We start from the raw sequence: 72,089 nt of genomic DNA, 5'->3' as shown, positions 1-72,089 counted from the left end.
CGCGCTGTCCGCGGACACCTGAACTGCTTTTTAAAAAAAGAAAAGGAATGAATTAGGAGACAATATAATAATTTTACTTTATTTTACATGGATGTTAAATTTATGACAGAGAAGGTGAGGCAGAAACTGAAACAAAAACAGGAGAATTGGGGGTTTCAATAGGATTTATATGAGGTGAAGAAGGGATGGAAGTCCCATCAAAACGTTTTGGTTCTTGGAGAGGGTTTGGGGATAATTGAGTGGGATATGGTGAGGGGGACAGGTACATGTGGGACAATGGTATGTAGTTGTTTGTTTCAAGTGATCCTCCACAAAGTTTTTTAAATTGTTAAAATTTGCCATGAGTAGGTCCATTTTTTCTTCTATGTGCTGAAGAGTCTTATCCAATACTGCTTTTTCTTTAGTATTTTCAATTTTTCTATGGTCTGTACAAAAGAAATGTATATGTTAAATGTATATAAAATAATATTTATTAATTGGTTTATATAGTAAAGTGTCTACCATTAGGTTCACTATCTGCAGACATTTCCTCACGTGGGAAATGCTCCTCTAGCCACCCCAGAGTACTAGACATTTCTGTGAGAAAAAAAAACATAATATCACTTTTTTTGTATCTAATACAGAAAGTTTACAAATATATGAGTAAAATGCAGTACACTTACGAGATTCTGGTAAGGTGTGTTCTGATTGGTCTGTAGATCTGCTGTTACTCTTAGTTGTGGAGTTTCTGTGAAGTAATCATGTTCGAAGACTATCTTTCTTCTTTTGGTACATTCCATTTTAGAACATATTGTATTTAAATGAATGGTTAGTGTGTTATATATATATGGGTTACAATTCTTATTGATTACTACATATAATGTGTATATGTGCTGGTTTGTGAATTTGTAAAATGTTCATATATTATGATATAACAATTAAACATACCCCCCAGACTTTTTGGGTAGTGGTGCTGTTGTCTGCATATGTCCGCGGACATTAAAAGAGTTTGCGGACATCAAATTCAGTAGAGGGGGTTCAGTATGTTCTATGTTACTTGTACATAAAGTCAGAGTTACTATTGTTAACTAAAAACCTATGAAATTCAGTAAAAAAACGTTGTTAAAGGGACGTTATGGTTACAAGTAAAACCAAAAAAACCCTGAAATTTGCCAGTTATGGTAAGCTAAGCAACCATAACTCGCGCAACCACCGTGCACTGCTAAGACTAACACCCACAGCATCAAAGATGACATCACAAATGTCATTGATGACATCACTGATGACATCACATGTCTGTCTTCCTCTTTTTTCCTTTACTGACACATCTAGGCCACATGGTTTTCTTCAGTAACAGTCAGGAATTAAAAAATGTTAACATACTATATTTGTAGACTTATCCTTCAAGTATGTTCTTACAGTAATTCTCTTAGGGTCCAGTCATATCATGTGAAATATATATATAGGGGAAGACACAAGCTTGAAAGACTGCAATCCTCTCTGTGCATGAAAATAATCAGTAGAGTTATCAGCACTTTCTGATAGTTCTGTTGTTTTTTTATTACTATACTATACTTTCCCTGTATATGTTCATATTTGTAGACATTGTACTCACACTACTTTCCTTAGGGTCCAGTCACATCATGTGATACATATGCATTGGGTAAATATCAGCTTTATAACAGAGCAATCATTTATTAGCATAAAGATAATCAGTTAGGTTATGAATTGTTTCTGCTACTACTTCTGCTTTTTTGCTTATTTCACTTTCCCTGTATATACACATATTTGTATGCGTTATTGTGTCTTTGTGTTTTGTCTGTAATAATGCAATTATGTAATATGTGGGTTTTATTAGCTACTTATTACATATTTCACAGTACTTCAAAACTCTAATAAGAAAACAGTTATCATTTCATTATTCAACATATCAACATTATGGATATTACACATTCATCATGTATGCTGCACACAATGCCTAGGTTTCTGCATGAGTAGCTTAGTATACTCGATAGAACTTCATAATAGAATGCTATTTATATCAATGCATTGCTTAATGCACTAATTAGCTCATGATATTTATTGATCCTTGACACTTTTTTCTCAACATTATATAAGAATCCCTTATACAGACATTTCATGAAAAGTAAATTCATATGTGATGTCATCAGTAATGTCATCAATGACATTTGTGATGTCATCTTTGATGTCGTGGGTGTTAGTCTTAGCAGTGCACGGTTTGTGAATTTGTAAAATGTTCATATGTTATGATATAACAATTAAACATACCCCCCAGACTTTTTGGGTAGTGGTGCTGTTGTCTGCATATGTCCGCGGACATTAAAAGAGTTTGCGGACATCAAATTCAGTAGAGGGGGTTCAGTATGTTCTATGTTACTTGTACATAAAGTCAGAGTTACTATTGTTAACTAAAAACCTATGAAATTCAGTAAAAAAACGTTGTTAAAGGGACGTTATGGTTACAAGTAAAACCAAAAAAACCCTGAAATTTGCCAGTTATGGTAAGCTAAGCAACCATAACTCGCGCAACCACCGTGCACTGCTAAGACTAACACCCACAGCATCAAAGATGACATCACAAATGTCATTGATGACATCACTGATGACATCACATGTCTGTCTTCCTCTTTTTTCCTTTACTGACACATCTAGGCCACATGGTTTTCTTCAGTAACAGTCAGGAATTAAAAAATGTTAACATACTATATTTGTAGACTTATCCTTCAAGTATGTTCTTACAGTAATTCTCTTAGGGTCCAGTCATATCATGTGAAATATATATATAGGGGAAGACACAAGCTTGAAAGACTGCAATCCTCTCTGTGCATGAAAATAATCAGTAGAGTTATCAGCACTTTCTGATAGTTCTGTTGTTTTTTTATTACTATACTATACTTTCCCTGTATATGTTCATATTTGTAGACATTGTACTCACACTACTTTCCTTAGGGTCCAGTCACATCATGTGATACATATGCATTGGGTAAATATCAGCTTTATAACAGAGCAATCATTTATTAGCATAAAGATAATCAGTTAGGTTATGAATTGTTTCTGCTACTACTTCTGCTTTTTTGCTTATTTCACTTTCCCTGTATATACACATATTTGTATGCGTTATTGTGTCTTTGTGTTTTGTCTGTAATAATGCAATTATGTAATATGTGGGTTTTATTAGCTACTTATTACATATTTCACAGTACTTCAAAACTCTAATAAGAAAACAGTTATCATTTCATTATTCAACATATCAACATTATGGATATTACACATTCATCATGTATGCTGCACACAATGCCTAGGTTTCTGCATGAGTAGCTTAGTATACTCGATAGAACTTCATAATAGAATGCTATTTATATCAATGCATTGCTTAATGCACTAATTAGCTCATGATATTTATTGATCCTTGACACTTTTTTCTCAACATTATATAAGAATCCCTTATACAGACATTTCATGAAAAGTAAATTCATATGTGATGTCATCAGTAATGTCATCAATGACATTTGTGATGTCATCTTTGATGTCGTGGGTGTTAGTCTTAGCAGTCCACGGTGGTGGCGCGAGTTATGGTTGCTTAGCTTACCATAACTGGCGAATTTCAGGGGTTTTTCGGTTTTCCTTGGAACCATAACGTCCCTTTAACAAAGTATTTTCACTGAATTTCATAGGTTTTTATTAGCGCAACTTAACTATAACGTCCCTTTAACAAAGTTTTTTTACTGAATTTCATAGTTTTTTAATAGCGCAAATTAACCATAACCACCCTTTATCAAAGTTTTTTTTATTGAATATACTTATTCATAATGTGAATTTGATACATGTTTACTAGGATTCCCTTACTTTATATACATGTAACATACCGACCCCAGCTAGTGATTTTGATGTCCACGAACTGTGCGTATGTACCCGGACGGACGCGGACAACATCAACACTACCCAAAAACTCAAGGGGAATCTGAAATTGTTCTATCATGCCATATAAGCACTGAACAAGTTCAAAAAGCAGCACATAAGCACGTTGCCCCTGATTCATGGATTATTTGCGCCAAAAAAATGGGATTTGTGCGCCATTCTGCCTGCAAATCCCTGTTTAACTAATGGGGATTTGCGGGCAGACAATCCTGCAACTAATCAATGAATAAGGCCTATTATATGTAATAATAAATAAGAAGTGGAACCTATATATGTAACACATCAACCATCCATTTACATAGCATATGTACTAAAATGGAATATACCAAAACAAAAAAGATATGCCTCCAACATAATTACCTCACAGAAACTGCATAGCAAGAAGCAACAGCAGACCTCCACAACAGTAACAACAAAACTTATCAGAAACTAGTAAGTAAACTTCATTTTTCTTATATATTTCTAAACTTTCTGTATTAGGTATACTAAAAGTAATATATTTTTGTTTACATAGAAATGTCCAGTACTTTGGAATGGCTTGAAGAAAATTTCCCACATGAGGAAATGTGTGAAGACAGTGATACTAATGGTAGACACTTCTTTATATAAGCAAATTAAGAATCATTAATTTATGTGTACTTAACATATATATTTTTTTAACAGACCATACAAACATTGAAAATAATATACCAAAAGAGACAATAGAAAATACTCTGCAGCGCATGGAACAAAAAATGGATATGCTTATGGAAAATTTCAATCTTTTGAAACATTTTGTGGAGGACCACATAAAAAAATATATATATATATATATCATTGTCCCACATGCACCTGTTCCCCCTCTCCATGTCCCAGTCAACTATCCTCAAACCCTCACCAAGAAAAACGTTATGATGAGACTTCCATCCCTTCATTCCCTCCCATCCATCCTTTCCAAACACCTAATTCCCCTGTATTTGTGTCAGTTTCTGCTTCCATGTCTCTTTCATAAATTTTATATTTGTATATAATAAAAACAAATATTATGTGTTTTAATTCAGTCCTTTGTGTCTTTTTTTTAAAAAAGGCAGTTAAGGTGTCTGCGGACAGCGCAGGTGTCTGGGATGTCTGCAACTAACCAAAATGGAAGTGTCCTAAGGACATTATACCTGTCCGTACTGTCCGTAAGCAAGATGGAACTGTTCTTAGAACATACTCAGTGTCTGGAATGTCCACAGTTAACCAAAATGGTGGTGTCCTAAGGACACAATACCTGTCCATACTGTCCGCAAGCAAGATGGAACTGTTCTTAGAACACATTTGGTGTCCGGAATGTCCGCAATTAACCAAAATGGCGGTGTCCTACGGACACTATACCTGTCCGTACTGTCTGAAAGCAAAATGGAACTGTTCTTAGAACACACTTGATGTCCGTAATGTCCGCAATTAACCAAAATGGCGGTGTCCTAAGGACACTATATCTGTCCGTACTGTCCGCAAGCAAGATGGAACTGTTCTTAGAACACACTCGGTGTCTGGAATGTCTGCAATTAAACAAAATGGAGGTGTCCTAAGGACACCATACCTGTCCGTACTGTCCGCAAGCAAGATGGAAGTATTCTTAGAACACACTCGGTGTCCGGAATATCCACAATTAACCAAAATGGCGGTGTCCTAAAGGACACTACACCTGTCCGTACTATTCGCAAGCAAGATGGAACTGTTCTTAGAACACACTCATGTCCGGAATGTCTGCAGTTAAACAAAATTGAGGTGTCCTAAGGACACCATACCTGTCTGTACTGTCCGCAAGCAAGATGGAACTGTTCTTAGAACACACTTGGTGTCCGGAATGTCCGCAATTAACCATAATGGAGGTGTCCTAAGGACACTATACCTGTCCGTACTGTCCGTAGAACATCTTTGCACATGTGCACCACACCTATAAGCCCTACGAACATCGCGCCTGTCCGTAACTGTCCATCTCATGTGTGTCACACTTTCAATTAGTTTGAGGAGCCGAACACTGTCCGTAGAACAACCGCGTGCATGCATACAACTGTTCACATGCATTTGGTGTCCTGCGGACACCTGTTCCATTTGCGGACGTGTTTGCGACATCATCATGTGACCGCACCCACGCTGAGCGTGTGTCCTGATTTGCGGACACTGTTCGGGTCCATAAACAATTTAAAAGTACTTTTGTGGACAATCCAAAGTATTTTACAGTAAACATTCACCATTGCAGACAATGACCCTGGCTTTCTACATAATTTTTGGAACTTTTTGAGCCTTTTTGGGGTGTTCAATCTGTCTGCGGACAATGCGGCTGTCCGCGGAGCTCGCACCTGCACCCTTTATGCACACTCCAGAGCTCATCCTCATTGTGCTTCTGGCTACCTGACAGAGCACTGTCTATTTTGGATTTTGCTGATCTTGCTGCTCTTGCTGCTTCCCATCATCAAACCTGATGGCATCTATGGTTGCTGCTGCTCCAGGTGGTGCTACAGCACCAACCCACCCCCTCCACCACCACCACCTCCCCAGGGGCCTTCACAGGGGAACAGGCATGAGGATGTAGAGGAGGAGGATGAAGAGGATGAGGTAGTGGAAGTCCCTACTACCAGCACTCGCAGTGAGTCTTGGGTGTGGCGGTTGTTTACCATTCATGGTGATGTGCCAAAAGCGAATGCGAACAAGGTCACCTGCAACCAGTGCAAAATGGTGCTGAGTCGTGGGAGGCCTGGTTCGTAGAGCTTTGGTACGACATCCATGAAGCGGCACATAATGTGATTCCATCCGCAAGGTTGTACCTTGTGATAAATGTAGTAGGTTGAGTTCCTCTACAACATCCTCAGTTGCCGCTCCTGTCACCACAAGAGACACTCCTGTGGGACAGCAAATCCCTCCAGCTGCCTCACAGGCCAGCCATGATGCTGTTGACCCTTACTTTTCGAGGGTCACAATATTGTGTATGTACTGTGACGCAGTACTCTGCAGGGGGAAGAGTGTTAGGAGTGCTTTCAAGATTGCGGTTACGGACCATGAGAAGGTCTGCTACCTACCTAAATAAGGCCCACCCTACATCCTCCTCTCTCCAACTGCCCTTTCTTGTCCCTGTGGTTTGTATCCCTTCCTTACCCTCCTTTCCACTCCTTTCCTTGTCTGTCGTGTGAAAAAAAACTAAAAAATATAAAACAACAAACCCCCCAAAAAAAGGCTCTTTTCAGAGCTGCCTTTCACAGTTTAAAAATAGAAGTGACAAATAAATAGTGCAGAGCCCTGTGCATTTTTTAGAAGTCTGCGGACAGTCTGCTGACATTTGTTTTTTGGGGCGCTGCCCTATCATAACCATTGCACTTTTCTCTGGGAGGAAGTGGTGGCTCTGAAAAGAGCCTTTTGGTGTTGTTTTTTTGTGTTTGAAAAACTTCAAATGGTGAACATCTAGTGCAAAATGGATTGCTGTAATTCCAAAAAAGGTCACAATGCATTTTGTACATTTCTCAGAAAAATCTGATTGCCAGCATAGGTAAGATGTACTCCATCTCTGCGAAAAATGTATGTGCTATGAAACATAATATTTTCATTGTGAAAATAGGACATGCCAACATCTCTTAAAAAGGCACAAACAGCCTTATTGACATTGCGCTTCGCTTTCTCCATTTGTGGATCAAATGCAAATGAAGAAGAACGCAGCCACATTTGTCTCTGCGCAATACGAGAAAAAATTACTTGAGAATTTGGAAACATGTCCATGACCTTCCCAAGTCCTTCTTTCATTGCAACTTGCAAAGAAATTCCAGATACATGTCCTAAACTGTTCCCTCAACAATGAATTATAATTATGTCTGGATGATGCTGTGTCTCCAAAGTAGCAGAAAGAGGTACCAAGTCCAGCCACTTCATTCCACGCACTCCATGCCAATGCACTTTCACATGAGGGAATCCAAGATCTGCAGCTACTCCAAAGCGTCTGCATGCACTCCAACCAATGTATCCATGACTCTCCCAAAATCCAGATGATCTGTTTTCTGAAACACACAACCATAGCTATCTGTTCTTCTCTCAGAAAAAAGACTTTCTGACAAACTAACCTCTCCTTACACAACACACCCAGTAAACTTTATTGACCAATCCCTTGCTCTACTCATTCTCATTTGCATGCCTCTCCACCCCAAAATCCCAGTATGTAATACGCGGTGTCTGCTAACTACCACCATGTCCATGGACATATCCAAAATCTGAGCGTGATGAATTTAAATTTAAATAGTGTGCCCCATTTCAACCTTCTCCAAAGCAACCTTTACATTCCAGAACAGCATGGCATTTCCCATAAACGATAAAGAAATGCCATCTTCTTTAAAATAAACAACATTACTGGAATCAATATTCTCATTATCATAGAAGAACATACCAGCTTTAAGCATGAAAGCACACATGCCTCGGTTGATTGAACACCTAGCAATGTTTTGCTGAGGACAAAAAACAGAACTATTGTCCCATTTTGCCCTAGGTACCAATCCAGAAAAAATAAGTTTGGCATAAGGAAGGATGATCATTACTGCTTGAACTAAGTGTTTCAAATCTGCCAACAAAGTAGGGGCACTGACACAGCCCAAATGGAAAGCACCACAGTGCAAAACTACCACATTGGGACTGTTTATCCTGCCCATATCTTCACAAACTTGTACAATTCCCTGTACATTGCAATCAGGCACAGTGCTCCATACCACCTCCACTCCTTTAACATCAGAATTGCTTTCCACATGCCTGCATTGAGCATACTGCTGTAAACCATGCACAAACATATCTCCAAGCACCAACACCCTGATTTTCTTCATCTCTGCCATCTTCACTACACACAGCCTAATTCAACACAAACCCACAACCTCAACACCTGATTGGGTAATCCCTACAGTACCTTTTCCATGCTGGATTTGCTGGTAAACCCCAGATGTGGCAGGCCCTGTCCGCGGACAGCCCAGTGTCCACGGACCGTGTAACTCGTAGACAACCATTCTATCTTTTCCACTTCTCTCTCTGTGCCATTCCCTCATTGGATACAGCTAAGCAGTCACACAAACATCCACCAATCACATCCAAGACGTCTACATCTAACTCCATCATCAGAGTTCAGCACTTCAAATGTACTGTTGATCACTCTGAGTACAAGTCTCATATCATTGGAAAGCACCTACTACAGAAACAACTGTACAAGTCTCCAAGATTTCTACTTGCAGCTGCATGCATATCCACATGCATGAATACAAACCACAGGTATGCATATTTTATGCAGAGTACATGTACAACTCTTATAAATGCATATAAACAGAGTAACTGCCACGTAACTTGTATAACCTATAAAATGAATGTACTATTATGTTCCCATGTGCTATAATCAACTGTCACTTCCAAACCTGTCTGCTATTTAAATTCTTTTTTTACACAGACAATAATCTAAAAAATTACAATATTAAAAGATGGGAGAAATAACAGTATAATTGTAGAAATACACTTAGTAGTGTATTATAAAATGACACACAGCCAGAATAAGTTCATGCATCTTTATACACTCACACAGATAGTCACTATCATTGAAAAGCTCCCAGCTGAAATAACACCACTGCCTGTACATCACATCCTTCTGCTTTATTACCCACACCTTCACAAATGCATTAATGTTATGCTTTTCTATACAGTTTCTGCCATTTACCTTACAAAAAATGCAAAACAAGTACATCTTTATTTCTTCTGTCTCCTAACATGCAATAACACAGCCTTAAGAAACCAAGTGAGTTTCATATACTTAGTATTGTACTCATTTGCAAAGCATGTTGAACTAACATATTGTAAATAAAATACAAAGGCTGCACATAGGCAAATTAAATTGCATGCACACACTAAATTCAGTTATCAAACAGGCCTACTACAAAAACATAAAAATGAACGTCTAGATTAACATCAGTGCTATAAACACACAACATTACTAACTTCTTTCTTTCACAATTGCAGTGAAGACCACTCTCCTGAAAAGCAACAGCATCTGAAGTACAAACAACAACTCAGAAGAAACCTGCTCATTCCAAACAAACAAAGAACTGTTTTAATTCTATACCATTAGATTTAGTATTAGTGTTTCTCCTCACCACTAGCTTACTTTGTACTGTCATCAGAACCCCAGTATAGTAACACACAAATACAAGAATAGCCTTTCCAGCTAGTTGTAGCTACCCAATGCACAATCACACATCACCACATACATCCTTACCATCATACTCAGACACTCATGCACACAGCACACATACATTGCAGAACAGCCCAACCCTTACCTTCTTTTTTTTCAACAGATCCCAAAGAATACCTACCAAAAAGCAAGTCTGTAGAAAGCAACACAGAAGTAGAGCATATGAAAATAAAAGTGTCCAAAATAAGCATGCATCTCTAGCAGAATGTGCACAAAAAGTTCAAACAAAAGATCTAATTGAGTCATTAAGCGAAACAAAACAAGCTTCTTGTACAAAAACTTTGCCTCCTTTTTCAAACTGTAAAATGAAATAGAAAGTGATTAACAAGAATTCAGCTATCACTATTGCTAACACTGCTCCTATAAATCTTGATGTAGTGGCAAGTAACCATACCAAAAACATTTTTTACAAAAAGTGTTCTGCCAGAGTCCTTCAGAATCTTATAAAAACAGGAGAGAAATCATGCACAACCCTTAAAACCTACAGTAGAAAATTAATCTTAGAAGCTCTCATAGACAGTGCAATCCTTCTCAAAAGGACGTTATTTATTTTAGTGTTAAACAGAATGAAACCACTAACTAAACTAACTACTGAATTACAAAAAAGACTTCTCAATAAACGGAATGTCATCAAAAATAACTCTTAAATCTGTGGAGGTGAATGGAGTCACACCACGAGCACAGAACCATATTTCAATGAAGAAGAATACAAACAAAAGCAAACAAACACAATACATAGCAGCGGAAGAGGGTATGAAAAACATAATAATACCATTATGGAACAAGAAATGCTGCTCACAAAAATATTTCCAGAAAATTCACTATCACCTCTCCATCAGACTGAACCAAAACGTCCAGTGCACAAATGGCCATGCATGTCAATGTGTAACATTGACAAAAATCTTTCAAATCTTTACGCCAGTTCCTCAATCAATATGTCAAAGGCAAAGACAAATTCAAAATGAAACTTTTAGAAAATATGGATATCTGTCCAGTGCATAAAGACACTGGATGAAAAGGACATTCATTAGCCTTGATTTCAGGACCTAATTGCAAAAGCACCTTCCATAATATGAAAATGATATCATCACATCATTCAACTATAAGAAATCTAGTCCATAAACTGTACTATGCTAAAAGTCCAGCTTTAGCATTAGACAATTTAAATAACAAACTTCTACATGGTACAGCCAAAGACCTACTCGAAGAAATAGAGCATAACCAGAGAAAATATTTTGTAAGTGAAAGTAACTTACAAAATGCAATAGCTTTGTAGCAGAATAGGAACAATTCTACAAATGGCAACCTTCTATTACACACATACAAAAAAGAAATACTAAAATTTAAAAGTACATCCACTGAAGTACCAAACCATGTATGTGTGTATTTCTGCAGAACTTTTTATAAAAGTAGCACAAAAACTGTAGACATAACATACAAAATAGAAGACAATGAAGAGTCCAAATGGTTTGAATTAGCTCTCTACCTTATAGCAGAAAACAAATACGAAATAAATGACCCCTTAATACTCTGCAGTTACTGCACTGCAAAACTTGACAACAACCAAACTCCTTCAAGTGCTATCACAAATAACTTGGAATTATTCCCACTACCAAAACCCTTGCAACAACTCAATTTATATGAGAGCATCATAATTCAAACAGTGCATCCATTTCAAGCAATAATATGCCTTCAACCAAAAACAGAAAATTACTTCGCTCAGAATTAGTGAAAGGCCTTCGTGGCAAAAAAGATTATTTACCATTAGATCTGAAAGAAAATGTACACACTCTAGGAGTGCAACGTCCAATAGAGAAATCTTTAATTGTCTTAGTAAATGGTGTACCTACAAAAGACAAAACAATTTGGCAACAACTCGTAGACTTACATAAAGTCAGAGAAGCCTTACAATATCTAAAAGACAATAATGAATACTATAAAGAAATTAATATTGAAGAAAACCTGAGGGAAACCACTGAAATAATTTAGTCACCAGAAACTGGTTAATTTGAACTTCTAAATCCTGCTGCAGTATCCAATATTTTAGACCATTACACAATTCATCCATTACACTCTAAAGACACCATAGATAATGCACTAGAAACATACCAAATGCGACAAACCAAAGGATCACCAATCAGCATATGGGAAAAAAGTATAGAAGCACATGCTTTTCCTCTACTCTTTCCTACTGGGAAAGGAGGAAGGTACAATGATAGACCCACTCAGATATCAGCATCAGAATACCGCTTGTTACGAATTTATTCTGAAGATCTCTGATTTAGACAAAATGTGGAATACATATTCCACCTACTCTTTGAAAGTGAACTAGCAACTCTATGCTACGGAGTCACACACGCATTGAAATCAGGTACCCATTTTCAAAATATGTCAGCTAGGCAATTACTACAAAAAGTGCAAGAAAAAGATGAGGTTTTACAATCAAGCATTACAAATCTGTTAACAAACATGTGTGGTACTAAAGAGAACTGGTCGCAACGTCACGGAAAAGTACATTGTATGATAAGAAACCTTGGCCCACCCACTTGGTTTGTTACATTAAGTTGTGCAGAATATGCATGGGAAGATTTACATGATTTCCTATGCATATCAAACAAAAACAAAGCAAACAGAGATATACGAGCACCTGGAGAACTTTGCTTTCTAGATCCTGTTAATGTTTCAAGATATTTCCATCATCACTTCATTGCTATGCTACACTTTATTTGTAATGAAATTGTTCCTCCCCTCGGAGAAGTGCAACACTTCTTTTGGAGAAAAGAATACCAAGCCAGAGGAGCACCACATATCCACATGCTTTTATGGATTAAAGATGTTCCTAAATTTGGTCAAGACAGTGATGACACTGTTTTACAGTTTATCGAAAAATATGTCACTTTTGAAATTCCTTCAGAAGCAAAAAATATGATCTTCATGCACAAATTTTACAAATTCAAATGTGGGAAATATTGTTGTCGCAAATACAAAAACAAAGGGAAATACTACACCAAATGCCGCTTTGGTTTACCCAGACCAGTTACAGCAACAGGTCAAGTAAACAACTTGATGTCTTCAGTTAGACATAGTGTTAAAGGTAAATCACCTAAGAACAAATATTACATAAACAGAACAGAAGACGCAAAATATATCAATGATTACAATGCAATCATTGCCTTCTTATCGAATGCAAACATAGATGTGCAGTACATTGCAGACAATTCCAATGCAGTTGCACGATATGTTACAGCCTACTGAACCAAAGCAGAAAAGACAGAGCTTCAAGACCTCTGGGATTACCTATCATCAGACAAAACAGTATCTAAGAAATTGTACAGCTTAGGCATAAAAATGCTCTCTCATAGAGAATGTGGCTCATATGAAGCTGCAGACCGTTTAACCGGTACTGTTTTGTATGGAAAATCTGAAAATATAGTATGGCTAAGTCTTGGTCCTGCTAAATCTAGAAAAAGAGTTCTAAAATCATACAAAGGCATAGAAACAATAGCCAAAAATGATCCCAACAGCCAAGACATTTTGAGAAACAATTTACTAGACACATAATACTCAAAAAGGAGTACCTCTTTGGAAACCATTTGTCTAAACCACATAGCCAAAAAGTTCACATACAAAAATAATATAAAACCAGATGAAAACAAAGGTAGATACAGATTGACAAATTGTGAAGGCAGCTTAGTGAAACTTACCAAACGAAGCTTAATTAATCATGTCAAATTGTCATTAAAAACTCCTCAACATAAAGAACTATATTACATGTCCCTGCTACAACTTTTTAAACCATGGAGAAAAGTCAAAGAGTTACTAGATATCTATGACTCCTATGAAGACGCTTTCATAGCAAATGAGAGCACTATAAAAGATGTAAACTTTACACAGTACAAAACAATGTTGCACAATGAACAGCAACACAAAGAAGAACTCCAGGCTCAACTAGATAAGGACACTCCCGACAGTAGTCAACCTTCTGTGGCAGTAAGCCAAGAACCACTGGAACAGCCACTAATAGCAAATGAGGCGGAATTAGCTATGACAGAAGTAGAAAACACCATGGACCTGATTCATGGAACGTTTTCCGATGGGAGTGCGCCATTATAAAACACTTTCATGAATCAGCCCCCATGTGTCACTATGAAAAAGATACAGACGGCTTAACTGTACTGCAATCACAACTGAACAATGAGCAGCGTAGCATTTTCCAAGAAGTAACAAAAGAAATTGCACATTGTGTACAACATGAAAATAAAGAATGTGCCTGTCAAAATTACAAACATATACTACTATACGTCAGTTGTCAAGCTGGTTCAGGCAAAACATTCTTAATAAAAATCATCTGCAAGTTCCTTCAATAATTGGCAAACAACAAACTGTCAGCTGTTGTAACTGCCCCCACAGGTTTAGCTGAATACAACATAGGCAGTGTCACTTTACACCGATTTCTATTCCTTCCAGTAGAACACCAAAACAAATTAGAATATTACACATTTTCTACAGAAGCTGCAATGGAACTATACAGAGTGTTAAAACAAATGAAAATGCTACTAATAGATGAAGTGAGCATGATCTCCAATCTAATGTTGGCTTTGATTCACCTCAGATTATAAGAAATACTCAAAACAAACTATGAAGAGCTCTTTGGAGGAAAACACATAATTGTTTTCGGAGATCTTCTTCAATTGAAACCAGTGAAAGGTGAACCTATTTTAAAACCTTAGGACAGAAACTCTGCCGTAAAATTGTTGGCAGCATAGGAAATGTCAACCTTTGGCAACATTTCCAATACAGAGAATTAACAGAAAACATGTGCCAGTCTGTAGACCTCACATACGCCAACATTTTAAAAAGTATTAGAGTTGGTGTGATATCTCAAGAAGCACAAGCAATAATAAAAACCAGGCACATCCATGCAGTCTATGGCCATAACTCATGTGCTACTGATGTCATGGAACAATTAGCACACATAAATGTCAATTGTATGTCCTTGATGCCAACTCTTGCAAGCTGTTCCAAATTCAATGAAACAATGTTGAAAAAAGAAATGCAATCAATAATTGAAATTTGCTCCACAGACAAACTGGACATACATGGTATGACACTACTCATGTGTCAACAAGGAACAACAAGACTAAATAATTTAGAAAACTCTATCTCCAACAGAGCTGGTTTGGAGAAAATATTAAAATTATCTTTAAACTATACATTAATGCTTAAACGTAACCTTGACGTGGAGCAAGGACTAGTTAATGGAGCACTTGGTACAGTGGTTGGCTTTCAAACATACCCACGTGACAACAACATTCAGTTTGTCAATATTCTCTTTGACAACGTATCAGAAGTAAAAAGGATAGGACGCTCAACAGCTCGATTCCTTCTTTTCAAAGACATGTATGTATGCAGAGAACAATTTTCTCTAACTCTAGCGTACGCAGTCAACATTCACAAATCACAAGGTCTTATCCAAGATAAAGCATTGATAGATATTGGGAACACAGTCTTTAAAGAAGGCATGAGCTACATAGCACTATCACACTTGCGTACCCTTGACGGTCTATTTCTAATCAACTTTGATGCAAGTAAAGTAAACGCTGATATTCCTTGCATTTTAGAATACAACAGACTACGTTCACTATACACCCCATCTGAAAACCTATCCTGTTCCACAAAAAGCAAAACGTTGTAAAAGAAAACTACTTCAAACAGAAATGCAACAAGATCTCACTGCCAACCCTCCAAAGAGAGTAAAAGAAGCTAATATTTCATCTATTACTACAACCAAAGAAGAAACTACTACTCAATGTAACTCAGGTACTTCTTCAAAGAAGCAACACACACTCCGAAGAAATGACTTGGACACAGAACTATCTGGTCCATTCAAATTTTCAAATATAACTGGTGTAAATTGCTACGCAAATGTAGCAATAAATATTCTATTCCCGTTGCCACCAGTTGTTGACAATATTTACTTACACAATACAGACCAATTGTCTTTGCAAATGTTAGTCCTTCATAGAAATGCAAGCAACAATCCTGACAACACATACAGTGTTCATGGAATAAGACAAGAATTGGACTACTTTGTTGGAATGGTGAAATTCACTACAAACTCACAAGAAGATCCACAAGAATGTATAATGTACTTACTACAAGTACTGGAAAACAAAAACATACCTATACATGAAATCTTCCAGATTTCATACATGGGGAAACATACATGCACTCTCTGCAACAATATGGCACAGGAACAAATGCCTAATGAACGCTTTGTGTATGTAGCCATACCTAACTGTGAATCCGTTCCATTTCAGCAACTTGTACAAAATGCAACCCATGGCAGATTATGTACTACCTGCAATTCAGATAATCGCTCCACCTTACAAATACAAACACATAGTAAATACGTAATACTAATGCTTCTACATTATCAAGCAGATGGTACCAAAAACAACTGCAAGCTGACTGGATTCACACCTGGTCAAGTATCACTTGGTAAGAAAACCTTTACAACAATAGGTATAATCTAACACATAGGTCCACAACCAATTCAGGTCACTACACTGCATATATAAAAAAAGAATTATGGATGGTTCGTATGTAATGATAGTACCATTACTCTAAAGCAGAGATTACCAGCAAATCTTATAAACGCATATTTAATATTCTTACAAGAAAAATGTAATAACTAATCTGTACATAAACAATAATGAAACTTCAATTAGAAAACTATAAACAGTTAGAATACGCCAACAGGTATCTAACTGTCCCAAGATTTTGCAACAACCAAACAGATAAATCAACACCACTAAAATATAAGAAGAAATATACAGTTAGAATATGCCAACAGAAATCTAACTGCCCCAAAAATCTACAACAACCCAACAGATAGATGAGTAACTTGAAAATATAAATAAAAAACTATAACCAGTTACAATATGCCAACAGATATCTAACTGCCCTAAGATTCTGCAACAACCAAACAGATAAATCAAGAAGAAATAAACAGTTAGAATACGCCAACAGGTATCTAACTGCCCCAATAATCTTCAACAACCCAACAGATAAATGAACAACTTGAAAATATAGATAAAAAACTATAACCAGTTAGAATACGCCAACAGGTATCTAACAATCTGCAACAAGCCAACAGATAGAACATTAGACAGAAACAACAAATAAACACTGAAAAGAAAGAAATAAATGTATTGTACCATAACAAAATAGTTTTTTTTTTTTATCAAGCATGGATTTTCCCACGGATCCAATGATTTAAGAAACATACACAGAAACCAAGCAAATTGCACAGTACACTGGTTTGTAAACTACTAAATATGAGGGTCAAAATAATGCAGAAATGCCTATTATGCAATGCAATAACTCATTATGAACTACCTACACTAACATGATCTTTTCTTTTATCACAGAAATTATAAAAGAATATCTGCTGCAGTTACCCACGTCATGAAAAAATACATCCAATCACAAAAAATCAAACAGTAATTATATTATAATTAAACTCACAAATACAGCTCCATAACACAACCATTGAACCATTGAAGCAAACATCTAACCATACACCACAATTCAAAATGTTTACTTCCATGGATATGTTATATTGCAGTGCTTGTTACCAAACTCTACAATCTTAACTATATGACTTAGCCAAAACATAACATACAAACTATACAAATCAAACAGTACACAAACTGTAGATTTGTGGATATTTGATGGATGTTTGATTCTATGGGTGTGTTATGCTCCGGTGGTTGTGACCAGGGCCTAGAGGCCGTAAGCCATGTACCCAAGACTCTAGGCCCTGGCCACAACCACCGCAGCATAACACACCCATAGAATCAAACATTTTAACTATGCTATATGACCATTTCTTATGTCCACCAAATTTACAAAAGCACGCTTTCGGGACCGAGCCGCAGCTCCTGCCACAAATTTGGTGAAAATCCGTCCAGTGGTTTGGGCTGTAGGCATGAGCAAAGTTTTTTCCCCATTCACTCTATAGGGAAAAAATTAATTTTGGAGACCCCCCCCATAACTTTGCCCCCCCCGGACGAAACCTCATCAAACTTTGCAAGTTCAGAGTGGGCCATATACATTTTTGCAAAGTTTGGTGTGGATTTGTCCATGGGGAGCAAAGTTATAAGCCACCCAAAAAGTGCTCTTATTATGGGATTAGCAACTTAACCATAACTACACGCCCACTACCATGGGCCGTGTAATTACAAAGCCACGGTAGTGGGGTAGTTATGGTTGCTGTTTCCATAGGAAGAACACTTTTTTGGCGGCTTATAACTCTGCTCCCCCTGGGCCATTCGTCACCAAACTTTGCGAAAAAAGTATACGGATCACTCTCGTGATGTTTGGTCCAGGGGGGCAAAAGTTATAAGGGGGGGTCCCAAAACATCTTTTTTCCCATAGACTGAATGGGGGAAAAACTTTGCGCACTCCTACAGGTCAAACCGCTCGACCGATTTTCACCAAATTTGTGGCAGGGGTAGGGGCTTGGTCCTGAAAGCGTTCTTTTGTAAATTTGGTGACAATCCGTCCAGTAGTTTCCTTTAAAACAACCAAAAAATATGTCTAAAAAAATTAGTGCTATCTCTGCAGACAAGATACCGATTGGCTAGGGGGTGGCGTCATGACCTCGGACACGCAACGTCTCCACCGATTGGCTGCAGTGAGCCATGATGTGCATCAGAATGTGTGGATGCACCCGACATCTTAGATCCGCCGACAGCGCGGTCGCGTCCAGAGGCGAAATGCTGTTTCAGAAACTGTTTTGGTGTGTTACAGTGCTTGGGGAGGTTTAGACAGTAAGAGATGGGTGAAATACTGTATTTGTTTAGGCGGCAGGTGTTAATGATGTATTCGCCATGCCCGCCTTGTCCGGGATGTTTCTAAGTACTGAAAATGAGGGGTCTGATAAGGCTAGTGCTTCAGTCCATGCTGTGCGCAGGCAACTTGAAAGTGTTCTAAGGACATGTGTGGTGTTAGCGAACATTACAATTGAGTACATGGTGTAGTTAAAATTTTTGTTTCTATGGGTGTCCTCCTGATTTATACGCCGCCATGGGTGTGATATTCTGCGGTGGTTGTGGTCAGGGCCTAGAGTCTTAGGTGCATGGCCGTAGTCCGTAGGCCTTAGGCCATACTCCCAAGACGTTAGGCCCTGGCCACAACCACTGCAGCATATCACAGCTATAGCTACACCCGTAGTATCACATATCGATCAGGTGGTTGTGGGGAGGGCCTAGAGTCTTGGATGCATGGCCAAAGGCCATGCACAGAAGATCAAATTTATACATACAGAATTTATAAGCCACTATAGGGGCGATATGCTGTGGTAGTTGTGGCCAGTATGTAGAGTCTTGGGTGCATGGTCGAAGCCCATGCACCCGAAAACAAAGTTATAAGCACTGGAGTTATAAGCCACTATGGTTTCATATACTGCACACCCATACATTCAAATATCTATGGCCTTACACCCAAGGTTCTAGGCTCTGGCCACAATCACTGCAGCATATCACAGCTATAGCTACACCCGTAGTATCACATATCGATCAGGTGGTTGTGGGGAGGGCCTAGAGTCTTGGGTGCATGGCCTTCGGTCATGCACCCAAGACCAAATGTATATGTAGTGCAGTTACAAGCCACAATGGGTGCGATATGCTGTGGTGGTTCTGGCCAGGACGTAGAGTTTTGGGTGCATGGCTGCAGGCCGTAGGCCGAACGCCATACTCCCAAAACTCTAGGCCTTTGCCACAACCACCGCAGCATATCACAGCAATGGATACACCCGTAGTATCGCTTATTGCTCAGATGGTTGTGGGGAGGGTGTACAGTCTTGGGTGCATGGCCAAAGGCCATGCACCCAAGAACAAACTTATAAGCACTGGAGTTATAAGCCACTGTACACCCATACATCCAAATATCTATGGACATACACCCAAAACTCTAGGCCCTGCCCACAACCACTGCAGCATATTACACAGCCACAGTAGTGGCTGTGTAGTTATGGTGAAGTTGCTGTTTCCATAGGAAGAGCACATTTTGTGTGGTTTATAACTACGCTCCCCCAGACGAATCCCCACCACACTTTGCAAAAAAAGTATATCGGCCACTCTGAATTTCTTTGGAAAGTTTGGTGATGTTTGGTCCAGGGGGGGAAAAGTTATGGGGGGTCCCAAAACATCTCTTTTTCCCATAGACTGAATGGGGGAAAAACTTTGTGTCCGCGGACATGTGGTGCTTTCACTGATTGGTTGTGGAACAGCGTGAAGTGCCTCAGATTTCTTCGCTGCCCCGCCATCTTTTATTCATGTTTTGGTATACGCGGACATCGCCGGTAACACATACAAAACAAGACACCATTGCACTTGTCACACTTATGAAATACTATTTCCGAAGGTGAGCTTCAAGGAAGCTGGGATGGGATATGACAGCAGAAACTCAAAAAGTGGTGTTTTCTTGTCACCAAAGACATACGGTAAAGTGGAAGTTGGTGCTCACTGTACGGCGACCAATTACAGCATCTCTGTTACAATGTATTTAGAATAATATTGCCGTCAGTCTGGCGGCCTACGTTTTCAAATCTGAGGCCGCCACCTGCACTGTTTGATGGAAACAGCGGTTCTGGAGGTGTATGGGAGTAGGGGTTCTCATGAATGGGTTCTCATATGTTGTTGCAAAGTGAGAATGTATTTGCCTTCTGAGTGAAGGTCACTTGAGTTGCTTTTTTGGTTGCGAGCTCTGTAGGCCCATGCATCCGAGTGAATCCATAAGGGGCAATTGTTTTTTGACCTTGAGCGAAAGGGAAACTTCAGAAGCAATTCAAGGAATGAAAGCTTCGAAAAAAATAGTATTTGAAAAGGTTATGTTTTAAAAACGTTTGTAAGGCATATGAAATATCAGTCCACGAAGATTCTTCATGTGAATAAATTGCTGTCTGACTTGGCCAAAAAGAATGGAGGCAGTAAATATTATGTAAGTTTAATTTTGATGACTACATCGAACCGTGTTTTAATTTTATATTACCGAAACACTAATTGTAACAAAATAACTGAAGTATTATCTTTCTCCGCAGTTGTATTTTTCCTCCAATAACAGAGAGTGCAGACTTTCCGCGTTTGCAATGACTAGACACACCCTTTTTGAGCAGTAATATTTCTTCTTTGAAACGTTATGTTTGCCCACATAGCTTTGTGTATCACTTTGCATGTTCTTTTGGTTTTGTTTGAAATCACGAGATGTAATTTTTTTTTACTTGACCATTCATTTTGGCTTCATAACTGAATTATCACCTTACTGTGTAGTTTCCATTTTTTTAAACCTTACGCTGAGTGCAGATTCTCAGCTTTTGTAGGCTGTCACTATATTTACACATGGTCAACGATAATATTTCCCTAAAATGTCATGTTTGACCACTTACACATTCTTTGTGTCTTTTTTGCATTTTTTTTCTAAAACTTGGGTATTGACACGTATTTTCTCTTACGTTTTCTGCCCAGTTACATCTTGCCGTACTGTGCGTGCCATGGTTTCCAGATGCCGAGTGACGGCTTTTTTGGACGCCAAATGCAACTGCTTCTGACCGGCTGCCTGTCCATCACAATTTTGTGGGATGACCACCCTGGTCCCCTTTGTCCATGCGCTGAACTCGCTATTAGGAGCAACATCACATCATTTATGGTGGTGTAGGCCGAAGGTCATGGTGCCTTCTTGGAAGTCACTGTGCAAACAAAGCGGGTGCTTTAAAGAAAAACGCATACTTTGTGTATGGGAAAAGAGCAACGTGTGCCTCACCTTTAACAATTGCAATGACATCCTTAGAACCATTGTTACAATTTAATTGAAAATTGGATTACTCCGATGGTCTCTGACAGTTTCCTGTTAAATAAAACTACTTTACAAACTCTAAAATGTTAATGTTTTCTTTTAAAATCCAGTCTATCATTTCAAAATGTAAGGTACTACATTGTATGTCGCTGTATGTTCATTTACAGGTTCTGCATCACGTCACGTACTTTTGCTTTTTGCAGGCTACCATGGAAAGCGAAGAGGGGCCATGTATGGAATAACCACCTTCCCTTTCTATGGTGGCCATCTTGAAAAAGGATTTTGTTTTGTAATCAGGCCCGCCTCAAGCACGCCGGATTATGACCAGAAATCTTATTTTTTAGTAGCACACGTTACTGCTTTGCAAATCTAACTATTACTGGCAAATCGTATTGTGTCTATGTCCTTTACTGAGAAATATAAAGTACATGAAGTGTATGCGTTTTTTTTTTTTAATAGGTTTACACTGTGAAAGGTGGTTCTTAACGGAACATTTACTTTGTTTACGGATGGCTTTCTTTTTTGGTAGGGCAGCTAATAAGGCAATTTGCGAATGGAAATGAGCAAAGAGTCAACAAACAGTAATATGGGCCGGTAGATGGACGGCGAAAAATGTTGTGCATTTGTTATTTATAAGGTAGGGGCAGTGTTTCTCATGCTCCTTCATTACAGCAGTGCTGCTGTTTCTTGGGGAGGAGGGATGTCTTTAGCTGATGTCATTTTCAGATAAGTAGAACTTTTGCTAAAACGATGTAATGTGTACTACATTGCTAATGGCTGACTACCAATACGTGTTGGCGCTGTGCAAGGGAAATGTTGAAGGTGGACGTTCCTACATCAATATAAAATCTATTTCCACACTGTCCACGAGGCATACATCTTACTGTTAAGTGTGTACGGATTCTCGGACACGTCACTGTGCTGTACTCCAGCATATTGTCATGTGGCATTCTCCGCAAGGTGTATGCTCTTTAGCAAAAACACTTTGTTAAAGGGACGGCATGGTTAAGTTGCCCTACTAAAAACCCATAAAATTCACTAAAAAAAAATTGTTAGGGGGACGTTATGGTTAAGTTGCGCTACTAAAAACCTGTGAAATTCACACAAAAAAACATTATAACCGTGACATTACGGTTCGAAGTAAAACAGAAAAACCCCTGAAATTCGCCAGTTATGGTAGGCTAAGCAACCATAACTGGCTGCACCACTGTGCACTGCTAACACTAACACCCAGGACATCAAAGATGAAATCACAAATGTCATTGATGACATCACTGATGACATCACATGTACATTTAGTTTTCATGCAGAGGCTCCAAAAGGGATTATAATTATATGATTCGCAGAAAAGTATCAGAGATGATTGAAGAAGTAAGATATGTCACGTAGTTCATTAAGCAATGCATTGCTGAAAAAAACAATTCCATTACTGAGTTCTTTCAGTACATGAACAAACTCATGAAGAAATGTAGCCATTGTCTGCAGCATGCACTACAGAGGTGCAATATTTGCAATCTTCCCATGTTGCATACCACATTGATAAATGCTACCATTACAAATGTTTACATACTGTGAAACATAAGTATCTACGTATGCTTCTTTTACTGCATAATTGCACTATTACTCACAAAAACATATAGAGAGTACTATGCACACAAATATAACCATATACAGGGAACGTAAAGCATGCACCAAAAAGTGCAGTTTTGATAGAAAATGTTCATACCCAAACTAATTAACTTCATGCACAGAAAACATTCTTGTGTTTCTGGATTCCTTCTTCTATGCATTTGTATGATATGATGTAACCGTAACTTAAGGAAAGTATTGTTAGAACAAATGAGAAGGGTAAGGACTACAAATATAGAAATTTTACCTTCTTAAACTCCTGACTGACAGTGAAGAAAGCCACCTGGTTTACATATGTCAGTGAACAAAAAAAGAAGGAGCTATACATGTAATGTCATCTGTTCTGTCACCATAGTACTTTGTACTATACTATAGTGACTTTTTAGTTCCTGCTTGTTACTGCCCCAAATATATCAGTGACGGGAAAAAGAGTGAGCCAGACATGAGATGTCATCAGTGATGTCATCTTTGATGTCCTGGGTGTTAGTGTTAGCAGTGCACAGTGGTGCAGCCAGTTATGGTTGCTTAGCCTACCATAACTGGCGAATTTCAGGGGGTTTTCGGTTTTACTTCGAACCATAATGTCACGGTTATAAAGTTTTTTTTGTGAATTTCACAGGTTTTTAGTAGCGCAACTTAACCATAACGTCCCCCTAACAATGTTTTTTTTGGTGAATATAGATAAATATACAATGTTTAAAACATATCTCGATCTAATTTTGTAGATTTGATAATTTACCTTTTCTACATTGTATACTCTTCATTAGTCACGCTTGAAGAATCAAGAAATCAAGTAAAATAGTGCAGATTTATCTCTGTGCCCACTGCCTCTTTCCTAAAACTGACAACACTAATCTACCTCCTTTGTACCCCTCACATTTTTGCTTCAAACAAATCAAGCATTATACAATCCTAAAATCAACTTTTACAACTTCTGTAAAAAAAAATGACTCCAAGAATCATGCCTAAGCGAACAATAACTTCAGAAGGGTTCCTTCAGATCAGGAGAAAACCTCATCCAAACAAAACAAAACACAATGTAACCACAGCCCGGCTATGACTGTGTCTCACTGACACACTTTATATTCACAAAACAGTTCAAGAAAACAGTTCTCAATCTCAATACACAAACTCAGACCATTACATCTCCTTAATATAACCCCTCTACACATTTAAGTTCATTTAGAACACATTTTTCTAAAGATTTTTTTTTAAAGCTTGCAAAATGAACTCGAAATACTCATCTTCCCATAACTAACTAACAACCACAGTGTCTGACACATCTCAATCTATCACGGTTTTTGAGTATTTTTTGTTGTTGCTCGCTCTGCCTCTCAATCGCAGCAAAACTCTCAGAAAAAGATAATATATGCTATCTCCAAGCCCCAATGGTACACCAATCATCCTCCCTTACCCTACCCACTTGCCCCCTGCCTTCAAACTACCCTAAATGGCACCCTTTATATGATTTTAGGGCACTTTCCAATGTTGATTCGGCCCTTTATTTTTGAATCGCATAACGGCGGACTTTCAGCACAGAAAAAGCATGGCAGCAGCAATGTATCATGGGGGATATGAATATTTTTTGGGTACAGCGGCACCACGCTCTGCGCAAAACTAAAAAAGAAAAAGGAAACACTAGATGAATTTGCCCCAAAACAAGAAAAAATTTCCTTTGAGTGCTTTGTGGCAGACTTGTTTTTTATTTGGCAAAAATCTATCCCGCGGTTTGGGCTCCGTAGGGAAAATGAATAGAGAAGTGAAAAACACAAGGTTATTTGACCCTTTATATCTTTTGCACCATAACACAGATGTGCACAACAGTTTCCAGACCTTGGGGTAACGGGTCCTAATATAAGACTGTCAAATGCTGTGCTGATCCATCCTACGGCTCAAAAGTTATATCCCATAGAATCTTTGCTTTTCCTATGGATGACAGGTTTCAACATATGTATAGTGTGGATATTACTACCCGGAAATATATTAAATATATTTGAGTGATTATGCAAAGTAAATTAGATAATACATAGTGTGTGACAACAGCAGGCAGGTTGTGTCTTATTTTCTGCAGACAAGGCTGCATTTAATTTCTTGATTTATTATTTTCAATAAAACTGAATATTCATATTAAAAACAGCCTGTTTATTGTCCCTGATTTTGAGGAGGGATTGTGGTGGTGGTGAGGGGTATTAGGTCAGGGATATTTCTCCTTAAAAAGAATCATTACAAATGTAAATATATTCCATAGACAGAAGTCATTACACAACAGACAATTCCACTACCATACATACCAAAGCCCCGTAAGCCACACACTAAATTCCCCCTGACTAATGCATACATGCCTTATCCATATGGTCTCATAATTCATTATCTGCAACTATTTATGAATGAATACATTCAAATAAAGAAGAATAACAAAACAAATTGTTATTTTCGCTGCATATCAATAAACTAGGGTTGGGGTAGAGGTAGGCCTGCAGGGAAATGAAAAATGTTTACATCAATTCATGTTATAAAATGTTACTAAACAAATGCAAAAAATAATGGTACTGCAAGTTGTACCATACTTTTGACTACAGCTCCAATCAGCTCTCCTTATTAAATTTGCTGGGTAGAGATGATGGGAGTGCTAATTCAATATATTTGGCAAGCTGTAGCTGAAGGAATAAGGGCATTGTTTATCCAAATTCATGTGGCTCAGGGGCAGATGTGAAATTACATTATCCAACATTATTAAATTGAAACTCATTACTGTACAACTGTACAGCATGCTGACGTATGCATAAAAAAACTGAGGATGTGTGTATGTGCTTGTGTGTTGTTCAAGTGCGCCATCAAACACCTAAACTGATATACTGTAAATACGAATACCACACAGCTAGACTACATGTATGTCCACAGTGCATATTGTGTTGTCAGAGATTCTGATTAAGGGCATCAGTTACAGAATTAGTCCAGCCTGCCGGAAAATGAAGCTTGTGCCTCTAAAGTCAACCGGACAAACACAACTCCCTTTGGTAGATGAACTAGTACAAGGTTTTGGTACATGCCATCGGCCAACTGCAGAACTGGCAGAATGGCAAGGCATACCTGCATTAGTGTTGTGCCTTAGACTGTACAGTAAATATGTTTATGTTTATGTGTGTTCATGTTTATTGCAGCTAACAATACTAACAGACATATAGGGGGAAGAGCAGCAAGGTAGTGGATCTACTGGCCAAAGTTCTTAAGCTTAAGTCAAACAGAGCTTCTAGTTAAATCGTAGCATCTTGAGCCATTTGTGTTACATACGGAAGCTCTGCTCTATATGCATCTTAACTGGGAGATCATTCCAGCCGAGGGTGACTATAACCAGAAAAGACTGACCCCCTACCATGAGTTCTTTAGATCTTAGGGCAGATGAGACGGTAAGTGTTATTAGATCTTGATCTCCCCTGTGTTTGGAGAGTGAGACTATTTTTCAAGTAGCTTGGTGCATGACCATGTAGGCATTAATGCATCAGGTTTAAGGATTTTGAAGGTAATCCTAGATGTTACAGGCAGCCAATGAAGTTTCTTCCTAGCCGGGGTTATATGCTCCCTTTTGGAGAAATGTTTGATGATTCGGATGGTGTTGTTTTGAAGTGTTTGGAGCGTGCGTATACAGGTCTTGCTAGCTCCAACGAGTGGGGCATTGCAATAATCTATGCATGGCATCATAATGGCTCTAACTAAGGTTTCACAATTCTTGCTGGTGACATGGGGTTTCAACAATCTAAGTAGCCTCAAATGGTATTGAGATTTTTTATGATATTTTCCACATAGGTGTCTGCTCCCATGGACTGATCTACTATCACTCCCAACGGTTTAACCTCATTCAGAGTTTTGATATGATGCCCATCAATAGGAAACTCTGAGTATCCAGGTCCCAGTTTCGTCCACACTTGAGACGATCCAAAGACCATTAATTTGGTCTTTCCGCTGTTAAGGCAAAACCAATGTTTAGTCATCCAGTCTTTCACTGTTTACTAAATGTTCTGCACGATTTTTGTATCCTCAATATAGTCTCCACTCAGTTCCACTAGCAACTGAGGGCCTGATTCATGGACTATTTTTCACAGTGCAAAGTATTTTTCACTGGTGCAAAGTGACTTTGCACTGCCAAGAAACACCCTCATTCATGGAACAGTGCAAAGTGTCTTTTTGCCGTGCAAAATCACTTTGCACAGCAAAAATACACTTTGCACTGTTCCATAAATCAGGGTGGAACAGTGCAAAGTGTATTTTTGCAGTGCAAAGTAGCTTTCCATGGCAAAAAAACACTTTGCAGTTTTCCATGAATCGGTGTGTTTATTGGCAGTGCAAAGTCACTTTGTACCAGTGAAAAGTACTTTGCACCGTGCAAAATAATCCATGAATCAGGCCCTGAGTATGATTGGCATAGTTTGTAAATCTGGCCCCTACTTTGCCCAAGATGTTATACAGAGGGCAGAGGTAGATATTGAAAAGTGAAGGGGACAGACATGCTGCCTGAGGTACTCTGCAAGTGGACAGTATTTGTGCGGGGGATGCCTAACCCCAACACACTCTTGACATCCTACCCGACAAGAAGGATTTCATCCACTTTGCGGCTAGTGGTGAGCAATGACCTACCAAAGATAGTGTGGCCAGTCATTTCCTAAGGTCCAAAAGGTCAAAAGCCGCTGATAAATCAAGCAGCATCAGTAAACCTGCCTTACCCCTCTCCATGCAGTCCAGCATCTGGCTCTGAAGAACAACTATCGCACTCTCTGTGACACAATGTTCTCTCTAGACTGTCTGGGGTGGAGGATATGGATCTCTTCCAGGTGTTTTTGCGACTACATAGTGGTTACCCGATCTACAACCTTCAAAAGAAACGGTACATTTGTAATCGGTCGATAGTTGTTAAAGAAATGTGGGTCTGAACCTGCCTTTTTCAACAAAGGTGTAACTGCAACCTTCTTGACCTCTTCTGGAATGGAATATATTGTAACAAACAACGGCTTACCCTATGTGGTTTTGCTGGATGATTGAGGGGCATGTCGTTGGTCTTTCAGAGGACTGTGAAATAGAAAAGGGCACCTTGACATCATATACTGTACACCGCACTAAAATTAATTGATAGCACATTCCTGATAAGAGTCGCAGGGTCAGAAAATTGAATTTGAGTGTTAGTGAGCTCTGAAAAAATGCGGAGTTGTGTATGATCATATGTGACAAAGCCATTTGTTTATGTCCACCTGCCCTTGCATGCAGCATAGTAACACTGCCATAAGGTTGCCTTCGAGGGACCACCATGTCATGGACGTATTATTCAAGGTGGATGTGAGAGTGCCGAAACAAACTTCTAGATGATGCAATGCATAAATGGTCATGACGCATGACTGGGGGCATTGCAGTAGCACGGTGGGGATCAGACCAGATGACTGGTAGCCAAAACACATTGCTGTACTGTTGGTGGATCAGGCAGCACGTTTTATATCAGTAAATTATTCATATTTTGTGTGTGATAACAAAAACATCATTGGTTGCGAAAGGGCCAAGAACCTGGGTACTCTGATTCAAGATAGCCTATCCCAAGCTCTCAAGTGTCCATCTGTAAGAAAAAGCAACCAAATAATAAAAAAAAACTATGTATAAAGCTATGTGCAGAGGTAAGAATAACCCGAGCTCTCATTACTGCTCTCTTTCTCATCTCCAGATGGCCAAACCTCTCCCCAACCCACAATAGAACCATATATAAGCAGCAATACAGCTGAGCAGTTCATGATTGCCTCAACCTTAAAATATTTAGAAGTGTAATGTGCTTATCAAGTGGTAATGGAGTTGTCAATACCCAAACCGCACCCACAATTAAACACATACTTCAATAAAGAAACATGATTTTTTTAAATTCTGCAGTTCTATAATTAAAAATCTTGACTGTTGGAGAGGGCCTTACGAAGTGGGGTTGTGTGTCGAAGGATTCCAAACCTATATGATATGATAGGTCATTTATAACGCACCTGCACACAGGTGTTTCTCAGCTCAAGAATACAAGGGAGGGAGGACAAGACAAGCGCTCGTACTAGGCCTTGTGTCATTCAGATCGTGCAAGTGAGAGAATGAGAAGTGCAGGGGAAGGTGAGAGAGGGTAGTGCCAGGGAGAGGGCGGATCCACAAAGGAATTATTTCCAATTAGCAAGTTTTGCTGCACAGGCTGTGGCATGTCCCCTATCGACTGCATCATCATTACGTCAATCATGGTGTGCCTTCCTCTGCCTTCTAAAATGCAACCTTTACATGTATTTCCATTAAATACGAAGGTCAACTAAGTTTATGGACTTAAAAATGCAACTTTCAGAACCATTCCGATGCCTACAATATTGAAAGGCAAACTAAGCTGATGGACTTGTAAGGTGCCAGTGGGTAACAATTGTGATGTCAGCCCCTGCCTCCTAATTCCATGCAACAATACAAGAGTTCGACAACTGACATCACTTTCAAAATACAACAAAAAAAGAGAATTCTATTAACATTTGATAGACACCGTGCATTGTCGCTCCTCCACTCTAAACTTAGCGGGCCTGATTTACAAACCGTTTTTCAATAAGATTTTCCCATTGAAAAACGCCTTTGTAAACCAGGTTGAACCCGTCTCTAAATAAGTTGCATCGTGGAAACTTGAGAGTTGGCAGAGATTGAGGAACGACTCCCATTGGCACTGTTGGCCGAACTTTGGCTTCGCCCTTGTGTGCATCGCCCACAGTCCTGCCCTGAAGAAGCCAACAATTGCAAAGGTTTAGCACCGTTTCATTTTCTGACAAACTCGAAGGCTGTCTACGTATTGCCAACTTAGCAGTCTACTGTATAAAAAGAGTAATCATGATGTGTATTAAATGCGAGTGAGAAGGTTTATATGAATTTCAGGTAATGCAGCGGCCTGGCTATAACTGTAAACCACATGCTCTCTACTTTGGACTTTTACGGCTTTTAATTTATCAAAGGAAATAATTAGCACACTTTGTGGCAGCCAGTGATGGAATTTATTCATTTGGAAGCACTGGGTTTCCTGTCATTAAAACGACATCATGTCCTTCCTTTTCTATTAAACTTCAACTCGGGGCAGCGAGAAGTCACTAAAAGGAAATGAAGAGTTTTTTTGGCAGCCTTCTCAGAGAATGATTTAATGCTGCGAACAGATAGCAGGCCCATCACACATGCCAACAAGTGGATTACGTGCATTTGGAGTCGCAGTAACCGTGCCATTTCATTTGCTCGATGTTTTGTTTTTAGCCCCATTAAATACGATTAGCAAAATTGCCTCAATATTGTCTTTGGCTTTCGAGGGTAAATACATTTTCTGTTCTAATTACTCGCAAGTCTTTGCTTTGGAAAACAAGACGTGAATTTGTTTAACCTCTATCAAAGATGTATTTTCCGTAGGATGTTGCTTTTTCCGCTAAAGGGGGTTTCACGTCCCATTAGTCAAGGTCCAAGGAATCATTTAGTCGACGGACGTGCTTCCGATAAGATGTTTTAGTCACAGCAGGCCAACACCTGTATCTTTTATAGTGAGAACAGCTACACACACTCCACCAGGGCAGACCCAGAAATGCACTGCGCGTAGCTAGCCCACACCAATTGAAGCTGGCAAAAGCGCCTCTCGCCCTGGAGGGCCTATCAAAGGGGGACGGACATAAAGCTAGGCTGGTGGCGGAATGACCCTCTCACCCTTGAAGTGGGTGGTCCTCTCAGATCACGACCAAGGGACACTGGCTTCAGAGCTCCCAGACTGCACTCTCAAATGTTTTATAAGGATAATTTACTGTCAAGCAATACGGTTTACGAGTGGGAGCTTCGAATAACATTGCGGTTTGTTTTTAGTCTCGCAGTGCATTCTGGTACATTCTGGTACATTCTGTTACATATTCAGCCGCTTTCCATTAAACTTTGAACGATTGGTTTCAGTTGCACTCGTTTGGAAATATGCAAAGAAAGATTCCGAGAGTATTCTAAATGTTTGCCTCTTGATTCCATCATTTGGTAATCAGTGAGCAAGTTCTTTTTTTTGTGTTTTTTTTGTTTTTTTGTGTGTAGTTTGTCTCTCAAATTGATTTATTTATTATTATTTTTGTGTTAAGATTGTACGAAACTACAAATACAAAACAAGAAGGTAACAATATACAAGAACAATAATTGCCCTCCCCCTCCACCGCCACCCACAAACACCACCTCATCTTCTCATATAGACATATCACAGACCAGTTTAATTTAAAACATCTTCAAAAATATCGTCCCTAGGCCCTCAGTTTGCTATTCTTCTGGATTCTGACGACAACTTTCTCGATTAACAATAGCTTGTTTATTTCCTGTATCTCCCCATTCACAGAAGGATGATTAGTTGATTAGCTTCTTAGCCATCGAGCCAGCACTGAAAAAACATTTATTTTGGGAAAACAACAAATCATCTAGCAGGGTATATTCCCCCATTATTGGAGTCTAAAAATCATAATCCAGTGACATTCTTAGAACCTTGTTGAAGATGAACCCCCAAATCAACTCAGAAAGACCTCACCTTATTGCACTCCCATAACATGTGCTTCGGAGTGCCAGCCATGTGTGCACATCCCCAAAATGCTTGTGAATCAATAAGGACTGTCATATATAAATGTTCTGGAGTCCAATAAGCTATATACAATTTTTTAATTGGTCTTGTTTTTAACTAAACTCAGAGAGGAAAGTGAGGTGTTGCCATAAATATTTGCCCATCGTACACCAGACATCTCACCCCTCAATCTCTGAGACCATGTATTCGGTAAAGACTCGTCTCCTTTCCTGGCAGACACAAAGCATTGATATAGTTTAGAAGCCAGATGTCCCTGCTTATTAGCATTCAAAAATAATCCACCTAAATTATTCTCCACTACTTTTTTTGAGGCATTAATTGTTCTTTTAAGAATGCAGTAATGCCCATATGAACAACCAGGTAGATCTTTATCCAATCTGAGTTGGTCAAAAGAATTCCAAGAACCGTTAACTGTTAGATCACCCAGCCATCTAATTCCCTTCAAGTAAAAATCTGGCCAGAACTACATTTTTTTTAATCCTTAATTTCAGGATTGAACCAGATGGATGAGTCAGTCGTGTGATATGGATCATATCCTAAAGCAATGGACAATTTCCTCCAGGCCTCTCTTAGATATTCTGTCATCGGCGAGGACTGCGACCTCCAAACACTGTTCGTGGACATAACCGCCTTTGGTGTAAGTGGACCAATGCTGCTCGATTTACTACAAGTCCATTCATCCTCAAGAAAGGTACTATATGATTAGCAGCAAATGCAAGGTGGTATGCAGCAAAATTGTGTACGTTCTTTCCTCCTTTGTCAGCAGGTAGCTGAAGTTATTGGGCCTAGAGACACTTATGTCAAGGCACGGTAGAAATGACTTATCATACCATATCATATCAAATTTCCACAGCTTCAGGTGGCAGGGTTTATTCTACTATATAAAATTCTATACAAGCTCTTCAATATTTTCCCAGACTTCTTTATCAGGGAACAAAGGTATCATGCTCAATACATAGTCAATTGTAGGTGTGCTGTCCATATGAAAGCCATTAGCCTCTCGCCAAATGGAAAGACAAGCGGTTTCCATCATTTCAAATCCAATTTCAGGTTCATCACAATTGTCTTCACGTTCTCCTTCAATAATTGTTCCAAATCGCATGTTAGCCATATGCCCTGATATTTCATCCATTGCTGGCACCTTTTGAATCCAAATGCTAGAAGCTCTTTCTTCTTGCGAAACCCCAAAGCAAGCATGGCTTCTGACTAAGTCAAGTTTATTTTATGGCTGAAATAGTCCTAAAGAAGTCAATGTGTTCTATCAGGGCAGGCAAAGAACCATACAGATGTCTTAAGACAAGCAATAAATGTGGCCATGAAGCCATAATATGACAATTTTCCTGAAAAAGATCAAGGCATTCATTTAGATACGATGTTTTTGCAGTTTTCATTTTAGGTGCTTTCTGTTTAGGTTGTGTGCTTCTTGTGTCTTGTGTCCCTTCTGATATGTGTATGTTATTATGTTGTGACCTTAAGCCTCCGGGTTATGTGGTGCGCATTATAAATGATTGAAGTAAATGTAAATATTTGACGTACGCCTCCATATTTTACCCCTACAATTCTCTTATAGTTTCTGATTGCTATAGCAAGTGGTTCCACTGCTAATACAAATAACAGCAGTGAGCGGGGACACCCCTGTCGTGTCCAACTTTCCAGTTTAATGACATCCGAGCAAAGCCCATTTGTCGAAACAGACACAGTTGGCTCCGTATACCCCCATATAACCTTACGCGTCTTGAAAAAGAAATTCCAATCAATCTGGTCAAAGGTTTTCTCTGTGTCTAATGAAAGATCTACAGCCTCCTCTTCCAGCTCGTTGCCTCCACTAATCGTCTGAATGAGTCTTCTCATATTAGTGGCAGCATGTCTGCTCCTCACAACTCCTGTCTGGTTCATATTCATGTTCACCAGGATGGCCAAGATATCCTTATTGTCTTTATAATGTGCTATGCTTTCCAGTATTGCACGCCTTCTATGTAGTTAGTGGACAGAGCTAAGAGAGTCATGATGCATCCTTTTTGAAACAAAAAAAAGCAACAGAGAAACTTTTAAAGAACATACATATTATTATTTATTTATTTGTTATGGTTTATATAAACCTTACAAAATATTGAAATAGGCATTTCTCACACGTATTTACATAACTTTGACATAGATTAGAACCAGTCTCAGTAAAAACAAAAAGGAACAAAAGACAAGTACATAATCAAATACTGAGAGAACACAATTCCAGATCTAAACATGACAAATGAGAAAAAAAGCAGCAGGAAGAAATATCAAAAGTCACCAAACAGAATTAACATTCTCTCCAATAAATACAGTCAAACCTTTTAAAAAAGATCACATACATTTCTCAAGAAAGTTGCAACCCTAACATTTAAATTGCCTTTACTACAATGAAGCATTCTATACCAAATAAAATCTCTATCGACATTAGTAGTATTGGATACATATTGACTGAAGTATAGAAGTCTTTTGGCCTTAAGTCCAAGACCCTTTCACACTTGATCTTATGACATTGACCTGGTTTGTCGTAATGACATTGAATCTAAATCGCATAAAATCATCTCTTATTCGCTTGCAAGGATATTTAACTAAATACTGTTCCATATCTGGAAACCATTTGTTCAACGCACATACTTGGTGGTACAGTTTAGAGTCCAAAATTTTATTTTTTGTATGTAGCCAATCGAACCCCATCACACTTTCTTTTATCCGTGTGGGTTTCTTCTTTAAAGAGGTTACTGACATACCTAAACATACCAGAGTCTTTGTAGTTTCGGCATTCATCTCTTGTATAAAGGGGTTACCAGAATCCTGACCTACACAGTAGTACAGTGAATTCATTTCACTAACCATGCATTTCCTCCACAACTTTAGTCTTTTCCAAGTTACCTGTGCCACTAGAGAGTTCAAACCAAATTCGTACAGAATTAACTCCAAAGGAATTGATTTAGGTAAGAAATACAAAACGGATTTCCAAATATAGCTCTCAATGGCAGACCAGTCCCCCTCGTATTTAAGGGACTGTAATTCAGCCCCATATATTAATCTCGGGATGACCTTTTTCGTATAGAATTCTCTCAGAGGACACATTGTAAATCTACCATATTTGGATTCGATTGCTCTCATTTGACGGATAGCAATATCGGCCTTGAATCTAAGTTGAGTTCTAAATACTGATCTTAAGTTAGACCCCGATATAACAAACCCTAAGTATTTAAACACAGGCTGGGCTCTAAGCCGCGATATACCACATGACCAGGTAAGCACATCCAACTTCCTACTTCTATTGCCCAAACGAACTATCACGGTTTTCGCCGGATTGATCTTCAACAGTAGGGAGGAGGTAAATTCATCGAAAGCTTTCAGCAATTTTTGTAGACCGATCTTTGTATTATCAATAAGGAGGAAATCATCCGCATACGCTAGCCATGCTAAACGGATATTCCGTATTTTTGGAGCTACGAGGCCTTTATTCGTCAGGGCGGTATTCGCACCACTTACATACAAGTTGAATATTGTAGGTGCCAACCGACAGCCCTGACGTAAACCATTATATACGGTCAGTGCACTAGTCAAAGTACCCTCAGCATCTAATCTTACCCTTATTATTGTATCGGTGTATATAGCCCTGACTATATCCAACAGGATAGGTGGCATATTTAGTGATCTAAGTCTCTGCCAGAGGATCCTCCTATCCACCAAATCAAACGCAGAGCTTAAATCCATGGATGCAACATAAATGGGTAAGGCCCCCTTCTTCATGGCTTCAGCACTCAGACAGCTAAGTATCATCCCTCCACATTCGGTTCCCATATTTTTCCTAAAGCCAATTTGCCTAATATCCAGAATATTCCCTTCAAGCATCTACTTGTGAATTTCCTTCAGTACAACAGACACAAACAATTTCGACTCTGGATCCGAGATGGCAATTGGCCTATAGCTTAGGGGACATTGTCGGGATCCCTTCTTAAACATCGGGATGATAATGGATACCCTCCACGACAGAGGCAAAACTTTGGTCAATAATATATTATTAAACAAACTAAACAGTATTTTTGCCCATATTTGGGGTTCACGTTTAAAAATTTTATTTGAAAGATTATTCGGCCCGAGCGCACCCGAGTTATTAGATTTAGTTATTAAGTCCACAATGTCCCTCGTGCTAAAATTCAAGTGCCAATGGGATCCTCAATTCACTACATCTTTCATATCATGATTTTTAGTGTGATATATATCGGCAAAATGACCCAGCCAAGTAGATTCGTTAATCGGATTAAGAAGCATCTCTTTCTGGGGTTTCTCAAGGTTGCTAATTAAGTTCCAGAAGTTGCTGGAGTTATGTCCTCTAAGGGAGTTTAACATAATTTCCCCATCTCTCTGCTCTTTAACCATACGATGTTGGATCGACCAATTTTTATATTTTTGCTTTATTTTCTTTACCAGAGCCACCGTATCAGTAATATCATACCCCGCTTTCCAAGCCTGTCTAATCTCTCTCCTCATCAGACACTTCCTGTCCTTCACTATCCCATCAAAATAATGGGTCTTACAATTATTACCTGTGATCTTCTTACCAAAAGAATCCTCAATTTTTCTGAGTGAACTATTAATATAGTCTGTAAATTTAACAGCCGAACATGTGTCGACCCGTTGGATATCAGAGAAAGTTTCGTAATCTTTAATCATGGTGGCCGTGAAAGAGGTGTTTTTTTTCTCAGTCCATCTGATTCTATTCCCAGCCTGGTTAATTTCCAAGGGATGATTATACATCAGTTTTGATTTAGAGAAACCCACTGTGTCCAATTCGAAAGAAAGCATACAATGGTCGCTAAGATTAGTATCAATGATATCCAATCTTCCTGTGCAGTAAAACACGCCCACAGAGCAAATAATGTAATCAATAGTGCATTTATAACCCCGAGCTTTCCAGGTGGGAAGAGGTTTAGCCACAACTATCATATCCCAAATCTCAATAAAGTGCGACCAAATTTTACCTCGACCCTTGGGGTTGTCCACTGATGGTAATGCGGTCACATCATTACCCATATAGAGGTCTCTAATCGGAGAGTCCACAGGAATATCAGCATTTAGGTCGCCAACTATAACCATGAGCCCCCCGGGATTCACAGCCATCCAGGATTCAAATAATGATCCCAAATTCCCCAATTCCAGCCTTAATTGATTATCTGAGTAGTCTGCCTGGTTCCAGTATATATTCACTATCAGAAATGCAGTGATAGAACAGAGAAACTTTTAAAGAACATACATATAACAAATATTTTGAAGACAATATGCATCCTTAGTTTTAGTACACTCTGTGTACGATGCACAAGTATTTATAGACAGAAAGTTATGTCACTAGTAGAAAAAATGTAAGGTTGAAAGTTGTAAATCTGCTTAGAAAGAGAAGAGCAGTAACTATATATGTGCCCCCTTGTGGAAGAACTCTCATTAAAATGCCATCAAACCTGCCATGGGTGTGCATCTCTCGCTGGCTGAATATGGTTACCTCAGCCCTGAGCAGGATACAGATGAGACACCACATCCAGTCTACAAACCAATTAATGTTGTGGATTGGCCACATGGATGAATGGCATGTTGGGTGATGGATGAGCAGAATGCTGGACTCTGGATGATGAATTCACATGTCCACTTTCCCCATTGATTTAGCTAAGTCACTATTCAAGAAATCAGGTGGTGCCTTTTAGTTGCTGATCTGAGTCACACTTCAAATTGCTGCTGGATTTACAATTTTGTTGCAGAGTGGAGTTGTGCTCTAATCATGACATGGACCCCATAAGTGGTACTTGTCATAGCTAGTCAGGTTTGGACGGATGTAGAGCTCTTGGGAGAGCACATGGTTGTGGCTAATTAATTGATGTCTATTCCTAGGTATCATTTTTTGATTCGTCAGGTTATAGACATTGTGATAGCCGGTTTTATAAATCTGCAATGATGATATCTAGTTGTGAAGTGCTTAATTATGTGTAGGTGTGACTCCAAGCTTGTGCAGCCCTGTACCGCCAATGTCTTTGGTAGACTGTTAGTTAATAAGAGGTAAAGGCCAAGACTCTCAGACACCATCCCCAAATGTAATTTTGCTGTCAGAAGCCCCAACATCGCCAAACTGGAAACAAAGAACTCTAAAAGAGAAAAATCTAGGAAACAGACCTTTTGTCTCTGGAACAAGTTGCCAACACAGATAAGACTGGCCCCCTTTCTCTGATACTTCCTGAGGGCCCTGAAGGTCTTGACGTTCAAAGAATATGTTGCCTGTCGCGCACCGCTACACTTAACCCTACTTCCTCACCTCTGTAGCTGCTCTGTCCCTTTTCTCCTCTAGCCATTTCAACTACATCTGCTACCCCCGCACCCTACCTGTAACCACTGAGTGCATCCTATATGGTGCATGTCATTTTGGTTTGCAGGGGACCATGTTGTGTATGACCGCACTACTAAATTGAAGGGCATTGCATGGTCAGTGTTTGGATGTTCAGTACCACTGATGATATACGCAGCTTTTGCTCAACTCCTAAACAAAATAATGAATGCTTTTAAATCAATATTGAGGTTACTGCATTGGACAATAGGCACCGGCTAGACTATGGGCATTTGTTAAAAACAATAATCTCAGTTCTCTGTACATTTCAAAAGCCAGGTATCAGCAATGCTTGTTTTTGAAAATGATGTCTGTGCCAGCACCTGTGTAATGGGCAGAGAGAGGACCAATTTCCTTGGTTATGGATAATTGTATTTTACCTTAATAGGTCTAGATTTACAGTGGTTTTCCATATCTAAATGTGTATTTGCATATATGTACCTTGTTGCAATATTAACGTGCAACATTTTGCGGTTTAGGTTGATAATGCCAAGTTATTATAATCTTTGAGACAGTGAATAGAAGACAGTTGTGTGTCATCATGTTCAGGGTGATTGTCAAGTTGTTCTGCAGTCGCTTGTGTGGGCTAGCCCGTGATATTTATTTAATCTTTGTAATTATGTTTTTACTCTAAGGCAGAGCATTATGTCAGTACTCAATAATAATTTTGCTTCATATGGCAAGGCAAATGGATTTCAAACGCTGATGATTCTGTATTCAGAAATGAATCACTTATGCTTACCTTTTTCTTTGCTACTTTTGTATTTTCATATACTGCAATTTTGGCTAGTCAGGGGTTAAGAGAACATGGATGTTGCATTTTCTTTCAGAAATGATGCCACGCGATACCACTGGTCTCACCCCGCATTTGGAGAATGTCACCCGCCTTGGACATATTTTCACTGTTCCAACATACCACAGTCTTCCACAGACATCAATGGAGTTGCCTAGCCAGCAAAGCCTGTAGCAACATTCGAAATTGTATTAATTTCCATTGACTTCAAAGGGATAACCCTCCAAACACCCAAACACACATCTGATTTCACCCCCCTTGTAGAGTCAATAAGTTGAGAAGTGCGGCTAAGAACCATGATTATTGTCGGGTGCAAAATAAAATGTACATTTACTACAGACTGAACCTGTCAGGGTGTCCCTTCTAATTTGTACACGTAGAGCTAGTCTTAAATGCAAACCATAAAAGTGATTTTATGTCTTTTTTTAAGGCTCACATAGAAAACAGTGTTTCAATCCATTCTCTCAGCTTCTTTTAATTTGGTTTTTACTGAATGAAAGAGAAGGAAATAAAAACATGATAATGCTGCATTAAATCACTGCTCCTAGTCTTGGCAATGTTACGAGAGGCAACAGATTTTATAACATGGCCATTTGTTGTTTGGTGTGACACAACAGAAAGCACAACTCGCCTGACTCTTTCACAAAAAACAGCTTTTTTTGATGCTGTGTTCGTTAACCTAACAAGAAAGCATGTTTTTAGTGATTGTAAAATACAATTCGGCAGTCGAGCTCCAAAAAATGGGATTGTAACTATGCAGTTAATTTAGACATAGGGCCTCATTACGAGTCCGGCGGTAAAACTGCCTGGTTACCGCCGGACTCGTATTACCATTCCGCCTTCGTGACTCCCGGAATTACCAGGGCATTACAGCCCCGGTGTCCCGGGAGGCACGGAGGCGGAATGGTGTTAATCCCCATTCCCATTGAGTCCCATAGGACATTCCCATTGAGTCCAATAGGACTCAATGGGAATGGGGAAGTGGAAACACCACACAATCTCGTGATGGTGCTGGTGTTTCCACGTCTGCCTGCAGGCGGGAGGTTTTCAACCCGCCAGGTCAGACCTAGCGGGAAGATCACCTCCCGCCTGCAGGACTCGGGATCGGGCGGTCCGGAATTAACAGTAGCGTCGGGTTTACCACCACTGTTAATTCCGGACCACCCGACCCGTAATGAGGCCCATAGTCTTCAACTAGTTGGTTCGAGGTTGTGAGGGATTTCCATCTGGCAAGGGTGTAGAAGTCCTGTTAATTTTTATTCAACTTGAAATGATGCAGGTAATTCTCTCTGAGAGAGGGTGGTCTGCTAACCAGTCACTCCTCTCCACAAAACTCCATGCCAAAAGCATAGCACACACCTCGGACTGGCTGAGTCAGTATCCTGATCTGCAGCCCTGCTCTCCCGTGGCATAAAGCAGGTTCAGGGCACAGGTGTCCTTGTGACAGCCGCAGTGACAGCCAAAGTCACAATAGGGCAGGTTCTGCGTTTAGGATATGCATCTCTGTTCCAAAACCCCATAATTGTGAGTTTACTTTCCTGGTGGCACATTAAACATTAAATATAAACCATACTTGAGTTAGGGTGTGGTGGATGTTATTTCTCATAATTATTGCAGTCACATACAATTGATATCGCACCTGTGAGCCCATCTCAACTGTGGGAAGGTTATGTGGATTTGCCCCAGCTTGGCTGCCCTTGCTGCTGCCAGCAAGACTATAGCCTTTGGGGTTGCCGCTCTCTGTTCCTTGGTATGATATGATATGGCATATCAACGCGCCTATACATAAGTGTTTCAAGATGCGATGAGGCAAGGGAGGGGGTACAAAAGGGAAGACAGAGACAAACATCTAACTAGGCCAGGTGACACGGAGATCGCGCAAGTGCGAGGGGAAGGGGGAGTGGGCAGTGCAGTACATGGGATCACACAGTAAAAACAATAAAAGATTGCAGCCAGCTGGTGGCAAGTGCAAGGGTAAATGCAGACATCAAGTGTCCAAGTGCTGGTAGGGGGACTGTAGGGATACAGAAACAGACCCCAAGTGCAAGGGAGGGCAGTTCTGGTGTGCAACTGGTGGGGAGGGACCTAGGCCCGAGATCAAAGGGTAGCCAGGTGACCAGTGCAGATTCAGTTTCAGCCAAGAGTTCAGCAGGGGAGAGGAAGAAAAAAAACAGAAGCAAAGAGTTGTGTCTGGAACCAGAGATGGTTCTCCTCAAGTTTTGGAGAGGCAGAAAGGCTGTTCCAGAGGGAGGCCCCAGCAGAAGAAAGAGATCTACCACTAACTTGTTGCACGGAGAAGCGACTGACCCTGAGGAAGTTGAAGGCAGAGGAGCGAAGAGCTCGAGAACGAAGATATTTATGAAGAGAGAGTTGAAGGTATTGAGGCCCAGGCGCCAGAAGGCCTTGTGGACAATGCAGAGGGTTTTGAACTTAATCTTCGCAGCCACTGGGAGCCAGTGCAGAGGTTTCAGTCCTGGAGAGATATGATTCCTGGGCTTGAGGCCAAGGGCAAGTCTTGCAGTCCTGTTTTGGATGAGTTGCAGAGGCCCGAGAGTAGACGCAGGCACATTTAGAAAGAGGATGTTGCATTATCCCAGCCTAGAGAGACCCAGAGCTGTGGAGAAAGTGAGATTCTGGGGGAAGGAGAGGAAAGGAAGAGTGGGGAGGTGCAGTTGGTAGTGTGATTTCTTAGAGACATCAGAGATGTGAGGAGAGAAGGAGAGTGTGGAGTTGAAGATGACCCTGAGGCTTTTAGCCTCACAGGTGGGAGCAGGAAGAGGACCAAGAGAGGCCAGCCAGAGAGTGACATGAAAGGAGGGAGCAGGTGTGCCGATGAGGAGAATCTCAGTCTTACTGACATTAAGGCAGAGATCATTGGAGGCACACCACTCCTTGATAGGAGACAGACAGTCAGAAATGAGGGAAGGAGATATGGTGGCAGACGGGAGCCTGAAAAATAGCTGAGTGTCATCTGCATAGCATGGAAAGCTGGGGCAAACAGCGACAATGCAGTGGGAAAGAAATGCCAGGTATTGGTTGAACAGCCAGGGAGAAAGGTTAGACCCCTGTGGAACACCACTGGTAGAGAGAGAGATAGATGATAGGATGGACTCTAGTTGGACCTGGCAGGGTCGATCAGAGAGGAAAGAGGTCAGCCATGCCAGGGCCTGATCGGTGATACCCAGGTTATCATGGAGATGGTTGAGCAGGATAGCACGGTTGACTGTGTCAAAGGCAGAAGAGAGATCAAGTAAGATGACGACACAGGGGGTATTAGAATCGAGGTTGGAGAGCAGGACTTCATGGATGATCAGGAGAGCAGTTTCTGTGCTTCTTCCTTTTCCAGGAGTTTGCCCAGCAAAGGAGTGATGGAGATTGGGTGATAGTTACCCGGGCAGGAGGGGTTGGCTGAGGGTTTCTTAAGAAGAGGGTGCAAAAGAGAGTGCTTCAGGGGGGAAAAGAAGACTCCAGTGGTGAAGGAATGGTTGCAGAAGTCAGACAGAGCAGGAGCCAGGGTGTCAATGTGGTCCTTGATGGTTTTGGAGGAACAAGGGAGAACCTGTATTGACTAGAATTTCATAGATAGGACTTGTCTAGAAACCTCATCTGGGGAGAACAGGAGAAAGGCAGAGAAGGAGGGAGAAGAGGTGGCCACAGGGGAGCCAAAAGTAAAGTAGAGTGTAGAGGGAGGAGGGGAGAGGAAGAGAGAGTGGACAGGATGTCCTGACTTTAAGAGATGAAATGAGAAGCCTGCTCTGTGCAGAGGGCCTGGGAGCGAACAGGAGAGTTAGAGACTGCAGCAGGATTGGCCAGCTCCTTGCAGATTTTAGAGAGTTTGGCCGAGTTGTTGGAGGCCGCAGAGACGCAGGCTTGGATATGGGCTGTCTTCTTGGTGTGGATAGAGATCCGGTATTGCGTTTGGAGCAGGCCGGCAGGCCAGTTTATCAGAGGATGCACCGGAAGCATGCCATTTCCTCTCAGCCACACTGCACTTGCGTTTGAGGGTGACGAAGTCTGAGTCATACCAGGAGTTACACTTGGCTTTGGGCTTCAGGTGGATCCTCATGACATGGGTAAGAACATCAAGAGTATCAGATATAGCAGATTGGAGCATGGAAAGGGCTGTGTCAGAATGTGAGACAGCCAAAGGAGGGGGGTGAGAAAGTGGCGGCAAAAGCCTCAACATACACACGCTTCATAGGTCGGATAACTGAGAAGGTAAGTGGCAGTGCTGGAGTTGGATTGGCCTGAGGGGTAGAGTGGATAAAATGGGAGGAAAGGAGAAAGTGATCACTCCAGGAGAGAGGAGTGGTGAGAGGGATAGAAAGGGGAAGGTCTGAAGAGATTAGAACATCCAGAGTGTGCCCTGCAGAGTGAGATGGGCCAGAGGGGAGGAATGAGAGTGAGAGAGAGTCGGAGAGGTTGCAAAAGAATCCAGAGGAAGGACAGTATGCATCCAGAGTTGAATGGCCAAGGCCAGGAGGGAGGAGGAGAGGTCCGCCCACTCAGAGAGGAAGGAGAAGATCTGCCCAGGTGGTCGATAGATGGTAGCTACAGTAAGGGAGTGGCCAGGAGAGAGAGAGAGAGAGACCCTGCAGACGTGGCATTTGAAAGAGGTTTAGGCCTGCGTAGGAATGACATAGGCAGGAATCCATTCCGGGAAGATCAGGGCTACACTCCATCCCGAATGGTTGGATCTAGGTGCGGAGAGGATCTTGTAGCCATCAGGGAGGAGAGTGTCAAAGCTCATGACAGAGCTGGCTGTGAACCATGTCTCGGTGAGACCAAGGACATCGAGCTCAAGTTCTGCAAGGAGGTGGCAGATGTCAGAGCAGTGTTTGACAGCTGAGCGAGAGTTAACAGTGGCAACATGGAGATGGTTGCCATCCTTGAAAGACTTTGGAGGAGGGGTACAAATCAGAGGTATGCCCTGTGGAGGTGTAGAAGAAGCCAGAGGGGAGGCAGAAGAGGAAGGAGAAGAGGGCAAGGTAGCCAAGGAGGAGACAGAGGGCAGAGGTAAGGAAGCCGTGGAGGGAAGAGAAGGGAATGCAGGAGAAGAAATTGATGAGGCACGGGAAGCATCTATTGAAGAGGAGAAGGTTGACCTGAGGGCCTTGGACCAAGGCGGTACCATACAGTACCATGTAACACCCTCCCAAGAGAAACGGAGTGCCCAAGGCAGAGTTGAGCTCTGTTCCTTACCCATCCCCAGGGCATATTGGGGTGAACCTGCTGCTGGAACAAGACCTTCCTCTCTGCCAGTCACACTCCTGCCCAGATCCTCATCATGGTGAAGCACTCCTGGAATTGTGCACAGGCCTCTTGCATTGGGAACCCTAGAACAAGGACTGCACTTGTCCCTATGAGTCCTAAGAGGGACTCACAGCAGCTGAGAGCCAAACAGCCAGGATTCCTGCGTTTCCTGCTGTCAAAACAAACTGAACCTTGATTTTAGCCTGTTTGACCACATCAAATGATCAGGAGCCCTCAGAACTAACTCTGACACTCACCCACTCTTCGAAACTGCTAATTTGCATCTTCAAATCTGTTTGCAGTACCACTGCACTAGACTTTGCTAACAGAGTGCACCATTGCCTCAGCTCAAACTACAAGCTCTTTGTTGCATCTGCCACCTTCGAACTGCAGCTCGCCCTGCCGACATCTTTGCTGCCGATTGTCATCACCAGTTGAACTGACCCTGAAGGATCATTGAGCCCTGACCATTGGACGCTGCATCAAATTGCTTGAACTGAACTGCGCATCCAGTCTCCAGCATCTTTGCTGTTTAATAGACCGTCAAACCAGCCCTGGCTGCCCTCATAATCCTCCTTGCTTCAAGCATTGCCTTGGAACCCCAACAAGCTCCTGTTTGACCACTGCTCAACACCGTTTCACATCTAGACCAAAGCGACTGCTGCATGTCACCATTTTGAAGCACATGAACACCACCACGAATACATGTCATTGGAGTCAAACCTCCAAGAAGGTATTATTGGCTATAACTGCTCGACCCCTGGTCCATTTTGGACCCTAGGGATTGGTTAAGCCACTTGTACACCTTTTTCATCAAAGACACATGCTTTCAAAGGAACATTGTGGTCATTGAATTGCATTTCATCCCTGTATTCTTGCCCAGTGCTGGATTCTCTCTTTTCTTTCAGCAGGGCTGAGTTGTGTTCAGTTTTTTATTTAGTTTTCTTGCATATGGTGTGTTTAATTAAAGTATATATATTTTTATAGAACCCTAATTGGACATTCCATTTATTTTTTATTATTATACTTTGCTGTTGGGGTTGCTACTACATCTCATTCACACCCCTCTCAAGATTATAACCTTACCTCAGCCCACGCTACCACAAAAGGAAAAGGAGGTAGATCTCTAAACTGTGTCATTTTACCTTTATGATTGGGATCACTGTTGGATTGTAGAAGTGATAGGGCTGAGTGGGTGGTTTATTTACTACCCACCTCTATATTCCTATATAGCAGAAGTAACTTCGTCACAGATTCTTTGTGAAAATGTTTCATTTCTCTCATTCTCATTTCTCTGACGATATTCTGAAAAATATTTGAGTGCATGTGTTCCAAAACGATTATACTTTTTTTCTAAGTAATGCATGTCTGTGTTGAGATTTCAAGCCAGTGGAATAACACAACTCATTCCACAGGTATGCTGTTATTGGACAGTTATATATGTCGTGTCAACTCAATCCCACAGGTACAGTCAGATGGAAGGGCGGCAAAGTAGACCATGTGCCCTGCATGAGGGATTGCACTGACAGAGCGACAACCATGAACCTGTCACTGTAGTAGACTCATTGTTCCGGTTCTGCTTCTCAGTAGAAGTTAACAGCAGGCCTATTCCGCCCCCCCCCCTCCCCTACCCTACCCTCCACCACCACAGCATCTCGTTTTGACACTGGCACTAGGCACAGGCCTACCAGTGCGAGAGACGTTGTAGCTTTTGCTCAGTCACGGTCAATATCGCGCAGGCAGTGAGAATGACGGATGCTCATTGCAAGACAACTGGTGTTGTATTATTTTACTTTTTGTGGACGGGGAGCGGGTGATGCACAATTGGAAGTTTTCCAGTTTGGGCGAGGTTAAGACGTCACAATGAAGGTTATGCCGGTTAGTAACACTTCAGGCATTTGTTCGGTTTAGTGTGTAGCAAGTGAGAGACAAATATGGAGTTATTCCCATGTTGTCTATGCTTCCCTCATGCCCCCTTCCACCACACCCTTGCACCTCTGTCCAAAGGGACAGCTAAGGAGGTGAGTAAAGGCCACAGAGGTAATATTCAACATAACGTTATAAATTGAAATGCATTGGCAATGATGCATGTTCCTCCTCGGGTTTCGACCTTTCACCCGATTGGTCAAGTACACCCTCATTGTTTATATCTACTGACATTCAATACTACATAAAGTCAGCTGCTTCCTAAACCTTGGTTTCATTATGCCGTATGAGGTAAAGCTACATCCCTTATTTTATTTCAAAACAATATTTGAAAAATGTATGCGTGTATTCCCTCTACATACTTGGGCAGCTATCAGTATACATTTTTCTCTTTCTAATATACATTTGAATTAAATTTCATGTGACCTGTAGGAATATCAAACAATAATAATGGTACTGTCCCAAAAAGGTCGGTGACAGATCATTTTTCGGAAAATATTTCGATCGCTTTTTGCTCGGCTTGTTTCATTGGGCAGCGTGATGTGCAGGCCCACGTTCATAATGTACATATGGCGTCAACGCCAGCAAGCTAAGCTCAGGTGCCATCTCTCTTCATTAGATGAAACCAGTGTCAACTCATACTGTGCACAGTCTTTCACATTCTTGTCATGTTCGGTCTTAGAACATTTTTTGGGTGTGTCAAGGGGTGCAGGCAGAACAGGGAAGGACTAGATCCATCTACCCCAACTGTCCTAATACACCAATCTCACCGCCCAGAAAATGTTGACTGCCGGAAGCTGCGTTTCACTAAATAGCTGAGGCTTGGATCCATGATGAGTTTGAAAGGAGGACGGTCCTGTCCACGCCCAACTTCACCCCCTCTGCCAAAACAAGTTCTGGATTTGTCAGACGTGCCAGGTCGTGTAAGGCTTTGTCTTTGACAGAGTGTCCTTTGTGTGAATGATTTATCCTTCAAGGACTTCACAGCTTTGTGGGAATGCATTCTTCGCTCAGAATGTTTAACATGCTGTGGTCTTCAGGACGTCTAATGCCTAAACAATCACTCTTTGGTTGATGAACAGAGTGTCTCGGGCTAACATCTAATCAGGCCTCTTTGCTTCGGTTTGATTTGACCTTTGCCACTTTGTTCAATGGCCGATAGCACCATACGGACAAGGACTATATGGATATTGCCATCCAGGAGGGTAAAAGGTCTAACAAAGGTTGATTCTCTTGGGGCGGGGAAAGATTTATATTTTTAAAGGATGATGTGGAAGATGGCCTCTGACCAAACGGGTAATACTTGTTTCTTTTCTGGATGAACGGGAGGATCTGACTGCACAATATTTTAATTAGAAGGTTTACTAACCTTACTGCTACATGCGTTGACAAGCAGTTCACATCGTTCATAGAAAAGCTTTGCACCTTTTGCATGTCCCTTTTTCACGTCAAGGAGCGAAGTAAAAATTGGACATATGCTTTGGAAGCACACATTTTCATAGCTTCACCCTTGAGCACACCAGCTTTAATTTCCTGTTTTTTTCTACATTTGGTACACAATTCATGCCTATCTGTGATATGCCATCGCCTCACAAGTGTCAAAGTATACACTATTTCTCAGCCCTATGTCCCATGAAGAGTACTCACTCTGCAGTCGCAACATCAATAATGCATCTCATGAGAAACCTCTACGTCACTATAAGCCAATCTGATTAGGCTGTTCACATCAGCCAATCATGTTAGCATTGACAAATAAAACATGGTGTTCAAAGGTGTTTGTCAATGTATCTCTCCATTTAATATGTTCAAGCATTAAACGTTCAGCTGGTTGGATTTATACCAAACCAAAGAATGATATGTTATGTCAAAGCAGGCTCTCAGAAATAAAGTTTGATGTAAATCTTTGTTTGCAGTAGCTGAATGTAAAGGCTCCTCTATAAATTTGATGGGCAAAATCAATTTTTGAACCCCCACCAGCAATAACATTTTCCGATCTGCAAACCAGACGTAACTTCAAAGCATCATGTAATTATGAGGACCGACCAAGACGGTTTATGCAAAAATTTAACTCCTCTGTTGTGACCTGCCTGGCCTCACATCACTAGAGCTCCAAGGGCCTGGGCCCTGCATGCCAGGTACAGACACACTCGGAGACAGGGAGATCTGCAACCTTCCTTTATTCCCTCTACAGCTTCTCCCTTTAAGGTGGGCTGGCCATGTTACCTGTCAGGAAACCCCTCGCCCTTTGCTTATCATCTTTGTAAGGATTGGTCTTTCTTCTCCTGCATTCTGCCGGCCGTCGTGGTATTCGCCTTGATCTTGGTCCCTTTCGTTGTTCGTCCTCTCTACAACCATGCCAGGACCTTTGTGATATTCTAGCGCAGCTGTCCGGGATAAGATCTTCCTGCCACAGTGTTCGTGCTTGTGGGCCATACGTTTCTCTTTGGTGCAGTCCTTGGTTACTTCGGCAGCGTTGATATCTTCCTCACCCTCTGTCACTCGCTCCTGTTCCACATCCTTCTTCCCTATTGGCATTGTCCTCTCTGGCATCGTTACTTGCCTTTCAGCCTGAGTGCCCTTTCCTCACCCAGATGACTCTGGCCTTTGCTGTTGCTGATCTCCTTCTCTCATCTTCCTTGGAGGGCAATGTCTGGAGGCTGTTCTTCAGATCTTCTTTCTGTCCCTTCAAAGTCTTAGCCCAATACTCCATCTCTTTGGCATCCTGCTGAGTGGCTCTTCTCTTGTGTTTCTCTTTCCCGTTTCCCTCGTCCTTTGTGATGGAGGCTGTGCCATTTGGTTGCTGCTGTTGTGGACGCTGGGAGATAGATTTGTTTCCCGTGCCCCCCAGTACGCGTGCTGTGTTGTTGGTGGGTTGTAGTCGTACTGGAGGCTTGTTTTATGGTATCTCCCTGTGTTCTGATCGTAGTGACAATTTGGGGTTTTATCGTAGTCATAGATTCGGGTGTCAGGGTCTGCCCTTTTCTCACATGGCATCATGGCGATCGGAGAGGAGGCAGCAGGACTTGTGCTGGTACCGGCTTGAGGCGTGTTGTTTGGCTGGGTGTGTATTCGAGGCCTCTGGCATTCCTCTATTGCATTGGTGGCTGTTAGTGACTTCAGCCCATTAGATTTGCAGGCACCCCATTTAGACTGATGGGGTCATTGATACACCTGCCTGTGCTGCACGTGGGCTTCTTGGTAACTGTGGCCTGCTCTTGCCTCTTGCTCCTGCTTGGGGGATCGCTGATCAGCGGCAGTGGCTGTGCTGGCTATGGGGCATGTTGTGGTCTAGTTTTCCGCTGGGAGGACAGGGGTTTGCCTGCACTTTCCCCACAAGCTACTGACCCTATTTGGTCTGTTATTCTGAGCAGTGGGTACCACCTCCTCCCTGCCTCCTTTCCTTGACAGGCCTCCAGCATTGAAACATGCTGCCTCCATGCCAGTCCCATATTCTGTTGTGGTTGCTTGTCCTCCTTGGGTAGAGTGTTAACCCTGGCGTGGGGTGGCTGTCGAGCAACTGCGGTCATGATGTGTTCTGCTACTGTGTGTGGTACTCGGTTCTTCCGAGCGATGGTCTCGCTGTGACCTTCCCTTGACGGCATTGTGTTTTGTACCCCAGAGGGGTAGTCTTGGTCACAGTCAAATTCAGGAGTGCCACTTCTACAGTCCAGCTTTTTCCCAAAGGTGTATGGGGGCACATGTTGTCCAGCCCTCTTCCCCATTAGCTTGGGTGTGCTGTGGAGTATGGTGATGTGCCTCACTTGACTTTCACGTTCATCCTGATGAGCTTCCATTCTGGTCTTGGGCCTTGTCTCTTCGACACCACTCGGTAATGATGGTACTTCACCAGGCAGCGGTGGGTATGGGTTTGGGTGTCGTGCCCCATTTGGCCGCTCACTCAACTGGGCATGTTTGATTGATAGCTGTTCCGTGTTTTGGGTGTGCCCGTGCAGAGTCTTGCCCCCTCTCTCTCTTCTTCTGCATGGTGATATTGTCTGTGCTTTCTCTGGTCTGTTGCATTTGTAGGTGCTCTTGCTTGTACTGCTTTGTTGGTGTGGATGGGCTTCCTTGAGACCTCTTGTCTTTTTGGTTTCAATGGCTTCATCGTTGAAGTCTCTGTGGGTGACTGCCTCATGCCCAGTTCCGGTCGACTTTCTGGGCAGGCATGTTTGTGTCTTGCTAACTATTGTTCCTGGCCTGTGCTCTGGTTCCTTAGAGGTGGCTCCCTTCATTTGTCAAACCTCCTTTGCTTGCCGGTTAGTGCCGGGTGCTGCTTCTCTGTGCCGGCTGCTACGTTGCATTGGGTCTTCCTCATCCGAGCACGTTTTCCTAGCGGCTTCTGTCCGGTTCTCCTGCCTGGGTTGGTCTCCTCTTTCACCGGCTCTCCCGCAGGGTTATTCGTCTTACCCAGTGGCTCTCTTTCCCTTCTACGGCATCCTTTGGGTCCCCCTCACCCTTAGCTACACTCGCCTCCAGCAGCCCTGGTTCTGCCTCGGGGGCACAGGTGTGCCGTCTCACAGCTTGGGATGTCTCTTTGTTGCCAATGGCAGGGCTACTGCCTCCTCCTATATTTGGTACCTCCTCTCTTCCATGCCCCCTCCTCGGGTGAACTCTCTTGTGGCCCCCTCCTTGAGCAGTTTCCCCTGTGGCCCCCTCCTTGAGCAGTCTCTCCTTTGGCCCCCTCCTTGTTCAACTTCTCCAGTGTTTTTATTACCTCAGAGTCCTCAATATCTCCCCCTTCGCATGCGGATTATGTTTCTGCCTCTTTGTCATCCATTGATTTTACTTCTAATCTTGTTGCTTCCCGCCATGTTGTTTCGGGGTGCGGGTTCACACTAAACATCATGTCCTGGTAGGTGTGACGTGTCCCAGCTACAGTCACTCTCTGCGGTGCACTTTGGTATTTGCACTTTCCGTCTCCTAATCTTGGGAGCCCCGCTGGCGTCCTAATTTTAGTGTCCTCTGCAGGTCTTATCCTTCTGCCTTCCGTTTATTTTCTGTCATTTGGATTATTTGTGTGCGCTCTCTTGGTGTCGTATTCTTTGTTTCCTTCACCTTCCTCTGTCTTTTGTGCCAGGAGATCACAGAGAGTTGCAGACACAGAATGTGATGTGGATTGCAGGTGAATTGACCCCACATTGGGTTATATCTATTTCTTTCCTTAAGTATGGAGTCTTAAGTGGGTAGTACCAGTGGGGTATGGCGATGGATGCTCCAGCTGCTCCCAGATGAGGCACCCAACGCCTGCACCACAATGGCCCTTGCATCAACAAACGATGAATACAATGTGTTTATGACATCATTATTGAGGTTTGGGGAAACTTTTTTTGTATTTATTTAAAGTTAGGCACCTAACAACCATCAGAAGTGGGAGTTAAGGGGAACAGATATACAGGAGCATTGCCTGAGAGGCTAACTGAGCATTGCATATGCACACCCTATAGGGTGACCGGCGTGAACCCAACATGCAGGGAAGATGCATATGAGCGGTGGGAACGTACTTCCGGGATATGGAGACATGGGAGTTCAACATGGTCGATACGAGTGAGGACAAAGGTTTACACGGGTAAAGCAGAGAGGAGAACTGAATCTGCACAGGTAGGTGAGACTTCAAAGGGCAAGATACTTTCACTCCTGTACTGAATGTAATGTAGGGAGGAATGGTTGGCCTATGAATGGTGCAGTCTATCGATTGCTGAGCACAGGTGGTGATATTTGTCTTTGGCTCCAAACTAGCGACTGCGTGGAGAATTTGGTCTGACAGCTGTGGACGAGATACTATTACCTGCCATTCGCAAGAAAGAATTGGTAGGTGAGTGAGATTCGGAAGAGGTAGCCATAGTCAAATAAGGAGACTGGACATTAGGGAATTGACACATATGTATCGGATTGTATTTTTAGGAGACGTATGGGTGCAGGGAACGGTTCCATTCGGGTGTAATGTTGGAAGTTAACAGAGAGGATATCTTCCAAAGAGAAAGTTTAGTTGTAGAGATGATAATATCGAACAACATGTTTGAGTAAGTTTCAGAATTGATTTTAGTGTGACAAATGAGTAAAAAATAATTCATATTATTTCTAGGAACTTGGGTAAGGGGCAATGACAATGACAGTGGAGTAACTTTGCTGAAAATGTTGGGGGGGACATCATGACAACTGAAAGAACGGGGCAGGGTGGAGTGGGCGGACGTTGGCACTGAGGGGTAATACTAAACTACTACACGACAAGAGTCTATTGGTGACGCGCTGGCTTATAACTTCCATAAGACTGATGGGTATCTTTAAAATTAAATTCTAAAGACACACCAGTCTTCTAAAACTTATAACACCACAGATGGTCTTTAGAATTCACTGCATTGACAACAGTAAAAAAAAAAGCCTGCTGCCCCTCTACCTAAAGAGGGCCTGCACAAGCAGGCTGAAGGGAGCTGGTTTTTGATTATTGCCACCAGGGCACTGACTCAAACAAACATATAAACATAATAATTTCTGTGCATAGGATACCTAATTTTAAAATAAAGTATTATTTAATGTTTAATAATATAATTTCAGGGATGCTGAAGTGCACACCATACATGGAATAGCCAAGAGATATGATATGACATTTATAATGCGCCTATACACAAGTGTTTTATTTATTAATTTATTTATTTATTTTAGTATTTGTAGAGCGCACCACAGCCCAGAGGCAACGAGGCGCTATAAGGAGATTTAAAGAAGGCTTGCTTGAGGGTTACAATAAGCGGCCCCATATGGTATACTTAGGTAGATTCAGTTACAGGGTTACAGACGATATACAGTCCTATTACATAGTTGCAGCGGGTATACAGTGAAGGTTACAGTTGGTTACTCATATACTTTCCTAGGTAGCACGAGGCATAACAGAGCCTGTGCTAGGTGATATAGTGGAGGTGTAGACCTAGACTGAGGGGCTCTTTTATACAAAGAGCTGGGTTTTTAAGGCCTTGTGGAAGGCTGTGTGAGACTCAATTGATCTAATCTGAGCTGGGAGGTTGTTCCATAGGGTCGCTGCCATAGAGGGGAAGCTAGTGCCTCCTGCCCGCACTCTGCGCGTGTGCGGGACAGTGATGCGATTAGCATAGGCTACTCTAGACGGTCTGTTGATTGTTTGTCTGGTAATCCTCTGTGTCAGATAAGGGGGGGGCCTGATCGTGCAGACATTTATGTGTAAGGGCCAAGGTTTTGAAGACCACCCTTTCCTTGATGGGGAGCCAGTATACCTGCCTCCTGATCCCTGAGATGTGTTCCTTGCGAGAGGTGCCAGTAGCAGCTCTTAAGGCATTATTTTGTGCAATCTGGAGTTTGGTGAGGTTTTTTTGGGAGGTTTCAATGAACAGCGCATTGCAGTAGTCAAGTCTGGAGCCGATGATGGCTCTGGCAATTGAGATGCAGTTTTGCTGAGATAGGAAGGGCCTGATGGCATTGATGAGTTTGGAGTGATATGCTGCGGAAGAGGCGACGGCATTGACCTGTCTGTCCATGGTGAGGCTGGGTTCTAGATATACACCCAGTGTTTTGATGGTTTGGGAGATTCTGATGGGAATATTATCCACGGTGAAGGATTGATATTTGGCGTCAAGTTTGCCCAGTGTAGATGGGGAGCCAACAAGCAGTAGTTCGGTCTTATCACTGTTTAGACAGAGCCAGTTCTCCGCCATCCATGATTGGATGGTGGCATAGATCATATTGAGTGTGTCCAGGTCTGAGGTGTAGTCACCTGACAGGGGGATGAGGACCTGTGTGTCATCTGCATAGTTTGTATATGAGATGCCCAAGGAGTCCAGAATCTTGAAGAGAGGCCTTGTGAAGAGATTGTAGAGTGTGGGGGCTATGCAGGAGCCCTGTGGGACTCCGCATTTGATGGAGCTGGGCGTAGCGTTGGCGGAGTCAGAGAAGACCTTCATTACCCTCTCTTGAAGGAACGAGGAGATCCAGTTGCATGCTTTGGCCGAGAAGTGGGCTGAGTTTGTGAGATGGGGGCATAGCGTTTTGTGTTCGACCAGATCGAAGGCCGCAGAGAGGTCAAGGAGCAGGAGGAGAGCTGGTTTGCCCGCATCTCTTAGGTCGTCTATTTGATTTTTTAGGTCAAGTAGTGCCGTCTCGGTACCATGTCGAGGGCGGAAGCCCGACTGGCGTAGGCCGAGGAGGTGGTTGTCTTCAATAAACTTTTGAACCTGCAGGTAGGCTGCTTTGTCCAAGATCTTTAACAGAAAAGGGACGGTTGTGATGGGACGGTAGTTCCCTGGGATGGAGGGGTCGAGAGAGGTTTTTTTTAGGGGAGGTTTGACCCAAGCTTCTTTTAGAGAAGTCGGTACATGGGATGATTGGAAAGAGACGTTGATGAAGGCAGTGATGATAGGAGCCAGGGCTGGAGCGCAGTCTTTGATAATGTGGGAGGGGCAGGTATCTCCCTTGCAGTTAGAGGGCTTAATGGATTTAATGAGTGCAATGACCTCAGGTTCAGTCATGTTCGAGAATTCAAATTTAGGTATTTGACTGGGAACGTCTGGCGATTGGGCTGGGGGAGCGGGAACAAAGGGATGCTTTTTCAAGGCGGGATGAGGCAAAGGGAGGGGGAACAAAGGGAAGACAGAGACAACGATCTTTCTATGCCAGGCCAGGTGACATTGAGATTGCACAAGTGCATTGTTAGTATCCCAACTTTTGCAAATGCGTTCAGCTTTATATGCATGAACGGCAGCAGGGTTGGCCAGTCTATTATTTAACCCTATGGAGATACGGTGGGCAAGACTGCTCTGGTGAGCCGGCGCACTCCCTTCTCCACGCCCTGACATGCCTCGCCAGAGCGGGCACGAGGGACAAAGAGAAAGTGAGCCACACACACACGAGGGAGAGAGGAGGCACCACAAGAGGGCACAAAAGGAGGTCTGCACAATGCCAGAATCATGCCAAGATAGGCTCTACATTTGACAAAACTCCACCCCCCTGAATCAAAGAACAACACGCACAGTCCACTTCCATCTACCTTTCTTTAAATATACACATGTCTAAAACTGAAGCTTACTACGCCCTGGAGTGTCACAGGTTGACCCCTCATCTTAGTTATCACTTTCTGTGTAACTCTGCACTGTAATCAAGAGTTAGGGATTCAGCTATCTTTACAGAAGGCCTAGATTTACACAGCCTGTCTAAGAATGGACAGTGCTGAGCTCCGCAGATGGGTTTCTGTATTTTGATGGGGGTCATAGTCAGCAAAAGTAAACTTTGCTCTTCCAGCGGCCTAGTGCCTAGAAACGTGTCGCCCTCCTTATGCCAGACATGTGTGAATGTTGGCTGTGGGGTCTGCTGGAGTATCAGATTAAATCTAGTATACAGATGTAGGGGTAGGGGCGGCCAGGAAAACCAAGCAGGCAAGTCACTGTTGCTATGAGCAGTGACAGAAGAAGTGCTGATGTGGCGTGGCTGTGCAGTATCATCACTCACGTGATGATATTAAGGCCCAACCTGCCCTCTTAGAACTGCGCAAACCTGCAGGTCCGTTCATAGCACTGTATAAGTGCTACAATTCCCATCATCCAGCAAAGAAAAGACGATTGACATAAAGTGATATGGGTGCTCTCGTCGGCACCCATGCATCAAGACATGCAGAAGGGCCTGGCCAGCACCATGGGTATAATTATACGTTCCCGGCACCTTAGAAATATGGGACGGGGTAGAGAAAAACACGCTGCAATGGGTAAGAATGAAACTCTTACCTGCTGTGCTTTCCTTTGCGAATCGATTGAATCTTCGTTTGGGTGCCCACAACAAGGCTGCAACATGCAAGGCATAGGCAGAAGGCACACACTGACCGTCACCGTAGGGGGAAACTGTGCGCAGTGCGCATTTGCCACTCAGGAACCAGGGTGCCACAGAGCTGGCCTAGGCTTGAACACTCCAGAAGGTTGCCACCCATGCGCATGCATGCACGCAGCAGCAGCGTGCTCTTCATCACCCCACACCCACTATAATGAATTTCATTGGCTGACAAACAGCCAATTAAATATCGTATAGTCATGTTACTATCCGGAAAACCTACAAACTGACCCGGCCCACCAGGGAGCTGCACACGCAGAAGCAGAAAATGAAACTCAGCCCAGCTTAGTTTTATTTTCTGCTTCTGCGTGTGGTCAGCTCAGCTGGTGGTCACAATGCGGCCCCCGGCCCTGCTGCCAAAAGATGGGGGGTACAATAATTCATGACACAAAAGTTGAGGGGACAAAACCCCCTGTTTCCCTCTTATAATTACGTCCATGGGCAATGCCCCTGAAGGGGACTGTGTCCCGAAACGCGTTGGATGTAAGACATCTGTACAAGATATCTGTACGCTTACTGTATGTGTTTAAGTTGTATTAGAAAGCTTGTTACAATAACAACTGAGTATTATTTGAGCACTGTTAAATGTGGGCACAGTTTACAGTTCAAGACTTTGGAGAAATGCTCAGTCCTCTTAGGTGTTCAATAAGCATTGGGGTTTAAAAACCTTGGTATTTGAACAATTTGTTTGCACACGTTATGTTTGTTTTGTTAATACATAGCAAAGAATGTGTATATATCATTTCATTGAGCGCTTCTTGAACACTATTGAAACAGTTTGCTTTTCGAAGACAAACCATTTGGTTAAAAAACCCATAGAAAAAATGGCTTTCGGTAAATGAACATAAAACCATAAAACCATTAGAACCCCACATCCATTTTGTAAGAGGGGAGAAAGCCAAAGCAGTGCCAGGCACACATGACGTTTGTAGTCCGAGGAGTACACCGAGGGGCTTCAGGCACATGTGAATTTTGTTTATTGGGAAGCATGCCAAAGTAGATTCAGGCACACCAGAATTGTATAAGAAGGGGAGAACACCAAAGTACTGTTAGCATCACAAGGATGTTGTAGATAGAGGTGTTCACCAAATTAGTCATTCATCAAAGTAGTCCTAGGTACATATGGATTTTTATAGGCAAACGAGTATGCCAAAGTAATCTTAGGCATACATATGTCTGGTAGGCCGAGGAGTATGACAGCACCGTTTAGGCACATGTGGATTGTGTATGAGGGCAGTAAGCCAAAGAAGCCTTAGGCCCACATGGATTTCATCTTCATCACCATTTATTGCTTTATTTCTCTCATGGACCAGAACAAAGTTATACAATCAAAATATATATATATTTAATTTACAGAACATCATAAAATGATAGCATAAACAAGAACATTAGCATTGAGATAAAAAGAATATGAATAATATTAATAATAATACCTCTGGGAGAAGTTGAACATTAATTGAACAAATAATGATTTAACACGTGCATGCAAGCTATTAAACATAGGTGTTCCTTATTCCCCAGATGCTAATTAGAAAACTTGAAACAGAATACACAATATGTCTGGTAGCCGAGAACGAGAATGCCCTTTCAAGTATTCACATTATTGCACCAACCGTTTGCGCCTGAGATTCTTCAAGAATATACAACAAAATCAAAAGTGCGCGTCATCTTCTTTACAGTGATTACACATAGGGCATTATTTGTACCTTGCTACACCCAAGAATGGGCGTATTGTCTCAAATGTAGTGTACTTATCCTGAGTTTTAGAAACATGTTCCTTGCAGGTGCAGAATCTATCAGTCCTAATAACATTTGCAACCCAAAGAAGATATTTACTGCCTGATTCATGGAATTATTTGCGCCGAAAACACAGATTTGTGCGCTTTTCTGCCCGAAAATCCCTGTTTGAAGTATGACGATTTTCGGGCAGAAAGGCACTCAAATCTGTGTTTTCAGCGCAAATAATGCCATGAATCAGGCAGTTAGAGTAGAAATAGCTGACTATGATTGGTCTCCTAATTGCACTACTAAAGGCGTCCACTAAAGTCTAATCCAAAAAGGTGTTTTTGAATACCAGCAAAGTGCTATTGAAAATTAAGTCAGGACATTCCCACAGTTGACAAAGGGAGATGTTGCTCAAAATATGCTTCACATGAATGAACAAGGGCCATAATTCTGAGCAATTTCCCTTTAGTACATCTAGCATAACGTCCTTATGAACCCTTAGCTCTAGGCAAACCGGGAGCCTGATCCATAACAACCAAATTTTTATTGAATGACATAAACAATCCCCCTCTGCCCGAATTCCTTTCTAACTGCTACATTTGAGGAACAATGGTGTAAACCCAGCAGTCTTTTAAAATGTTATTTTTGATAGTTGGAAATAAATTTGTATGGTTGAAGCAGCTCATTGTAGCAGCGTAAAGAGCTAGGCTTCAGCACTGGGCTCTCTTAACCTCTAGTGTTGGTGTGACCATTCCTCTACCGGGTCCTCTAGAAAACCCTAATGTCAATGCTACATGTCTACTCATTACAAGCTCACGTTTAGCAAATGGTGAGGAACCGGTGCTCTTACTGATTAGGGGAATGCCCATATAACCAACATTATTTAACACATTATTCAGCAAATACGGATACCAGTAATACAGCATGCTTGTGGGGATATCTAATTGTGTTCATATGCACTGTTTGAGCTCCCCATATTTCAACCCCATCATCAAGAATGCCCCTAAGTAAACCAATGGGTTCAAACATAGCACTGAAATCGCCAGCCATGATCCTAAAGCATTGCCCATTGTGATGCAATTTAACACTTGTGGCACTGAGACAATTGTTGAAGGATAAAATGGACGTCCGTGAGGGCGTATGTTGGTGCAACTCCATACATATGTTAAAAGTAGCAACATGATCCCTGATCTTAATTCGATTTTTATTAACTGGATATCTGGACTTTCAGGTGAAATAGCTTTGGTTTTAGCATCAAGTAGTATGTTAATCCATGTTGATGACCTATCGTTTGGGTACCCCTTTCTCCCTTGGTTGCAGGAACAGACAAATACGCATATCCAGCTTTAGCATGGTTGTCCAAGGCCCAAGCCGCTTGGAACAATATGGTATGGTGTTCTTCTAGAAAGGACTAACAATAGGTGTCACACGATTTGGATTTTGTACCGGTTATGTTCCATGATAGGATTTGCAGGTCATTAGAAATCTCAATATTAGGGGTAAACTGGTTGCCTGATGGAAGAGAGAACAAGGGGGCAAAGGTAGGTCAATCTAAGGCTATTAGGTTTCCAGTCACAATTGTGAGAGGCTTATTGCATTTAGTGGTAGCGGTAAAGAACCACCGATTTGATGGTATATGTAACATTGATTGATAGGGATTGTAGTGGAGCAGCTAGATGCCTCTGCAGGAAATCTCACCCCTATTCTGCCTATATGTTGGAAACCGGAAATTGCGACATGTGCAACGCCAGTAATGGTACCAATCCCAAGAAGAGCCTTTGAGACAAGGTATCCACTGAGATGACCCCATATGATGTATCCCCAAAGAGATGATGGTCTCCTGAACGAGATCCCTGAAGTAGTGTGAATATGTGAAGAGGAGAGACTGGTGACATTACAAGAAATTAGCGTGACACACTGAGAAGTTTGACCGAAGAAGAGAATGCATAGAGCTTATAGAATCTGATGATGAAGTAAAGAATCGAGAAGACTTTCATGAGTGGAATGAAGATTGCATGTGTGAAGAAGCACTGCAGAAAATGCAAGCCATTTTATAAATGTACAGATGCTGTAACGCAAGTAGACTAAGTAATCATACAAACTGGCTATACATAGTAAATAGACTGCTGGCGGTGCCACCATTATATATATGTATATTCAGAATCTGGATTTTCAATGTCACAACCTTAGTACGCTCAACCCGTAGAGAAAGGAGGATTGATAGCTATGTGTATGTCACAGCAAAGAAATAAGCTGAAGCTCGAAGATGGACCAAAGGAAGGCTGTTTGGCCTGGTGTCAAAGGCTAAGGCAGCCAAAACTGGTTATCAGTCCTTGAAGAACAGTGAATTTGAGACGCTGATGCAACCCTTGTTAAGTTGCAAAGAGGGAACATCATGAGTGCCTAGTTTCTTTATTCAAGACAATTAAATGCTATAAAATGAGCCAATTCACGGTCTCCTGTCACGTGGGTCCAGGATGGAAATAGAAGTGGGCATGCAGTCCTGAACCTTGATAAGAACATGCTCACACTCCCTTATATTCCCAGAGAAGAAAAACTACTACAAGGCCAAGTTCAGAGACAATCTAAATGGCAGAAGGCATGAGTGATGAGAGATGATGGGCTAATTGGGTGGAGAGGTACGGTCAAGTCCACCCACCAGCACCTGGGGTACCAGCTTACGCGCTGCTAGTGAATTGAATGTTCCAGAAAGGTACAAGCATGCCAACCAATTGTAGGAGGTCATATAATGAAGGGCCTTATAGTTTGAGAGCCAATGATGTACCGTGTATCTAGTAACTGATGAAGATGACCTGTACTAGGGGAGGGCATAAGTTGTCCACCTGACTGTAGAAACCCAATCACAATCCAATCGCTTATAGAAAGTATACTTAGATGTTCCCCTTGTACCAACTACAACCCCACAAAGGTTTTCTTAGTTTGCCACATAGCATGAAATCACATATGAAGAATCTTTGTTATATAAGAATGTTTTTTTAATGAAATACGTATCTCCCCGTTTTAGATAATTGAGTATAAAACAGAGACATTTTGCCAACCTTGCGAGTCTGTCCTATTATTTGGTGTTAGAGTTATTCTGCATCCCATCCTTCGTACAATGTGTTACCTTAATTAAACGGACCATAAGAGTTCACTTAGTAGCATGTCAGATGGTTTGGAAGTAAGACCCATTGACCAGTAAGAGTCCGGTGTTTCAGACGATCAGGTACCCTATGCCATCTAGCCAGAACATCGCAGAGTTTCCTATGGAGAGCGGCCGATATAGAATTATTGGAAGAAAATCGAGATGGTGGCATGGGTCCTTCTTTGACGAAATCCTTCCTGGTTTCTGGCGCTTCACGGACAGATGGCGAAAGTGGTTGATCGGAGGGGGGAGTCGATACCGAAGGTCTCAAGCTGAAAGAAAGAATGGTGATTAGACTAAGGTGAATGGCAAACTGAGGGGATGGGATTGTGGTAATTTCGGAAGTAACGGGGAACCCGAGAGTCCTAACCCAAGGGGGTTCAGAAGAAATTGTTATACACTTCAGTTGAAGTAAACTAGACTACGTATAGGATAGGTCCATATAAGGCAACAATTTATAATTCTGTGATCGGGCATTATTAGGGGCGGAAATAATGAGTGATCACTAAGGATTAATGTGAAGAGTCGACTAATCTTCTTTGTGTATTTGTGGTAAATTAAGGTGTCGAAGAGCGACAATTGTGTAAGGAAAATTGAGAAAAGGTCAAGGTCAATTGTCTAGCTAGAGAAACTGTTGGTACTGACTCAGAGGTAGATTGAGATTATTGGAAAATAGCAGTTATTGTGCGGCGATTGTTAGAGCATACACATATTTGTTGTTTTCCTAAAAGGTATTTTTGTGAACTCTGGTAAGTATTGACAGTCAATTGAGACTTGTCACAATGGGAGACATTACTCCTCTGATGCATTTATGTAAGGCATTGCCAAAACACATGCCCAAGCTCAAACAGTATATGTAGAAAAGGCAATGTAGAAAAGGTTAGCTATTATAGAGCTTTGGAAAATGTATCAAGAGGAGAGAGAGAATCCGCCACCTGAGGAGTGGATGCTTAACCAGGTTAAGGAGGAAGGTGTCGAGCCTTTTGCTCCCCTTACCTCGCCTGAGGTAAAAGGTGATAGTACGGAAGGCATGGTATTATATCCATTAAAGGAATTGAAAGCGGCGACAGAGTATAGTAATTTGATAGATGAACCACCTGTTTATAGTAGTGACGATAGTCCAGAAGAGACTAAGACAAAAGAGGAGATCTTTAAGGTCTTAAAAAACAGGGAAGAGAAAAGTGAGCGATCAAATGTATCAACAGACATAGAATGAGAGATCAAGAGATGGAAAAGAGAGAAGGATAAAGCTGATGAAGTAATGCTCGTACAGAACAAATGGATGGGAGGACAGATATTACTCAAGCTAGATGGGAAGAGCATTGAGGAAGTTAGGCAAAGGGAAGATCAAGATGAACAGGATAGGAAAGACAGGGAACGAGAAAAGAGATTAAAAGAAGATGAGCATAAAAGGAAGAGCAGACAGTGGTGAGAACAGATGTATCAGGAGGAGCAACAAAAGAAAGAAGAAAGGGCAGAGGAACAAAGGAAATATGATGACAGACAGAGAGCAATAGAAGAATGGGATAAGCAAGAAAGGAAAAAAGAAGAGCAGGAGGTGCAGAAATTGAGGGACAAAAGAATACAGAGACAAAAAGAAGAGGAAGCGAGAAGAGCTGGGGTAAGGAGAGAGGAAATAAGACAAGAAGAGGAAAGAGTTAGATGGGAATCAATCTTCCAATCATAAAATGAAGAGACTAATCCAATCAGTTTTGAGCAAAGAGCCTTGTCTTTCAGTAGACTGACCTTAGATATGGGTGAATAGGATGAGACTCACATTAATTGGGGACTAGATATGTCAGACGAAGAAAGAGAATCCTTCAGTGGAGAAGGAGGAGGTGCATGTGCCCCAGAGGGAGGCCTGCAGGCAGACAAGGAAGTAAGATGGTCTGATCTAGAGCAACCTAAGGAAAGGACATCAGATCCTATAGCATATCCAGAGTGCCCAAAAGGACGATCATATAGTGAGAAGAGAGAATCATCGCCACATGTAAACAGGTTAAGCTCATTGCAAGGAAGAATGTGATCAGGAACCATTGTCCCTACTATGGATAGGCAGATGATGGAAGCCAATTGCGGATCAGGAATTATGCAGTTTCCCTTATTGGAAAAAGGAGGAACAAGACCACAGTATATTCCATGGCCACAGATGGATAAGGATAATTTAAGGTGCAAACTCCCCAGTTTAACGGCGGGTGTGGGAAAATGGATTTATGAGTTAGAAAAAATGACAGGAGGAAATACCTTGGCAATAGGGGATATGAAGGGTCTCCTAGCAGCCATTCTTGTGGAAAGAGCTGATGACATTTGGATGAAAGCACGCTATTTAATTGTCATGTTACAAAACACAGCACACGATCGAGTGCTATTTAATAATTGTAGGGCAGATGTCTGGAGGGTTCTCAGAGTACAGTATCCTGATATATCAGACATAGGTGCGATTATGACACAAAAGATGAAAGAAGATGAGGATCCACGTGCTTATATTCAGGACATTCAGTAACGTGGGATTCTTGAAATGCGCGAACCATGGGGAAAAACTGTGACAGTATTTTATCACATTTTATGTCAGGGATTGCCTGAGCAGGTACAGAGGCAACTCAAGAAGCAAGTGGGAATGTAAGCAAATCCATGGGCTGAAGTACAGTTGACTATAGTGCATCATTGTCGGCCGGTACAGAAGAAAAACAGGAAGAAAGACGATGCTAGAAAAATTGAGAAAGCCAAGTTAGTTTGGAAAAAATTGGCAAAATATGTCATAGAAGGGGTGGTATTGACAAGCAGAGAAGGACTAGGAGTACAGCAAGCAGTGGGTACATTGCAAGCTAAGGAAAGGTTTGCCCAAGATCAGACAGTGTATCAGCAACATTCGCCGCAAATGCAACAGGCACAGCAAACACAGCAAGCACCATTGAATCTGCTGCAAGGGCAGTCCCAGCACACCCTGATGCAGGTACAGCAGAATGCAAACACAGGAAAATTATTGACACCTAGAATAGGGTGTATCACTGTGGTAGGAGGGAATCCTTTCACAGGTACAGGGCTATGCATGTACCCACAATTGAATAGCTCACGGGGTGACTTGATGTGTTCAGTACTATCTGTGACACCAGGCCCCCAAGAGGAACCAATGGTTGATGTGACGATATGAGGAAAATCTTTTTCTTTTTTAATAGACACTGGGGCTACTCATTCATCTATTGGATATATCCAATGTCGGGAATTGCCAAAACTGCTCAAGGGTTCTCTGGAGCTACAAGTCATATTCCTTTTACTAATGAATTACCAATCTCTATAGGAGAATGTGGCATGTCTGTTCCATTGTTGTATTCACGACTGACACCAGTTAGAATTTTGGGAAGAGACTTAATGGCAAAATTTAACACGACGATTCCTTTTATTGACAAAGGTATAGTGTGCTCCACTCCTGGGACACACTATATGAATGTGGGCACATTTATATTGGCATTTACACAGAAAATGGCAATGCTTGAAGGTGTGCCGATAGAACCAGAAGTTTTCCTTTAAGGGGTGAGCTATTTGTTAACATGGCTACCTGGCCTAGTGGGAAAAACTATGAGGATACCTGATGAATTTTTATTTTGACCACAGATACGTATGGACGTAGAGGGGGGACAGGCCATCCACCTAGAGTTAGATGTAGCCATAGTAGGAAGGGAAATGGCAATGCTTGAAGGAACAAAAGATGAGCGTAGGCCATGGAGAACAGTGATTGCCATTGGGGAAGGGTGCAGATTAACTGACGTCACTGACAATGACATGTTTATAGATGATCCATCAGATGATGAAGTGGTGTTCTTTATGAGCATTACATATTGGATTAGAATAGAGAAAAGGGAGATCCCACAGCACATGGCGATAATGTGGCAGCGCCAAGGATTTTTTGACATAGACTTGGAGAAGGTGCCAAAGTGCTTTATGGAATGCAGGCCCTTGTGATGTAGGCCTATTGAAGGGAGTGGGGGGGTAAAATAAAGCTGAAACCAGGAGCGATTTTCCCTCAAGCAAGACAGTACCCCATGTCTAGAGTAGCAGATGAAGACTATCTCAGCACTGATGGGACAAGGTATTCTGGTATCTTCAGAATCATCGTGCAATACCCCGGTGTATTGGATTAAGATATCAAAGGGAGGGTCATGGAGATTTATACAAAATATGAGACTGATTAACGAGATCGTAGAGACAGAGTTTCCTTTAGTTCCTAACTCAGCAACGATATTATGCAGTATACAAGTAGAAGCGTGATATTTCACGGTGATTGATTTGAAGAATGCATTTTTCTCAATCCCGTTGCACAAGGACTCACACGACTTGACTTTGCTTATGTTTCGTCAAGTCCGTCTGAAACACACTTGTTTGCCTCAAGGGTACTGTGAGTCCCCATCGATCTTTAACCGAGTCCCACAGATGGATATAGGCAATATTGATTTCAAAAGCACTGTGATACAGTACATAGATGACATTTTGATTTGTAGCACAACAGAAGATGAGTGCAGACAAGACTTGATTCAGTTAATGACTCTTCTAGAAGACAAAGGATACAAAGTAGACAAAGAGAAGTTACAGTACTGTCAAGAAGAGGTGTTGAACATAGGCTAGTTAATCTCACATGAGGGTAAGAGGGTAACACCTGAAAGTGCTGAAGCGATCATGAAAACTGCAAAACCGCACACGGTAAGGCAGATGCAACAGTTTTTGGGATTATGTAATTATGTGAGAGCATGGGTGTTTGACTATAGTTCATACACAAGACCCCTTTTGCAGGCTTTATAGAAAGCACAGGGGAATAAGGAGACCATAGAATGGACTGAGGAAATGGAGGGAGGATTTGAAGAATTGAAGAAAGCAATTTGTACAGCTCATGTTTTAGGAATTCACAATTATGCTGAGGAGTTTTTCTTGTTTTCACATACAAATGGGACAGTTCTGACAGCAGTGCTAACACAGAGGACTACATTAGGGTAAAAACCTCTGGCATATTACAGTGGGATTTTAGACTCAGTTATGAAAGGTCATTTTCCTTGTGAACAATCATTGGAAGCTAGTGCGTTTGCAATTGAGAAATCTACAAGTATTGTAATGGGTTGTTCAATAACGCTTTTTGTGGAACATGCTTTGTTTGCCTTTTTGGAGAAACCCAAGGGTGCATTGACATCTCAGAGAGTTTCTGTATGTGAAGCGATTAAAATGGTCATATGTAAAATAGTGAGCCCTGCTACCTTTGTAGCTGAGCCAGTGGCAGAGGGTGAGCATGTGCATGACTGCACACATTATGTAGAGTTTAATGTTGTTGTACCTCACCTAAAAGCGAATGCACTGTCAGGAGGGGAAATTCTCTTTATTGATGGCTCTTTGAAAATTGATCAAAAAAGTGGAGAAAGGCATTCTGGCGTAGCTGCAGCAAGGCATAGAGCAAATGGTGAATTTGAGGTTGTAGCAAGTACAAGACTACCGTCTCACTTTTCAGCGTAAGTGTCAGAATTGATAGGGCTTATTGTCGCGCTCGGAAATCATGCAGGGCAGGAAGTGATGGTGTACAGTAACTCCGCCTATGTGACATCAACCATACACGCAGGACTAGCACATTGGAAAAGGAGGCACTACCTCTGAGCAGACGGCACTCTAGTGCAGCATGCCTCATTATTGGACAGGCTCATTAAGGCACTACGACTCCCCGTAGCCATAGCAATAGTTAAATGCGCAGCACATACTCAGCAAACTGACTTTATCTCTTGCCAAAATGAAGCTGCAGGTGCAGAAGCCAAAAGAGTTGAATATTCTTCAGATATTTTAAGTTTTGATACTCCAGATATCAAGGAGAGGGTAGCTATGATTATGGTAGTGAATAAAGGATTTAATCATTTACCAAGAGCCCACGTAATGGAGATTCATGGCAATGTACCACAGGAAGAGCAGGAATTAGGGAAGTGAAGGGGGTGTTCTTTATCCCCCAAGGGAGCATTATGGCGACAGGACAGTACTGGAAAGTCAGTGATGGCAGTAGCATTATTAAAGGTAGCGTTAGAACAGCTGCACTACACTGTGCATGTAACTAGGGAAAGTCTTGCTGCAACAATTGCAGAAGACTGGTTTGTATCGAACCTATTAGAACATGTTGCATTTTATGTAGTAAACTGTATCATATGTCAAAGGTTTACCGCTGGGAATACACTGTAAACGATTAGAGGAGTAATTCCTCGACCAAATGGTTCTTTTCAGCATTTACATATCGATTATGTTGATATGCTGCAAGTATGCAATGGATACAAGTATCTGATAGTGGAGGTGTATCCCTTCTCCAGGTGGATCAAAGCACATTCTTGTACACACCCTAATGCCACTGCGCAGTGACGTTTTTAGGACATGAAGTCTTTCCAAGATCGGGAGTGTGTGAGGTTCTGAGATCCGATAATGGGCCACATTTTGTTAATGAAGTGTTTGAAAAATAGGATTATTCTATTATAGGATTTCTTCTGCTTACCACCCGCAAGCGAATGGGATATGTGAGAGACATGTGAGAGACTCAACAGCATTCTTAAGGAAAGATTCGCCAAGCTTAAGTTGATGCTGAAAAAGGGATGGCTATATTGCCTTCCCTTAGCTTTATTTGCTCTAAGAAATCAGCCCGGGTCAGACCACAACGTCACACCCCATGAGCTAGTGACAGGAAGACGAATGTTGACTCTTCCATTGAGGAGTAGAAGTGATGCCCAGAGTACAGCAAAAATGTTAGGAAATGAATTAAATGAATATTTAACATGTATGACCGCTAATCTCTCTGGCATTTCAGATCAACTCAAGCGTAAGGGGGGTAGGTCTCAGAACACAGATGAAAACCATTCAGCAAATTACTATCAGCACTAAAACTGTTTGCTGGCGACACTGTGCTAATCAGAAACTTGACTAGAAAGTGGCATGAGCCAAGATTAATTGGACCTTATATCGTGGAGGACATTACTTCCTCAGCAGTAAAAGTTCAAGGCAGACAAGCTTAGATCATCCTGAACGATGTCAAGTTCTACACCGACGAGGCCGCAGCACCCCCAGCCATCGGTACAGAAGCAAGACAAGATGAAGAATTTCAGCCTGTGCAGACTCGCTCGATGACAAAGAAGAAGGACGATAAAGCAACGGATTGACTGAAAAATGCAGATTTGCATTTGGACTGTGGCTCACCCTGGACACTCCTTATAGATATTATAGCAGGCATGCAAACTCATTGGTTGAGTCACAGACTTCTTTGAAAATTATTGTAGAAAAGTGTTGATGCATCATAAATATGCCTGAACTGGATTTCGAATTTGGCTTTGATAAATGGAAGTGGGAGCAATACCCCGATTCATTTCTTACTGAATACTTGTTTGACTGAGTTTATGGTTCTCCCTGAAAGTAATGTGCATTGTATCGTGACTACTATTTTTGTGTTTATTCTTCAAGCGTATCCTACCCTTGTCAGAATGTATGTGGATATCCACATGTATTTACAGAACACTTGTTCGACTGAGTTTATTTTTCTCCACGAAAGCAATGTGCATCGTATCGTGATTGCTATTGTTGTGTTTATTCTTCAAGCGTATCCTGCCCTTGTCAGAAGAGATGTGGATATCCACTCATTTTTACAGGATACTATGGCCCTGTAATAAGGAGGCTGCTTATAGCAATCATAGAGGAGCTACTACAAGTTACAAATATACTACAGTTGTCGAAGTATTGTTTTTCCTTCTTTAATTGAGTATTGCAAAAATGAGGAATCTTGAAAATGGTATGCTTTTATGGAATGAGCAAGTCAAAGAAATTCCAATGCCATAAACGGTGTGGGTTAATATTCTGGTGTGTCATATATGCATGCTCAGTTTCTATCTTTGCCTTTCTGTTTCTTCTTGTTCACACTCTTCATTTTACTGGTCCAAGTAAACCAGAATTCCCTTTGCTTCTCCCCACTCCAGTTACTCGTGTGGACTCGCCCATTACCGATGAGCCAACGGTTCGAGTGTTTTCTTCACAGAGTTGAGCTGCTCTCGAGTTGTTTCCATGGGTTGCTAACATTTTAAAGGGAAGACACAGGAGCAGCGCAGAGGAAGATGATAATGGGATTAACACATATTTAGACAGTACAGCACACTTGGGTAATAACATGTGGTATCAGCACATGAATAAGGTGGGCGAAAAAACTTCAAAGGAGAGGTGCTATGTTTGTGCTCTCATTCCGTATGCTATGGGAACCTCCAAGATATTCAAGGCTACAGACATACCAGTGCAGAAAGCTCATTGCTTAGCGCATCTTGCACTCTGCCAGAAACGAGGACAGTTCCAGGGTCGAACAGTATCCTGGATATGGATAACTGAAAAAGATATCTCCAAGAGAAGATAATGATGTGCAAGATCTGAAAACAAGAGAGAAACAATAGACACAGAATTCAGTGATAAGATATGAACAGCTTGGACTAAACAGAGCAGGAAGCAGAAGGGAAGAAAATAAGATGCTAGATTGTCAAGGCAAGAATAAAAAAGAGATACAGAGATGTAAGGAAAGAGGTCAATTGCAAATTAAAGGAACCGTGTTGACTCCAGAAGGATGGGCGGAAGGCCTGATTGTGTGTAAGGCAGCAGCACTAATGGGATATTATGAACCAGTTATAGATACTGTAGAGAATGAATGCATGCACCACTGGCTGAAAATAGTGAAGTTGTTGACATGGGTTGACGATAAAGGGGGGCTGTTGCAGCTAGTACCTCTGGCAAGTGTAGCTCTGTGTTTTAGAAACAATGGCACAAGAAAAGCTGGAGTAAATCATCAGTGTGGCTGAAATTTTGATGTATCATGCATGGTGTATGGGACAGTAGTTCTGATGAACAATTACTGGGCCTGTGGGTCCAGAGCTTACATGAAGCTGCCCAAAGATTGGGGAGGTATGTGTTCTATAGTGCTTATTCATGTTCCAGCAGTAGTGATTCCTCAAAGTGAACGGAACATTGGAGAGTTTCCGAAGGCAGATGCTCGTTTGAAGAGGAAAAGATCACTGGAATTTCCAAAACAGAACAAGGAGAGATATTTATTTCTCAGATAAATCAATAGAAGCCTTTGATGCTATTCCTGGTGAGGATAGGCTATTCAGCAAGACTGCTTCAATGTTTATGACTATTTTTATGCCTGGGTTTCAGACGATGGCCAATGCCAAATGTTTATAGATTACCAGATGGGAGCTCCTACAGACAATCGACACTACCATAAAGGGATTCAATGCGATCAAGGAAGAATTGAGGACTATAAGGCTGCTGACCCTCCAGAAAAGTTATGTCCTTGATATAATCACAGCGATGGATGGAGGTGTTGCGCCAAAATCAGAGAATCATGTTGCACGTTCATGCCTTCTCACGATGAAAAGAATGGGCCCTTGACAGAGGCCATAATGTTGCTGATGAACTTACACAATACATTGGAAGACGACACAGAAGATATTGCAGATGACAGTTGGTTCAAGTCTATCTTCTCATGGGTTTCACAATGGATGGAGAATGTCTTCAAATTCCTGGGAGCAATACTGGTGATGGTGATGTTTGGATTCTGTGTGATCAGGATAATAATCGCACAGTGTAAGAAGAAAGCAAAGAAGGCAGTAGGAATAAAGATCATGATCAATGTCGAATCATGGTGTGTACCCAAAGAGTTGACAGATGAAGAAATCAGAACATATATAGAGGTCAGCATCTTAGCACCTGAGGGAACGAGGTTCTTGCAACCAAGAAATCATAGAAAGTATGTGGGACAATGGATCTACTGTAATCTGAATGGACAATGCAGCCACATGGCCTGGAGTGTCGATTAACATGTACAATCAACAGGATCACTGAAGGGAGTGGTGAAGATCTGGACTCCAAAGAAGCACTTTTTCAAGAGATGTTACCGAGATGTAACTGGTGAAGAAGTGGTCGATAAATGAAGCAGAGGGGGGAGTGTAGAGCAGCAGCTGAATGCCTCTGCAGGAAGTCCCCCCCTATTCTGCCTATATGTTGGAAAACAGAAATTGAGACATGTGCAACGCCAGTAATGGTGCCAATCCCACGAAGAGCCTTTGAGACACGATATCTACTGAGAAGACCCCATATGATGTATCCCCAAAGAGATGATGGTCTCCTGAACAAGATCCCTGAAGTAGTGTGAATATGTGAAGAGGAGAGACTGGTGACATCACAAGAAATGTGCGTGACACACTGTGAAGGATTATCAAAGAAGAGAATGCACAGACCTTATAGAATCGGATGAAGAAGTAAAAAATCAAGAAGACTTTTATGTGCGGAATAAAGTTTGCACATGTGAAGAAGCAATGCAGAAAATGCAAGCCATTTTATAACTGTACAGATGCTGTAACGCAAGTAGACTAAGTAATCATAAAGGCTGGCCATACGTAGTAAATAGACTGCAGGTGGTGCCACCTATATATATGTATATGTATATATAAATATGTATATATATAATCTGGATATTCAATGTCACAACCTTAGTACTCTCAACACGTGGAGAAAGGAGGATTGATAGTTATGTATGTGTCACATAAGCTGAATCTCGAAGATGGACCAAAGGAAGACTGTTTGGCCTGGTGTCAAAGGCCACGGCAGCCAAAACTGCTTATCATTCCTTGAAGAAGAGGGAATATGAGACGCCGATGTATCTCTTGTTAAGTTGCAAAGAGAGAACATCTTGAGTGCCAAGTTCCTTTATTCAAGACAATGAAATGCTATAAAATGGGCCGATTCACGGTCTCCTTC

This window comes from Ambystoma mexicanum, chromosome 6q (assembly GCF_040938575.1).
Source record: "Ambystoma mexicanum isolate Mex_15411 chromosome 6q, UKY_AmexF1_1, whole genome shotgun sequence".
NCBI lineage: Eukaryota > Metazoa > Chordata > Amphibia > Caudata > Ambystomatidae > Ambystoma > Ambystoma mexicanum.
This window is presented reverse-complemented; position numbering follows the sequence as displayed.